At 41.7% G+C, this 54,788-nt stretch overlaps 1 protein-coding gene across 1 annotated transcript; it reads left to right on the top strand.

Annotated features, from left to right (window-relative positions):
* The first annotated feature begins 16,761 nt into the window (after positions 1-16,761).
* On the top strand, positions 16,762-53,324 carry LOC145353359 (histone-binding protein RBBP7). The gene is made up of 12 exons (XM_080204030.1): positions 16,762-16,919; positions 28,276-28,420; positions 30,210-30,355; positions 31,287-31,460; positions 36,839-36,954; positions 37,277-37,437; positions 38,714-38,840; positions 39,039-39,116; positions 42,646-42,722; positions 48,286-48,343; positions 50,873-50,983; positions 51,177-53,324. Exons 1-12 carry the CDS (start codon positions 16,895-16,897, stop codon positions 51,243-51,245), a joined length of 1,287 nt encoding a protein of 428 aa, XP_080060156.1. The 5' UTR covers positions 16,762-16,894; the 3' UTR covers positions 51,246-53,324.
* The last annotated feature ends 1,464 nt before the right edge of the window (positions 53,325-54,788 follow it).

Genomic DNA, 54,788 nt, shown 5'->3' with positions numbered 1-54,788 from the left:
TATTGCATGCAATTCTGGTCATCCTGCAGTAGGAAGGATGTTATTAAACTGGAAAGGGTGCAAAAAAGATTTACAAGGATGTTATTAGGACTCAAAGATTTAAATTATATGGAGAGGCTGGATCGGCTGGGTCTTCTTTCCCTGGAGCATAGGAAGATGGTACGTGACCTTATCGAGGTTTGTAAAATCATGAGGGGCATAAGTTGAATAGGCAAGGTCTTTTCCCCAGGTAGGAGAGTCCAAAACGAGAGGGCATAGCTTTAAGGTGAGAGGGGAAAGATTTACAAGGGATCTGAGGGGCAACTTTTTCTCACAGAAGGTGGTGAGTATTCGGAATGAGCTGCCAGAGGAAGTGAGGGAGGTGGATACAAAAACAACATTTAAACCTCATTTGGACAGGTGCATGGATAACATAAGAACATAAGAACATAAGAAATAGGAGCAGGAGTAGGCCATCTAGCCCTTCAAGCCTGCCCCGCCATTCAATAAGATCATGGCTGATCTGTCGTGGCTCAGTTCCACTTTCCCGCCCTCTCCCCATAACCCTTAATCCCTTCTCTTATCAAAAACCCATCAACCCGCTTCTTAAAAATATTTAGCGAGGCAGCCTCCACCACTTCAACGGGCAGAGAATTCCAGAGATTCACCACCCTTTGAGTGAAGAAGTTCCTCCTCAACTCCGTTCTAAACCGCGGGAGAGGTTTAGAGGGATATGGGCCAAAGGCAGGCAAATGGGACTGGTTTAGTTTAGGAAACCTAGTTGGCATGGGTGAGTTGGGGCAAAGGGCCTGTTTCCACGCTGTATATCTCTATAACTCTATGGGTCTGTTTTTCTTGTTGAGTTCAGCTGATAATGTCAACAAGTTCTTTAACCATGTCTAGCCCAATGTGATGCTCTCTTGATCCAACATCCAAGCATACAGCTTCCAACGGGGTAACTGGGTGACTTAATGCACAGGAACCACTTCCAACCTTTCTCCTTCTCAATGACTTGAGCTCACTTTGGCTGTAGAAATACCTGCCTGTAATGATGTAATACAGCATAGAGCAAGGATCAAATCAAGAACCTTCCTCATAGCTCAGTATATTTACTCACAGAGTTATTAAGTGAAGTGCAAACTTTTTTAAAAATTCCACGTAATTTACAAGAAGTAGCATGATGTAGAGCTTATTGATGATTCAATACATTGCACCAGAATGCAGGATGTGGCCAGATGTTCACATACTTATTTTGCAGATGGTGAACTGCTATGGCTCGGGACCGAAAGAATACAAACATTGGTCAATTCCCACATTCCTCAGCCAACAATGCAACAACACTGGGGAGGGTTTGAGGTCACCGTCATTACATCACTTCAAAGCTGGTGTGTGATGCAAGAAACCAATGAAGATAAAGAGGAAACAAAATAGTTGCAAATAACTTACAATTTACATTTCCAAAATTTACTGATTTTTGTAATAACTTTGTGTTTCCATTATTTCATTTTATCATATAGAATTGAAGAGGCAGTTTATATTAAACTGTCACTAGACATGACATACAGAACTTTAAATACTGAGGAAAAATAAATTGCCTTTAAGTAACTTTTTATTGTGGAAATGTATAACAAGGTACTACATAGAATTAAATAGGGCAAAATGGATGCCAAGCCAAAGAAGGCTTGGGATTAATTAAAAGCATGGTTTAAAAGGAAAATTTGAAGGAATGTCAGGTTATATACTAATCAAACAAATTTCTAAGTTGACTACTGGGAGAGGTTTGCCAAAGGATGTTCCCCCATTAGGTTCATGTCAGCCAGACTCTGCTGCTGTTTTTATTTGAATGGACTTGTCAAGTGAGCAGCTTCTCCAGCTTTTCTCAGTATTCCAGAAAGAGGGACAAAAACAGATTATGTATAATTTATCATATGCTTTTCCAATAAGATAATAATCCTTCACATCTGGACCCATGTATCTCAATTGATGCTCAACCTGGAACAACTTTATCAGGAAGTGAGAAGTCTGCAACTGTTATGATGATTTCAATAATCAAACTGGCAACACATTCCCGACTAGAAGATGAAGAAATTAAAATAATAAGAATTTAACATAACAGTCTGGAGTTTCTACTAGGTTTATCAATGCATTCTGAAATGGTACAAAAGATTGCAAAATTATAAGTATGAGTTACAGTCAAAATTTACACTCAAGTTTCTGCAAATCTTTCATGCTGGTTTAAAAATCCCATTGTATAAATGCAATCCCTGCTACAAAATTGGCCATACTCCCAGATTGAAATAACATGAATGGCATGAGGTCTGTTTGAGGAGAGTGGTCAAACTACACTTTTTTTTGGCACACAGGCACCAATGTGATTCTAGTCTTCCTGCATTGATCAGTAATCATCACAGCAAGGTACAGGCCTGCAGTCAATAGCTGAGTTTATCTAAGTCATAAACATTCATATTGGAGAAACACTTAAACAATTTACATTGGGCTGGATTTTTCAGTCAGCCAAGAAGAAACAGTGTTCACCAATTACCTCAACGAAGGCTGTCCACAAAGATCGAGCAATCTCTGTGGTGCAGGTCTCCCTTTTCCCACAATTTTAAAATCTGATGCTAAGTTAGGATGATTTCCAGGCTTCCCGCAACACATGCTATGTTATCAAGCAGGATAACCGCCAATCACTTTGATGTATTCTTATAGACAGCAAACCAGGAAGTAAAAGACATTGAATCTCTTCACTTTTCATTCTAAATGTTTGTAGCTAGCAAAATAAATGATTTGGACAGACACACGGCATTAAAATAGAAGATACTGTGAACAAACTTTAAACTTTATTTAAAAGTATGTGAAATTTCTTAGCATAATGGAGAGTTTGATACTCAGCAAATATAAAATTAGTTTTTTAGTGGCAGTTCAGCAGTAGTTATGAACTTAATACGGCGCGAGCTCCATCTTATTCAACAGGATATAACTTGTTCAAGGCTCCTAGCAGCAAAACTAAGAGTTTAAGAATCAAAGTTCTTGTAACTTCATAGATTTTCAATTAATTGCAGTTAGGGGGTCCTTTGGAGAACCACAGAATCACTAGGGACAACTTCTGAATTTCTGCATTTAACTACACAAGGGCAGACTCCAAAAATTACTGGCAGTTCCAGCGAGCAGAGTATTGACTATGAACACTGACAGTTTTTTAGTCATTACTACAACAAGACGTAGAGCTCATGATTCTGCTCCTGACACTTCTCCTGAAGTTGGCACACAGCAAAAATCATGTCAATGGTCCCATGACCTTCAACACAGTCAGCTGACAAAGCCTGTGGAGGATCATGTCAAAGTTCGGCTGCCCCCCAAATTCATTCAGATGGTACACCAGTTCCATGATGGCATGATGGCCAGAGTACTGGACAGCAGAGAATCCTCTGAGGCATTCCCAGTCACCAATGGCATCAAACAGGGCTGTGTCCTCGCAGCCATACTGTTCAGCAAGATATTTACTGCCATGCTGAATGATGCCTTCCAGGACAGTGTTGCTGGAATCAGCCTCAAGTACTGAGTGGATGGGAAGCTCTTCAACCTGAGGAGACTTCAAGCTGTTACCATAGTGAAAGAGACTGTTCTGAGAGATTTCCTCTTTGCCGATGACTGTGCCCTGTATGCTGGCTCAGAGGCAGAGATGCAAGTCGGTATGGACAAATTTTTCATGGCTTGTGACAATTTTGGACTCACATTAACATTGAAAAGACCAAAGTCATGCACCAGCCTGCTCATCATGCACCGTACACAGAACCCATGATCACAATCAAAGGGCAGAAACTACAGGCAGTGGACCAGTTCATTTATCTTGGCACCACCCTCTCCCAAGCAGTGACTATTGATATAAAAGTTAACTGCAGAATAGCAAAGGCAAGTTCTGCTTTCAGTAGACTGCGCTCCACTGTATGCGAACGTTGAGGAATCAGCCCAGCAACAAAACTGAAGATCTACAGTGCTGTGGTGCTCACTACCCTCCTGTGTGCCTGTGAAACATGGACTGTGTAGCGAAGGCATGCAAGACAGCTCAATCATTTCCACATGACTTGTCTTCACAGAATATCACACATCAGATGGCAAGACAAAGTACCAAACGCTGATGTTCTGTCTAGAGCAAGTCCACCATCAGTCCACACACTGCTGATGAGGGCGCAGATCCGGTGGGCAGGTCATGTCATCCAAATGCCAGACGAGCACATACCCAAGCAGCTCCTTTTTGAGGAACTCTCTGCTGGAAGATGCTCAAATTGAGGGCAGAAGAAACATCAACATGACATATTCAAGGTCTCCCTGAAGTCGCTTAACATAGATACGAACACCTGGGAAACGCTGGCACAAAACCACCCTACCTGGTGCTGCCTCATCCACAAGGGCTGTCAAGCTTACGAAACGAGATGCATTGCTGAAGCATAACTTAAGCGCGAGCTGCGCAAATCCAGAGCCACCAGCGCAACAACTGCAGTGTCTACAAAAGTCTATCCAATATGTGTCAGGACATTCCATGCCCGAATTGGACTGATCAGTCATCTTCAGACACATCGCATCCAGTCTCAAAATGACTAATGGTGTCGAGGTCCTCATCAACGACGATGGACGAACAACAACAACGACAAGATATGGGCCATTATGACCCATAGGATCCCTACAGTGCAGAAGGAGGTCATTCAGCCCATGAGTCTGCACTAACACTCTGAAAGAGCACTCTACTTAGGCCAACTCCCTTGCCCTATCCCAGGAACCTTATGCATGGAACATGGACAATCCACCTAAATTGCACATCTTTAGACAGTAAGAGCAATTTAACATGAAACCTGCAGTGCTTCAAGTTTCTGCTTTGAGCATTTCTTGTAGAATAAAAATGGACTAAATTCAACTAGCCAAAATGGCTCTTTTTCCCACTATTCCATTCCGCTTTATAATGTTGGAGGAGGAGGAAGAAAAGGAAGAGGAGAAATCTGAAGACTTAAAGCCCATATCATCGACCTTTTGACCTATTTGCATTTACTTCTGAAAGGATTAACAATCACACATGTTTAAAAATCATATAAACTGCAAGCTGCTAAACTCAATCACAGAGGGAAAACTGTGAGAAAACCACAGGTCTCGATTAAGGCAAAAGCCGATAAGAGTCTGGGACCCTAAAGCTCCATTATAAGGGAGGCCTTGGTCACACTACGTACACACAAAACCTCTACTGAATTATGCACAACTGCAGCTTGTCAATGTCTGTTCTAACAAAGGACAATGAACATGAGGGCTTGATGTACCACCGGTTAGACGTAAATATATAATTTGTCATAATCATGTCTGGAAGTTAGTAGATAAATAGAAATAAATACGTGCTTGCTGATATTACAGTTAGGTAGATGTGTACAAGTAGTAATTGGACAACGATACTCTTATGTTATACCTTATGTAATCCTAACAGTTGCTTGTGAGTGAATATAGATAACTTCTGAGTAAGTGTAAGCCTTTGATTAGCTTATGTTAATTACTTGTAACCAAACCTGAAAGTATAACTATCTGTGTAATGTTCTGTTTGGGGCTTTCTGCTGTGTGACCAGCTAGCGTATCAAATCCCTTGCTCGAAGAAATAGAGGTCAATTTTAAAACTCCAAAATTCTTCATCTGGTTACTTAAAGGGGACAAAGTCCGAAAGCAGATGGACATCTAATTTTGTCCTGCAACAACTTTACTCTCACTTGAGTTCAGAGGAAATGGTGAAGGATTTGCTCTTCATGTTTCATCAAGGTTGCAATTGCAGCTCTGCAATCTCCTGAAGAAGGACACAAGGCATCAAGCAACAATCAGCATGGCACAAATAAGATTACAGCAGCTTTAAATCTTTATGAGTGTGGCTCATTCAGATGTCAATAGGAGACCTGAGTCAGATCATCCATGAGGCAGTGGAGGCCAGCATTCAGCAAATGACACACACACCAGGACACAGGGTTAATTCGGTTTTTAAATTTGCACTGACACTTGTGGAGCAACACCTGAGGTCACCTCAGTATTATTAGATAGTTAACTTCTTGAATGATTAATACCACTCACATGGCACTGAAGGTCACCTGCAAAGACTCATAGAGCTGTCTAAGCAAGGCTGAGCATTAAGGGTGATGCCCAACTGCAAATACTGTATGTAATTCCATGCATATTGGATCAACTCATGATGCATTCACAGTAAGGATATCCAACATATTCAAGGTTTTTGGCTTCATGGTTGGTAAATTGGGGAAAATACTGCCATGGCTGATGACACATGTACCTGCAGTGTGGTAGAAGAATGTAGGTCTGATAAGCCATGGGCCTCTGATTCATCAATGGACCAGAATTTTATTGCCAATGTCCACCGACCCCTCCCCCCACGCAACTCTGCCCCCTGCCCCAGCTGCAACTCACAGAACGGAATTCTCCACTGGCCTCAGTTGGGATTTTATGAGCCTCGCCCATGCACAGTCATAAAATACAGGCCAATATCAATTCTTATGACTGTCTGCTCCTATGATGGAAAGGCTGTTACCTACACTCCAGGATCGAGATCCTGAGCTGCTCAGGCTACATGAAAACATGCCTCCTGCTGCCGACCGCAGAGATGAAAGCACCAGCAACATAGATCCTACAAGCCAACCCATCAATCTAATAGCTGAAAATGTAAACATTTATTAATTTATGCATCATTAAAATTCATTGAAATTAATCAAGTCAATTCTGATTCTTGTATCAATTTGCACACTGCACAGATTGAAATAACGCACCAAATTGCTATGCATCAAATCAGGCCACGTGGTATGCTTTGCAAAGGTAGAAATATTCTCTTACCTTTTAGTGTTCAGTCTTACCCTGATGGGTGCTTTCATAAGACTCCTCCACAGACACTTCCGACCCAACGCCTGCTCCCAGTCAATGGGACCTGAATTGTAAATTTAAAGGGAGGGGGGGAGGGCATAGACACAGGTTTGAATTGCACCCATGGCAGTTGGTGCAATGTAAATTCAATTAATATATCTGGAAACTAAAAAAAAGCACATTAATGGTGACCATGAAACCATTGTCGGCTGTTGCAACAATTCCTTTTGTTCACTTATGCTCTATTGGGAAATAAATCTGCCAGCCTTACCTGGTCCGGCCAAATTACACAAATGTCGGTAGTGTAATTTTAATCAATGGATGGTAATCAGAAAGTTTTCTGATTAAATCGGGAGTCAGGCAGGACTGCCCTCTCTCTCTCTCCTGTCCCCTTCAAGTGTTGCATAAACCCTTTGCTGAGCCCATCAGGATTCAGGCCTAAGAGGCATGATGATCCCAAGCAATGGCGACACTCAGATCAAAGTCTGCCTGTACATGGATGACATCACTATCTTCTGCTTGGATCTGCTATTAGTGAGCAGGCTGACCAGTTCAAACTGGTTTTGCACGCCAAGGTAAATTATGGCAAGACCATGGCCATGTACTGGACTGATCAATCTCCTTCCCCTTTGTCAGACTGCCTGAAGGGATATAGTTTGGAGGAACAGGATATGCATTAGAAATTGGAAGGAATGGTGATTATAGTGAAACAAAAGCTGGATGTGTGGAAACAATGCTCCCTCTCCATTGCAGGTAAACCCTGGTCATCAATGTGAGGCACCCTTGGTGTTGCTGTATATGGCACAGGTGTGGGTCATTCCTCACTCCTTCGCTGTGGTGATCTTCCATTTTATTCGGAGACTAAATCTGGACCGAGTTCACGGGGACGTGATGTACAAATCTCTAGATAAAGGTGGAAAACATGCCCAACATTGCCCTCATCCTAATATAAAAGCAAATTATTGCAGATGCTGGAATCTGAAATAGAAACAGAAAATGCTGGAAAATCTCAGCAGGTCTGGCAGCATCTTTGTAGAGAGAACGGAGCTGGATGACCTTTCTTGTGGCTGCAGCAAGCCATGCATAGACCCCCAGTACGCAAACACCAAGTGTCACCACGTGCTGAGATTTCAACTGTCCCCGATGTTGTGAAGCATGAGGTCTGGCCACAGTGCTGTGGAACACTCCAAATTGTTAGACTATACCGTACCACCTGTTCCTCATGGTACAACGTTTGCAGAGAAACACCTTCATCCACAAGCCCATTAGGCAGTGGTCTGACATAACATTCTGAAGACCTGAGAGAAAAGGACGTGGTGGATCCTAACAAATGGCTCCCTGATTGGACTGTCAAAGTAATTTGGCAGAATGTCTCATCACCAAAACTTTGAAACAAGCACCAGGACCTAGCCTGGCAAATGGTGAGAATTCTTCCCAGGCACATCCTTCCTACACGGCTGGAATTTCGTCCCATTGTAACGTTTCCCTTGTGATGGTCCCCTTGTGTGCTATACGGATTCTGTTCATAGTATGGCAGCTGTTTGAGAATTTCATATTTCATATCAAAATTAATTGACATTGATTTTCTGCGCTGGGTTCTTTTGAATAATTGTACTTTATTTTTAATTTATTGGGCTGTCATTTCTGATCGAGTGGCAATTGAGTCAGAATGCCACTCCATTTGACAATAATTGTACCCAGGCCCTATCCCCTGACCCCACACATTTAACCCACTAATCCCCCTGACACTTAGAAGTGAGTTACCATGACCAATCAACGTAAACCGCACATCTTTGGACTGTGGGAGGAAACCATGCACCTGAAGAAACCCACACAGACAGACGTGGTAAGAACATGCAAACTCCACAGAGACAGTGACCCAAGGCCAGAATTGAACCTGGGAACCTAGCAGTGCGAGGCAGCAGTGCTGACCACTGTGCCATCATGCCGCCTACTATTAGCCTACCTATGGCGGCAAAATAAACTCCCCATTAAGGAGTCAATACTCTTGTTCTAATACAAAAGCAAAGTACTACAGCTGCTGTAATCTGAAAAGCAGAAAAAGCTAGAAAATTTCGGCAAGTCTGAAAGTATCTGTGGAGAGCATTCTAATACCACATAACACAATCACAACCAGTGTGCTTTGAACCCAGAAGGTTATTTCATAATTTACCATTTATATATTTTCAATTCATTCATTTATTCATGGGATGTGAGCATCGCTGATTGGGCCCATCCCTGAAGACACTTAAGAGTTAATGACAATGCTGTGGATCTGGAGTCACATGTAGGCCAGACCACATAAGTCACCCTGATTTCCTTCCCTAAAGGACATGAGTGAACCAGATGGGTCTTTACAACAATTGACAATGGTTTCATGGTCATCAGTAGACTTTTAATTCCAGATTTTATTGGATTCAAATTTCACCATCTGCTAACCAATGCACTATTGTATCTCCTTAACAAAACCTCATGTTTCTAATCAGAATATTAGAGGATTGGTAATGGCATGAGGGGCTAAGAATCAGAAAGAAAAAAAGCAAATTGTCTTTCAGCTGCACAATTTTCTCACCCTTCTTGTCAAAAATTAAATACCCTACTAAATGGTACAGGTGTGGTTGTTGAGGAACATACAAAGTTCACAAAAGAGATTAGTGCAAAATGTGAAATTTGTAAAAAATGTCATGTCCTGTTGTAACTTATCCATTTGGTACGTAACTTTAATCAGGTAGCTGGGGTGAAAACAAAGATATGGGAAAAGTCAGACATATGTTCATTTTGCACTTTATGAACATGGAAACTATCTACAGCAACAAATGGCAGGACAGAAAGGTGATCGTAGGTAAAGTCTGACAGAAATAGGTAGGAACCGGCTTGGTTTCTGACTGATAATGATGGGGAATGACAAATTTAAAGACCTTTGGGTAGGCAAGAACGTTGTGGTCGTGAATACGCCACTGTAAGTCCTTCCAGCAATAGGGTCTTCAAAAGGAATAGATGAAATGCTGCATAACATCTTAGCAGATCAACCAGAATGCAAGCTTCCGACTGCACTGACATGGGCAGTTCATGCAAAGAATTTGCCTCAAATGATTGGAGGGTATAGTCCCTATGCATTGATCTGTGGGAAGGATCCAAGATTATCTACTCTATGGAGTGACAATACCCCTGGTCTAAAGGGAAGTTCAATTAGTTCCATTTTTGTCATACATTTGAGTGCTTTATGTGCAGGAAGAAGGGCTTTCATCAAGGCTGAGACCTTTGAAAATTCAGGGAGCTCTAAGGCATTCTGTAAGAGCCTCTGTTATAGACCTTAATTCTGGTGAAATGGTGTGTTATAAAAGAGAAAGTCATAAGGAATGGCAAGAACCTAAGGATGTGAAGGTAAGGTGGTGGTTATCCACCATAAGGTGTATAGTAGTAAAACTATTAAGGTTAATTCCTCATGGTTAATAGGGATTGATTATAAACTCACAGAATCTGAGCTGCTGACAGGAAGTATTGAGGCATCCTTTACCTCACTTATTCATGTAATTTGTGATGAAGTCCTGAGAAAGAATAAAGTAGATTGAGGGCTGGATGGTGGTTGAGTAATCTTGATGCACAGGATAGGGCTATCCCCAAAGGTCAATTGCCTAAAATGGGTTCAGTGAATGGAAGAGTGTGACCATCATGGAATGTGCAAAGCTACTGGCAAGTTTAAATGTTGGCTAAATGTTCAAGATGAAGGAAAGAAGTGAGATCCATGGACTGGCAGAATGGAATAGCAGAATGGAAAGCTAGAAAACACACAATAGTGGATCCGAGAGTGACTCTTGCTTTTGAAAACCATCATGGGGTGGCATGATGGCGCAGGGGGCGGTGACGCAGTGGCACAGTGGTTAGCACTGTTGCCTCACAGCGCCAGGGACCGAGGTTCAATTCCAGCCTCAGGTGACTGTCTGTGTGGAGTTTGCATGTTCTCCCCGTGTCTGCATGGGTTTCCTCTGCGTGCTCCTGTTTCCTCCCACAGTCCAAGATGTGTGGGTTAGATTGATTGGCTGTGCTAAATTGACCTTAGTGTCAGGGGAATTAGCAGTGTAAATATGTGGGGTTCCAGGAATAAGGTCTGGTGGTATTGTGGTTCGTACAGACTCAATGTGCTGAATGACCTCCTTCTGCACTATAAGGATTCTATGATTCTATGTACCGGAAAAAGAGTCTCTGACCATGTGAGAAGGATTCACAGGAGGAGCCCGAAAGACGTTGAAGTTCAAGTGTATTAATTTAAACACCCTCCAAGCATTCCACGTTAATAAGACAAACAGGAACAGGAGCTGCATCTTAATTCAGTCAACAAAATCCCTTTATTTGACACTTTAGGTACCAACTCAAACTTAAATAGTTGCAACTTTTTTTACTGAACTTTAACCCTTAACTAAATATTAACTTTAATTATTTAACTGAGAATAGAAACTATCAGATTTTAGGGAAAAACTGGCCAGGAATATTTCTGATATAGAATCTATCCTTGTGGCCTCCCCTGAAGGAGTTTCTTCAGGACATACTTCTTACAATGGTGGATCTCTATAGAGTTATTACTAGAGACAAAGACTGAACATCTCTCTTACCTACAAATTTTTTATTTGCTGCCAGCAGATTTTTTGGTATCCAGCCAACTGTGTAACTGGAAAGTAATCACATGACACAAACAGCCAATTAAATTACTTAACCCATTTTGCTTAATTCAGGTTGCATGTATTCCACATTACTCAATGCCATCATGTCCACCCCAGAGTAAACAACTTCCCATATTTGGTCAACACAGGATGCTTCAGATCACAGTTCCCAGGCCAAGTTCTGACTCACACTAACTTTACCTCCTGCATCTGGTTTTAATTATGAGTTGACCAGCATGCTTAACTCTCAGCCAGAATAGCCCTTTAAAACCAATACTGCCATTAGTGCTGTTAAAAGCATTGCTGTTGTCATTCTTTCTTCATCTACATGGAGGTCATAACAATAAAAGGAGGTTTACAGAACAGTTTCAAGTTAGGACTTGAAGCAGAAGTCCTCATGACCATGAAGTTTTGGTGTCTGCCAATAAACTAGAGGGGAAACTAATAAGAGGGGTAAATTAGAAAGGAGATAGTTGGAAGAAATTTGGTACTTATTCTGAAGTGCTGATAGGGGACAATCAGGCTTGTTGTATAGTTGGACTTGCGCAAAGAAGGAGCTTGCAGATGGGACTTAAGGCGACTGAAACTAATTGCTGAGAAGTTTGAAAAGTGACTGTACGATGTTAGAGTGCACAGCAGCAAGAGTAACATAAGAACATAAGAAATAGGAGCAGGAGTAGGCCATCTAGCCCTTCGAGCCTGCCCCGCCATTCAATAAGATCATGGCTGATCTGTCGTGGCTCAGTTCCACTTTCCCGCCCTCTCCCCATAACCCTTAATCCCCTCTCTTATCAAGAACCCATCAACCCGCTTCTTAAAAATATTTAGCGAGGCAGCCTCCACCACTTCAACGGGCAGAGAATTCCAGAGATTCACCACCCTTTGAGTGAAGAAGTTCCTCCTCAACTCCGTTCTAAACCGCCTCCCCTTTATCTTGAGGCTGTGCCCCCTAGTCCTACTGTCTTTTTTGAGCGGGAAGAGTCTCTCCACCTCTATCCTATCCATCCCATTCATCATCTTATACGTCTCAATGAGATCTCCCCTCATTCTTCTAAACTCTAACGAGTACAAGCCTAGTTTATTCAGCCTCTCCTCATAGCTCAACCCCCTCAACTCCGGTATCAGCCTAGTAAACCTCCTCTGCACTCCCTCCAAGGCCAAAATATCCTTGCGCAGGTGCGGCGCCCAAAACTGCACACAGTACTCCAGCTGCGGCCTCACCAATGCCCTATACAGCTGCAGCAAGACCTCCCTACTTTTATATTCAATCCCCCTCGCTATGAAGGCCAGCATCAGGAGTAAACCTGAAAAGAACATGAAATCAGTTACTTTTAATGATGCTTTCAATTTAATTAGTTAAGCTTTCTTCTGATGTTTACATTCTGGTTACAGTACCCGGCCAGGAACAGTCAGTCCCCTCATTTTTGTTTAATTTATTGATTATTGGTTTTATTAAAATAGCATAGTAGACAGGTGTTTCATCACCCTGGGAATATATTTTAGTTTCATTTTGTAAAAGTTTCCTTTGAAGTTCTGATTTTTGTTTTGTTACAGTACTCCACCAGGGGCTGTCAGCTTTTTAAAAATTCCTATTTCATAAATGTGGGATGTGGGTGTCGCTGGCATTTATTGTTGTAGTTGTCCTAGCGAAGGTGAACTAGCTTCTTGAACCTCATGGCTGATCTGAAGTGGATCAGTTCCACTTTCCCGCTTTCTCCCCATAACCTTTAATTCCCTTGCCTACCAAAAACCTATCTACCCGTGTCTTAAATATATTTAGCGAGGTAGCCTCCAGCACTTCAACGGGCAGAGAATTCCAGAGATTCACCACCCTTTGAGTGAAGAAGTTCCTCCTCAACTCTGTTTTAAACTGCTCCCCCCTTATCTTGAGGCTGTGCCCTCTAGTCCTGCTGTCCTTTCTGAGCGGGAAGAATCTCTCTACCTCTACCCTATCCATCCCCTTCATTATCTTATACATCTCTGTAAGATCCCCCCCATCCTTCTAAACTCCAATGAGTACACACCCAGTCTATTCAGCCTCTCTTCATAGTCCAACCCCCTCATCTCCGGTATCAGCCTAGTGAACCTCCTCTGCACTCCCTCCAAGGCCAAAATATCCTTGCGCAAGTGCGGCGACCAAAACTGCACACAGTACTCCAGCTGCGGCCTCACCAGTGCCTTGAACAGTTGCAGCAAGACCTCCCTGCTTTTATATTCTATCCCCCTCGCTATAAAGGCCAGCATCCCATTTGCCTTCTTGATCACCTGCTGCACCTGCAGACTGGGTTTTTGCGACTCATGCACAAGGACCACCAGGTCCCTCTGCACCGTAGCATGCTGCAGCTTTTCGCCCTTTAAATAATAATCCCTCCTACTATTATTCCTGCCAAAGTGGATAACCTCACACTTGCTGACATTGTACTCCATCTGCCAGGTCCTCGCCCACTCACTCAGCCTATCTAGATCCCTCTGCAGACGTTCCACACCCTCCGCACAATTTGCTTTTCCACTTATCTTCGTACCATCAGCAAATTTCGACACCCTACACTCAGCTCCCTCCTCTAGATCATCTATATAAATGGTAAATAGCTGAGGCCCCAGCACCGATCCCTGTGGCACTCCACTAGTCACCAACCGCCAATCAGAATAGCACCCATTGATACCAACTCTCTGCCTCCTATTAGACAACCAATCCTCTATCCACGCTAACACCTTACCCCTAACTCCGTGCCCCCTAACCTTCTGAAGCAACCTTTTGTGCGGCACCTTATCAAACGCCTTTTGAAAATCGAGAAACACCACATCCACCGGTTCCCCTCTGTCTACCGCACTAGTCACATCCTCATAGAATTCCAATAAATTTGTCAGACACGAATTCCCCTTAACGAATCCGTGCTGCATCTGCTCTATCAAACAATTCTTCTCTAGGTGCCTCGCTATTTCTTCTTTGATGACGGATTCAAGCATTTTTCCAACAACAGACGTTAAACTAACCGGCCTATAATTCCCTGCCTTTTGCCTGCTACCTTTTTTAAACAGCGGCGTAACATTAGCCGTTTTCCAATCTTCCGGCACTTCCCCAGAATCCAGCGAAGTTTGGTAAATAATCACTAAGGCGTCTACTATCACCTCTGCCATTTCCTTCAGAACCCTGGGATGCATTCCATCCGGTCCTGGGGACTTGTCCACCATCAGTCCCGCTAGTCGATCAAGCACTACCTCTCTAGTGACAGTAATCGCATTCAGACCCTCAACTCCTACCATCCTTCTATCTTTAATACCCGGCAAACTATTCGCGTCCTCCTCCGTGAAGACCGAGGCAAAGAACTTATTTAAGGCCTCAGCCATTTCCTCATCCCCCACCACTAAATCCCCCTCTCATCCTCTAAGGGTCCAACATTCACTCTAGCCAGCCTCCTCCTCTTTATATATTTATAAAAACTCTTACTGTCCTTTTTTATATTTAGTGCTAGTTTAGCTTCATAGTCTATCCTTCCTTTATCAACTTCTTAGTCAATCTTTGTTGATTTTTAAACCTCTCCCAATCTTCTACTCGCTCACTACTTTTAGCCACTCCAAACGCATCAGCTTTTAATTTAATACTCTCCTTTATTTCCTTTGATAATCACAGCTGATTATCCCTTCTCCTACGTTCCTTCTTTACCATCGGAATATATTTCTGCTGAGCACCAAAAAAGATCTCCTTAAAGATCCTCCACTGCTCCTCAGCAGTCCTACCGACCAATCTGCGCCCTCAATCTACATTTGCCAATTCCTGTACTACTTTACCATCTGACTATGCAAGATTTAATACAAAACATCAAAAATCTGCCTATTTCAGCCTTAAATGTATTCAATGGAACAACCACAACCCTCTGCTGTGGAGATTTCCAAAGAAACAACATCCCTTAGAGCTGAGTTGAATTTCTTCACTCTAAGTGACTAATTCCTTATCCTGAAACTGTACCCCTTGAACCAATCTCTCAGAGCCAACACTGTCAAGCCCTCTTTAGAGCCTTGTTTCAATGCTTATTCTTCTAAACATACAGGTTCTAGGCCCAAGTGACTCAGCCTCATCACAGGACAACTTTGTCATCCCAAGAACCAATCTAGTGAAAATTTGATGTATTGCCTCCAATACATCTGTCCTTAAATAAGCATAGACTCCAGCAGTGGGCCTCCCAAAGCCCTTCTAAAAAGGCTTCCTTATTCTTATACACCAAGCCCCTTTCAGTACAAGACAAGTGAAGGCAATGTATAAAAAATAGGTTTGGTTTGAACAGTTTTGCTGAGTTGTATAATTGTGACAACACATGTTCATTAGGATGGAGATTTCCCTTCACTAAAATGCATCTCGCAGAGATTTCCCAGGAGGTAAAATAAAGCACTAGCACACAGACTATTGTAACACTACATTCTGCACCCTCTCTATGAATGATATAGTGGACAAGAAACAATACTTTTCACTGTATGTGATAATAATAAGCAAGTGGATTGCAAAAAGCTCGATCTGCAGGTGGCTGTGCTGGATAAAAACAAGTTGGGAGGAAAGAATGGGCCTAAAATGGGCGGCACGGCAGCACAATGGTTAGCACTGCTGCTTCACAGCTCCAGGGACCTGGGTTCCATTCCCGGCTTGGGTCACTGTCTGTGTGGAGTTTGCACATTCTCCTCATGTCTGCATGAGTTTCCTTTGGGTGCTCTGGTTTCCTCCCACAGTCCAAAGATGTGCCAGTTAGGTTGAGTGGCCATGTTAAAAAATTGCTCCTTAGTGTCCCAGGATGCTTAGGTTAGAGGGATTAGTGGGTAAAATATGTAGGGATATGGGCATAGGGCCTGGGTGGGATTGTGGCCAGCGCAGGCTCGATGGGCCGAAAGGCCTCTTTCTGCACTGTAGGGTTCTATTATTCTATGATTACAATGTCGAATCCCAGAATAATAGGAGCAGAATCTCTTCACAGAACCTCCCTACTTTACACAGTCAGTTGCAAAGTTCACATGTGCGTGCAGCGTGATTCGGTTTCCCTCATAAAACATTCGGTAAACTGACCCCTCCAGCCTGAAAGCCGCGCCTGCGCGCTACCCAACTCTTCGGCCATTCAGCGGCGAGGAGATGGCGCTTGCGTGCTGCCCGATACCTCACCAGCCCGCTGCCGCGCATGGGCAAAGGGAGGCGGGCGGTGTGCGCAAACTCCGGAGTCGGGTGTTGTTAGCGCGACCCGGGCTGCGGCGCAGGCGCAGTACAGTGAAGCTTGCAGCGCGGGGGCGGTTGGAGTGTGTGCGCGGGATCGATTGTTCGGCTGGGTTCAAACCATTTAAAATTAAACCGTGAGCAGCAGCAGCGGCGGCCGCAGCAGCCTCTGTTCCGTATGGTGAGAATGGCGGATAAAGAGGGTGAGTTGAGCGAATGAATAAGTGATCCGGGTTTCCGACTGAGTGCCCCCCTTCCCCCCCCGCCCCCCCCTGTTTGTAGTGTGAGAGAGACAACAGCCTGGTGTATGGGCAGAGTGGGAGAAGGAACTCCAGCCAGATCCTGCCCCTGCCCCTCCCCCTCCGAGTGGCTGCAAGCGGCCTCTGTAGTGAGGGGGTAACTGGGGAGATGCTGTTCTTTCGGAAGAGCCTTGGACACGGGCTTGTGAGAGAGATGAGGACCAGCAGTTGGCCCCGTCACTTCAGTTGCAGCAGGGCCGGTGAGCCCTACGAGAAACTTGTGGGCGTCGCAACTTGTGAGGGAATCCAAAGCCCTGGGTTTGGGGGGGTCATAAATACAAATGCAGTGAAGGAAACAGGCTGCTGTGAATGTGGAGTTTACTGCCAGTTGCAATGGTTGAGGTGAAGAAGATATTCAAGGGGAAGCTGGATCAGCACAGAATGGAGAAAGGGCTGGAGGATATGTTGTGGTGGGGTGAGATGAAAAGGTGGGAGGAGGCTCGTGTGAAGTGTGGATATAGGCAAGTTTGACTGACCTGTTTCGATGATGTATATATAAAGGGTGTAGCAACTTGTAACTGAATCCTAAATAAGCACACATCTTTCACTTTTAAAAACAAACCCCAGTTTTAAGTGCTATAACTTGTAGTTTTGGATGGATCCTATGGCATTCCTCATCTCAAATAGAGCTTCATGCCCTTCAGACCCCTGTGTTGTAAAAAAAAATTTGCTTATTCTATACAAAAATGGGCCATGCAATTGAATAGCTACATTGATTTTTTTTTTACTGAATGTGATATTAAATGGGACCAAAACATTTGTTGAAAATGCATCCCCATTATCCATAAATCTGCTTGGATCAGAGACCACAGTGGAAAACTGATTCCCTCGCATTCATGATGGAGTGCAAAGCACAAATTTTTTTTTGATAATGTCTGCACTGCCTGAGGCATTGCTGCATTTCCCTTGTGACAGAACAAGAGGTTTTGGGAGCTTCCATGTGGCCAATGTTTAACATAATCCAAACCTCCATGTGACAAAACATCTGCCAAGTGCTTGACTTCTCTCAGCATGGCACTGCACCATGTCACTAAATGATTGTCCAATGTTACTGTCTATCAAATGGAAAGTCAGACCTTTCATACACACCTATTTCTCTATTTATGTATGTTTTCTTCACATTAGGCTCTCTTTTGTATTTAAAACTGCTTTAATGTCATTTTAATTTCAAAGTAAGTTTAATTTGACTTGAAACCCATTCTCAGGGTGTTATTTTTAATCTGATCTAATCAGTAGGAGGATCGCTATGAATGATGCCCCTTTCAATGCTGCTTCCCCACACAGCACCTGCTATTATTGGGTGGCCAATAATGAGTGAGGGAGAGAAGCTCTGAGCAGGCTGGATCCCACAATGTGACTCAACATCAGGGAAGCATTGTGGATACAAGCCTAGGCTAAAATGGTGTTGTTGAGCAGGAGGCAGTCTGTATCTGAGTGGAGCTTTTGCTGTTAACAAGGATAGTGGCTCTTTCCCTCCCACTTCCCAATGCTGCCCTCACCCACCATTGTAGACATGTTAATCCTCTCAGACTCCTATTTGTGATCTCCTGTTTTAGAAGATGCTTTGTTATAATGCAGTTCACCTAGCAGAAACTGCACTGTCTAGTATTTGTAGTACTCCTATTTGTACTGATCTGTTGCACTGCTGTGTTAAATGCTGTTGCTGGACAAGTAATCCAGAAACCGATGGTGGTGCTCTGGGGCCCTAGGTTGAATCCCACCATTGCAGATGGTGACATTCGAATTCAATAAAATTTTGAATTGAATGATAATTGAAACTATTGTCAATTGTCATAAACCCATCTCATTCACAAATGTCCATTAGGGAAAGAAACTTAGCTTGGTTATATGGTCTGGCCTGTGTAGGACTCCAAACCCATAGCAATGTGGTTGACTGTTTAAATGCTCTTGAAATGACCTAGTAAGCCAATCAGTTGTATGCAACCGCTACGAAGTCTCGAGAGGAATGAAACATTTTCCAAGGCACCAGAAACAACAATGGCAAGCTTGGCTCTGTCAACCCTACAAAGTTGTCCTTATTAACACCTAGAAACCTGTGCCAAAATTGGGAGCGTTGTCTCACAACTAATCAGCTAGCAACATGCCATAGCCATACTGACTGGCCTTCTCCCTGTTCAACCTGTACATAAATGACCTGCCAGCCACAAGTTAATCTAAGCAGATGACATCTGCTGTGCTTACCAAGCGAGAGATTTCGATGAGATTAACAGTACTCTTAATGGCAACCTGAGTAAACTCTGATTACTGTTGAAACTGCCTCAAACCAAGTGCTGCCAAAACAGTGTCATGTGTCTAACATCTTGACAATGCAACATCACTAAAAACTTGACCTCTACCGAAACAGCAGCTGCACTGAGCATCATCATACGCCCACCTACCATGGTATTTGGATTGCACACTGACCTTCAAGCTATATCTCCAGAAAGTCTCAGCTAAACTGACTCTCAGTAATCTCAGCAAACTAGCAGAAATCTCTTGGGGAGCTGTTACCAGACCTTTAAGAACCTTCTTTGCTGCTCATTAGCTGAGTACTGAACTTCTGGCTGGAAGAACTCTATGCATTGCAAATTGTTAGATGTCCAAATGAACAAAATAACGAGGATCATCTCAGGAGCACATTGATAAACAAACACAAACTGGCTACTTTGTGCTCTGCAGCTTTGCACCACCATAAATCCATCATGTAGTTAGCATAGCACCATTACTAGAAAGAACAAGACCCAGACCTGCCACTGGTAGAAGCCACTCAGCAAATGCCTCGTCTCAAGGCAGCCAATCTGGAACAACTTGTCTGAGCCAGACAAAACTGTTGCAAATCTGTTGGAGGTCCTGTGGCACAATGCCAGTAACACAGAATCAGCACGTGGTTGATCCCACATTGGAAATCCCAGACTTTGACCTCCCACACTGCAATTTTTTTTTGTTTATGGGATTTGGGTGTAAACTTTTTAATTTCAAATTTTTATTCAATTCAAATTTCTTTATCTGCCATGGTGGGATATGAACTCAAGCCCCCAGAGCAGTATTCTAGGTCTCTGGATTACTAGTCCAGCAACAATACCACTACACCACCACCTCCCCATGAATGAGTCAAACTGCACTGGAGTCAGACCCTGCGTAATGACTTCTTCATTCTCCTGTTGGGGACAGCATGATTCACCTCAATGCAACTGTGACTAAGTGCAAGCTATGGTGCATATAGTTGACATGTGTTCTGGCTTTAGTGTCGGCTCACTGCTCTACACCAGACAGATGAGGAGGCTGCCAACTGGCTGAAGAATTTCAAACTTGACATCTTGCTGTTCGTCAGTGCAAACAATAGTAGTAGTCTAATGGAACCGGTCACCATTTCTGGGTACTTCCTGCTGTACTGACAGACCCAGCAGGGATGGTGACACTGTGGCATACAGTAAGCAGTTGCCCCAGTGGTCCTCAACATCCACTCCAGACCCCATGAAGGCTCATGGTATCAGGTCAGACATGAGCAAGGAAACTTCCTGCTGATTACACATACTACCCCGCCTCAGCTGATGACTTAGTACTACTCCATGTTGAATATCACTTAGAGGAAGCATTGAAGGTAGCATGGGTGTACTCTGGGTGGGGTCTTCAATGTCAGTCACCAAGAGTGGCTATCTACAAGATGTACGACAGCAATTCACCAAATATCCTTAGCACCTTCCACCTAGAAGGACAAAGGCAGCAGATACTTCGGAACACCACCACCTGCAAGTTTCCCTTCAAGCCACTCACCATCCTGATTTGGAAATATATCGCCGTTCCTTTTGCAGTTGCTGGGTCAAAATTCTGAAATTCTCTCCCTGTTGGCAATGTGGGTCAACCCACAACAAGTGGACAGCAGTGTTTCAAAAAGGCAGCTCACCTCCACCTTTTTTAAGGGCAACTAGGGATGGGCAATAACTGCTGGCTGGCCAGTGACAACCCCCCCTCCCCTGTCTGGCCAATATCACACGAATTTTAAAAAAAATCTAGCAACCTGTGACCGGGCAACCATGAGATGCTGTTGGCTATCAGCTGCAGCAAATTATACCTAACCACAATCTGCAACCTCATGGCCTTGCATATCACTCTCCCCCCACTCTACAATTATCAAAAAACAGGGGACCAATCCTCGTTCAATGAAGTGTGCAGGGTGGTATGCCAGGAGCAGCACCCGGCATACTTAAAAATGAGGTGCCACGGGACTACTTGCATGCTTAACAGCAAGTGATAGACACAGCTAAGTGATCCCATAAGCACTGAATCAGATCTAAACTTTGCAGTCTTGCCACATCTAGCTGTGAATGTGGTAGACAATTAAACAAATGACTGGAGAATGAGGCTCCACAAATATCCCCATGTGCAGTGATGGGGAGCCCAGCATATTTGTGCAAAAGATAAGACTGAAGCATTTCCTACAATCTTCAGCCAGAGTGCCAAGTGGATGATAGATACACCTAGGCCTTCTGTGGAGATCCCCAGCTTTACAGATGCTAGTCTTCAGCCAATTCAATTCACTCCACATAAAGTCAAGAATTAGCTTGAAGGCTGTGAGCCCTGACTATATTCCGGCAATAGTACTGAAGACTGGTCTTTTAGAACCTGTTGCAACCCTGGCCAAGCTGTTTCAGTACAGCTTCAACACTTAGTTCCACTGGCAATGTGGAAAATTGCCCAGAAATGACTTGTACGCACACACCGCGTCAAATCCAACGTGGTCAGTTAATGCCAGACTAGTCATGATTTATCAGTAAAGTGGTGGAAGGTGTCAAGGAGCACTTGCTTACCAATAATCTGTTAACTGACACTCAGTTTGGGTTCTGACAAAGTCACTGAGCCCCTGACCTAATTTCAGTCTTAGTTCAAATACCCTTTGGTGGGGGAACATGTCGCATCCTTTGTCCCCACCTGGCACTCAGCTCTCACCTGTGGCTCCCCGTAGCTGTTTGCATGCGACAGCGGCCATACCCCGCGCAATGGCCTCGACAAACGGGCTGAACCAGGTGAGGGTAGCCGATTGGGTCTCAGCCCTCGGTGAGATAGGGAGATGTCTATCCCAGCATGTGAAGACCGAGTCTGGCGGATTGAGTGGACGAGACCAGTGGAAGGTCCAACGGTCAAGAAGGAGGTCTCTAAGCGTCGTGGATTGCGAAGAGCAGGACAAGACACAGAAGATGTCATGGTCATCCACTGTACCTTATCCCACCTCCAGCCGTCTTGACTCTTGTCTTGCCACTGGATCTAGATGGGAATTAGGAAGAGAGAGTGAGGCTGACACTGCGCAACTCTCCCTCACTTTAATCCAAGTCAAGTGCTAGTTTCAACACCATCATCAGTGTCTTGTTCAACCCTCAAAGTCCTGTGGCGATGGGCGAGCGACGAAGCAGCAGGTGAGGATACACTGGGAGCTGTAGTCACGGACCTGCACGCAGGCGGCTCAGGTCTAATGTTTGTTTTCTGCTGACTGAAGCAGCAGTGGAACTTGGCGTCTACCTGGGCGACTGAGCAGTCCTCTTCAGGAACACACTGCTCACCTCTGTAGAAATGAGGAAGGGGTTAGAAAAGGTGCCCTAAACATTGCCTGCTTTAATACACCCTGGCCAGTTTACCGCGGCTGGTGGGGATCCCATCTTGCGGTTGAACACAAAATAAAACACAAGGTGACACTGCTTACCATTGGAACGTGTGCATGCTTTTGGACAACCGTACAACAGACAGATCAGAAAGAAGAACAACCTTAGTTGACACAGAGCTTGCAAGATACAACGTTAGCAGCCCTGAGCGAAACTCATCTTGCCAACGTAGGTCAGTTGACTGAAACTGGAGGTGGATACACTTTCTTCTGGAGTGGGCGCAGCAGCAATGAGCGTCGTGATGCTGGAGTTGGATTTGCCGTCAGGAGTCGCCTTGTTCGGAAACTCGATAGTCTACCCAAGGGTGTGAACGGCCAGCTTATGACGTTACAGCTTCTGCTACAGAACAGAAGTGAAGCCACCGTGGTCAGCGCCTATGCCTCCACGATGCACAACCCAGACGAGATGAAAGACAAGTTCTACGAAGAACTAGACGCCCTACTGTCAGCAGTGAGCAGTACTGACAAGCTGATCTTGCTTAGCAATTTCATTGTAAGAGTAGGGTGTGACTCTGCAATCCGGCAGGGACTCATTGGGAGGCATAGAGTGGGCATAAAGTGTAACAGTAATGCCTACTGTTACTGAAGACCTGTGCAGCACACAGTCTCCTCATCAACACAACCTTCTGTCTGCCTACCCGTAACAAGACCTCATGGATGCACCCTGCTTAGAGCATTGGCATCTTATTGACCTATGTCATTGCCAGGAGAAAGGACAGGCACAATGTCAGAGTAAATAAGGCCATGTGTGGTGCTGACTGCTGGACAAATCACAGGTTCATTGTCTCCAAAATGAGGCTCCGATAACCTTACAAGGAAGCACGGTTATGAAAAGAGTCAATGCAGCCAAGCTAAAGAACCCCAGCATAGCTTCAGCACTGACTGAAGACTTAGAAATCAAGCTTGCTGACCTACACCTCGCAGGCAGCGATGAAGACGACTGGGAACGCTTCGGTGATGCTATCCATACATCTGTGCTGAAGAAGTTCAAACCCTCCACCCACAAGCAGCAAGATTGGTTTGATGAGAGTGATGAGGAGATACAGGCTCTACTTGTTGAAAAGCACCATCTTCATCAGCCTGTCAGAATGACCCATCTTCAGCTGCCAAGAAAAATGCTTTTACCAGTGCTCGCAGAACAGTCCAGAATAAACTGCGTAAAATGCAGGATGCCTGGCTGAGTGCCAACGTAAATGAAATACAGGGATATGCTGACAGAAACAACTTGAAACGGTTCTATGAAGCCCTCAATGCTCTTGATGGACCTCAATCTCTTGGGAGCTCCCCCCTCCTGAGTACAAATGGTACAACTCTCATTACAGAGAAGGTTCAGATCCTGCAGAGATGGGCTGAACACTTTGAAGCCGTACTCGATTGACCATCATCTCTAATGACGAGGCATTAGACAGGATTCCCCAGGTTGATATCAACAGCGCCATGGATGACCCACTGGTAGTAGCTGAAGTCACAAGCTGTCAGCCAGCCAACTAGTGGCAAAGCCCCAGGGGCTGATGCCATACCCACAGATCTATAAAGCTGCTGGTCCTGCACTTATTAAGAAGCTCACCAAGTTGTTCCAGTCCTTTTGGAAGCAAGAAGCCATTTCTCAGGAACTTAAAGATGCTTCCATCGTACACAACTACAAGAGGAAGGACAATCGGCAAGTATGCAACAACCACCGAGGAATCTCGCTGCTGTCCATCACAGGAAAAACCTTCAAGAGTCCTGCTAAATCGTCTGGTCACTCATCTGGAGCTGGGCCTGCTTCCAGAGTCACAGTGTGGCTTCCGCACAAGTTGTGGGACTACTGACATGATTTTTGCTGCGCGCCAATTTCAGGAGAAGTGTCAGGAGCAGAATCGTGAGCTCTACACAATCTTTTTTGATCTGGCGAAAGCCTTTGACACTAAGCTGACAAGGCCTGCAGAGGATCATGTCAAAGTTTGGCTGCGCCCCCCCCCCCCCCCCCCCGCCGCCGCCGCCGCCACCGCCACCACCACCACATTCATTCCGATGGCACGGCAGCTCCATGACAGCCAGAGTACTGGATGGCAGAGAATCCTCTGAGGCATTCCCAGTCACCAATGGCGTCAAACAGGGCTGTGTGCTCGCACCCACACTGTTCAGCATGATGTTTACTGCCATGCTGAATGATGCCTTCTACTCTGTACTTCAGGCTGGAATCAGCCTGAAGTAGAGTGGATGGGAAACTCTTCAACCTGAAGACTTCAAGCTATTACCAAAGTGAAGGAGACTGTTCTGAGAGACTTCCTCTTTGATGACTGTGCCCTGTATGTTGGCTCAGAGCCAGATACAAGTCAGTATGGACAAATTTTCCACAGCTTGTGACAACTTTGGACTCACCATCAATATTAAAAAGACCAAAGTCATGTGCCAGCCTGCTCCTCATGCACTGGACACGGAACCCATGATCACAATCAAAGGGCAGAAACTACAGGTAGCGGACCAGTTCAGTTATCTTGGTAGCACCCTCTCCCAAGCAATGACTGCACAAGTTAACTGCAGAATAGCAAAGGCAAGTTCTGCTTTTGGTAGACTGCGCTCCACTGTATGGGAACGTCGCGGAATCAGCCCAGCAATAAAACTGAAGGTCTACAGCGTTGGGGCACTCACTACCCTCTATGCCTGTGAAACGTGGACTGTGTATCAAAGGCATGCAAGACAGCTCAATCATTTCCACATGACTTGTCTTCACAGAATATCACACATCAGATGGTATGACAAAGTACCAGTTGCTGATGTTCTCTCTAGAGCAAGTCTACCATCAGTCCACACACTGCTGATGAGAGCATAGACCCAGTGGGTAGGTCATGTCATCCGTATGTCAGACGAGAGCATACCCAAGCAGCTCCTTTTTGAGGAACTCTCTGCTGGAAAACGCTTGCATGGAGGGCAGAAGAAACGGTTCAAAGACACACTCAAAGCCTCCCTGAAGTTGCTTGACATTGACACGACCACCTGGGAAACGCTGGCTAAATATTTTTAAGACGCGGGTTGATGGGTTTTTGATAAGCGAGGGGATTAAGGGTTATGGGGAGAGGGCGGGAATGTGGAACTGAGCCACGACAGATCAGCCATGATCTTATTGAATGGCGGGGCGGGCTCGAAGGGCTAGATGGCCTACTCCTCCTATTTCTTGTGTTCTTATGTACCTGGCGCTGCCTCGTCCACAAAGGCTGTCAAGCTCACGAAGCAAGGTGTATTGCTGGAGCACAACTTAAGCGCGAGCTGCGCAAGTCCAGATCCACCAGCGCAACAACTACAGTGTCTATATAAGTCTGTCCAATAATGTGCCAGGACATTCCGTGCCCGAATTGGCTTGATCAATCATCAGAATATTACGCATCCGATGGCAAGACAAAGTACCAGACACTGAAGTTCTTTCTAGAGCCAGTCTACCATCAGTCCACGCACTGCTGATGAGAGCATACCAGTCAAAATGACTAATGGTGTTGAGGTCCTCATCGATGACAGTGGATGAACAACTATGCCCTCTAGTTCTAGACTCCCCTACCTTTAGGAAAATATATTGACTATCTAGCTGATCTGTGCCCCTCATTGTTTTATAAACCTCTATAAGAACGTCCCTTAAGCCTTCTGTGCTCCAGAGAAAATAGTCCTAGTCTATACAGCTTATAACTCAAACTATCAAGCCCTGGTAGCATCCTAGTATATTGTTTCTGCACTCTTTCTAGTTTAATAATATCCTTTCTATATTAGTGACCAGAACTGTACGCGGTATTTCAAATGTGGCCTTACCAATGTCTTGTACAACTTCAACAAGACATCCCAACTCCTATATTCAATGTTCTGACCAATGAAACCACCCGTGCTAAATGCTGCCTTCACCACTCTGTCCACCTGTGACTCTGCTTTCAAGGAGCTATGAACATGTACCCCTAGATCTTTGTTCTGTAACTCCCCCCAATGCCCTACCATTAACTAAGTCCTGCCCTAGTTCAGTCTACCAAAATACATCACTTTGCATTTATCTAAATTAAACTCTATCTGCCATTCATGAGCCCACTGGCCCAGTTGTTCAAGATGCCATTGCAATCCGAAATAACCTTCTTCATTGTCCACTATGCCACCAATCTTGGTGTCATCTGCAAACTTACTAACCATGCCTCCTATATTCTCATCCAAATCATTAATATAAATGACATAATAGTGGATCCAGCACTGATCCTTGAGGCACACTGTGGTCACAGGCCTCCAGTTTGAAAAAAAAACCCTCTGGCTTCTTAAAGGTTTATTTGTTAGTATACACCACTAGCATTTGGAATGCTGTTCCTTTATCAGGTGAGTGGCATTCATCAATTGGCGTTCTTTCTTCAAGTCAATTTTATGTCATTTGGCAACCTCACCCTGGATCCCGTGAGATTTAACCTTATACAACAACCTACCATGTGGTGTCGTCAGAAGTCTTGCTCAAGTCCACGTAGATGCCATTAACTGCACTGCCCTCATACCTTCTTGGTTACCTCTTCAAAAAACTCAATCAAATTTGTGAGATGTGATTTTCCACTCACAAAGCCATGCTCACTGTCCCTAATCAGCCCTTGCATTTCTAAATGCCTGTAGATCCTGTCTCTCAAAATACCTACCAACTACTTATTCACCATAGATGAGACATTAAGACTTATCTGCAACCGTTTTTAAACTTCAGTTTAATGTCTCATCCCAAAGCAGCATCTCTGACAATGTAGCACAACCTTCAGTATTGCTTTGTAGTGTCAGCCTGGATTATGTATTTAAAGGGTGGAGCCACACTGATGACATTTGAAGATAAGTCTTAAAATCAGTTTTCTTAGTGTTGGTGAGCCATTGGAACTTAGCAAAACTGAGCAAGGAAAATGAGAATTCGCAGAAATTAACTAATAGTTTAGACATTTTATGATGTTTGGAAGCAGGGAGCTTAATTAGGAAAACATTTAAGATAATTGAGTCTTAATGTAGTAATGCCATGGATAGGGTTTTGGTATGATGAATGAGAAGATATGGGTAATTCAGTTTTTGTCTGCACTGTTGTGAACTGCTTTAGGGCCTTTTTCTTTTGCCAGAGGCACTAAATAAGTGCAAGTTGTTACACAGGTCAAAGAAAATATTCTTGGTAACATCTGTCTTCAATTTTGATTTCTAAAAGAGCTAATGCTGCTGATTAAAATAACCACCACTTGCAAAAGTGCCACTAAAGTCAATTGAAGGCGGTGTAGAGAAGATGTTGCATTGGTAGAGAGCCCCACAAAATCAACAATTACCACTTGCATAATTGGATTTACACAATTGCAGCTAGAAACCATTGCTGTATAAAACTATGTAAAATGTAACAACAGACCTGTTCAGGAGAGTTGCTGTTTGGGCATGTATAATGTTTTCTGTTCTTTTTGGACCAGATAGGCCAGAAGCAACTCAACTGGAATCTATTAAATTTACTGGTCATGCTAAACAGCTCAATTTTGTTATTCTGGCCGTGTGGTGTGTATTTTTATCATGGCATAACACTGAAATTTTTACTTAATTTGACAATTTATTGTATGGAAACTCTGGCTGTAGACCGGAAGTCATAGTAAACTGTTCTTTCAGTTTATGACGACGCAGTGGAAGAGCGTGTGATCAATGAAGAATATAAAATATGGAAGAAGAATACTCCATTTTTGTATGACTTGGTTATGACACATGCTTTAGAATGGCCTAGTCTTACTGTACAGTGGCTTCCAGATGTTACCAGGTAAATTGACTTTACTACTTTTTTTACCATTATTAGAGTGTTCCGTGTTTGATATTTATACTGTTTGTAAAATATTAAAATGAAAAATAGACTTGAGGCATAAAAATAAACATAACTATGGCATTGTAATATGCACATTTCCTTTAACACTGTTTTCCATTTGGGCTGTACTGAGCTGGAGAACGGAATGCATAAATTATAGTTTAAACCAAATTAACTCTCATTCTTCTAACAGCCAATTAGGACAAATACAAGAGCAGTTCAGTTGACATAAGAATAAGAGCTGGAGCAGATCATGGCCTGCTCCACAGATTAATAATACCATGATTGATCTACTTCAAATCCACCTCCCATACTATCCTTCAAGTCTTTTAGTACCCAAAAATGTGCCTAACTTTAAATGTCTCAGCATCCGCAGCTCTCCTTGAGGTAAAGAATTCCAAAGCGCTCAACTCTGAGAGATGGAGTTCCTCCTCATCTCAGTCCTAAATGGCTGACACTTATTCTGAGTGTGATTCTGTCCTTGATTTCCTCAGATGGAGAAAACATTTTCAGTGTCTACCTGTCAAGCCCCTTGAAAATTCTATGTAGATCACCTCATTCTTTTAAGTTTAAGGAAATACAGGCCTAGTATACTCAATCTCTTCTAATCCCAGGAGCCAGTCTAGTGAACGTACTGCACTTCCATTAGGATAAGTATGTGTCCTCCTTGAAAGATCAAAACATTTCACTGTACTCCAAGTGCAGTCTCACTAATGCCATGTATAATTATAGTAAAGCACAACAAAACATTTCATTTGGTGTATCTGCATGCTAACTTTTTGTGGTTCTTGTATGGGGACACCAAGGTCTCTCTACACATTTTCCTAAGTTGACTATTCAAAAAAATTCTGCTTTTTCTTTTTCCTACCAAAATGGATAACTTCAAACTTCATCACATTGTAATCAATCTGCTATGTTATTGCCCACTTACCTTGCCTGTCCTATCCTCTGCAGCTTCTTTACCACCTCTTCATCGCTTACTTTCCCACCTAACGTTGTACTGTCTGCCACCTTTGATACAATCTGTGTTCGTGACTTTGTGACATTAAACAGCTGAGGCCCAAATGCTGATTTTTGTGGTACCCTCCTAGTCACAACCTGCCAACCCAAGTTATTCCCACTTGTTTTCTGTCCATTTTGCATAAGTTAGTTTGGAACGTAAATAGAAATGGCGAGAAGAGAGACAGTGAATATCCCCATTCAAGTCATGTCACTGTTAAATAACGTGCTGCATCACTGGGCGAGTGTCAGGGTTTACATCTTATTTATCAGTGATGCGCAAGGGTGTATGCGAACAAAGCAGTGCCATACAATTAAACTTAAAACAACATGCTTGTTTAACTTCAGGTTTTTTGTATGATGTATATATTGTAAACTATTCTGCATGTCTTGAAGTTCAAATTAACCCATGCAGAACTATTAACAGTTTTTTAATCTGGCAATGTATCAAATCTTAAGTTGTGGTGGCAACCCTTGAAGAAGAGAAAAGTGCAGCAAAATCCTATTATGGTTACCAACTTATTCCAGTTGGAAAATGAAAAAAGGATGTTCAGTGTCTTATTTGTTTCACTTCTATTTTCTACTTGGTATCATTAGTTGCAGTATCCATAAAGTAGATTGGTGCTCCTCATAATGCACCCCAGGAACCAATCATGTTGTATTCTTTGGAATAATTTTATAAATGTTAATTTTTTTTATTTAAAAAGTTTAATTATTTTATTTAGATGAAAAACTATTTTCTGTACAGGCCTGAAGGCAAAGACTATAGTGTCCATCGCTTGGTGCTAGGGACACATACATCTGATGAGCAGAACCATTTGGTCATTGCAAGTGTCCAGATCCCCAATGATGATGCTCAGTTTGATGCTTCTCACTATGATAGCGAGAAGGGAGGTATGTGCTGTGATGTTATGGAGTCTAGTGCATGTTGTATTTGAACTCCATAACAGTTTTACTCTGTGTTACTTGTATTTTAGTTGACAAACAACTGTAAAAGTGTTGATCAACTTGGTTTTTGATTAATTTTAAACTAGTTACCACCAAGTCTTTCACATGTCAGTGACCTTTTTGAATTCCATATCCCATCAATAGTTCTTTGACATTTTAAGTGTAATTCCCAGCACTTCATTTTGTTCCAACAGCCTTTTGTGTTCCTCCCTTCGCCCTACAGTGACAGTGCCTTTAATTGCCTAGCTTCCTTGATCTGAAATTCTGTCTCAGAATCTCTTGAGCTGTGATATGTCTCATTTGCTTATGTTATGTTAAGTGAACTTTGCGGGGTGGGGGGGAATGGAAGGAGGAGGAGGATTATTTTGTGTAGAATACATAAAGTCATAAATATATTGACAAAGAGTATGATTACAACTTCAGTGAATGTAAAGCTGAGAGAAAATATTCCACACCAACTGAGTGAGATTGTCAATTAGTGGTAACTAATTCACATCAGTGTACAAAAGTACTGTCTCCTGTATGGATTTGATCTCTGGTCCGAGAAAGACATGAGCTACAAATGGCATAAATACTGACTATACCTTTTTATGTTTTGTACCAACCCAATATTATCTTTATTTGCATTTTTTTTTAGGCAGGGCCCTGTCAGCAGGTCTCGAATAACAGTTAAAGAGAGCGCTTTCTAGCTAGTTTTCTCTTTACTTTGAGGTAGTGGAAGCTGTAACTCGACGGTGCAATAGAGCTGAATTGAGAATGTTCTGTGACTTCTGTCATTGAAATAACTGCTAGCCAATTTTTTTTAAGATTATTATTCTTGCCCATAATGGGTTCATTGTCATTTAAGATAAACTATTCTAATAATCATATTTTTCAGAATTTGGTGGATTTGGGTCCGTAAGTGGAAAAATAGAAATTGAAATTAAAATCAATCATGAAGGTGAAGTGAACCGAGCACGTTACATGCCACAAAATCCATGCATCATTGCCACCAAAACTCCCACCTCTGATGTGCTCGTCTTTGACTACACCAAGCATCCATCTAAGCCAGGTAATGAATGTTGTACAGTAAGTTTATGAGCCACTAATATTTGGTGCATAAACTATGGTGAAACCTGTATAAATGAATATCCCAAAAAGCAGACATCAACAACCTGTATTTATGTAGCTTTTTTAACATAATAAAGTACATCCAATTATCGAACCATATAAGGACAATTATCGATGGTCTCAAATGAGTTGCTTGTATTGGCTGCAACTGCGTCTTGAAATTGTGAACAGTGTTCAATGTATCAAGTATATTTACATTAGAAAACACAGGGCTCTTGGATACGAGGACTGAAAATTTGCATGGCTCTCTTCCTGGAATAGAGTACTGTAGTTTCTCTGCCATTATGGATGCTGGGTAAAGAACTCCCTGTTCCACAAAAGACAGGAACTGGACCATGCCACATCACATCTCTGTTTCCTGCAATAGAAGGTTACTATCTTGAGCACTGCCTGACAGCTGAGATGAATGATTTTACATCTGCAGCAATGGACCCACAAGCCCTTTGGTGAGGCACAGTAAATAATTAGCTGTTTGCTTCCTGTCCAGAATCAGAATGAGGTTTGTAAAGCAAATACTTTTCCATGTAACACATCACTGGTTATTAGCTGCTACTATTTGGGAGCAGTTGAGTGTTCTGAAATCATTGACAGCTTGAACTGGAGGAGAGATGGATTCTCTAGAATGGGGGCTTGGTGGAGAAGGGGATGGAGACTGGAAAATGGATGTTAATCAGAAAAGATGGGGAAGTGGAAATGGGTTTTCGTGGGCTGAGAAAAACAGGATTTGAATTAGGAAAGGACTCTGAGGTGGCAATGAACTGGGACATCCAATAAACATAAAATGAACTAATACCATATCCTGATGGCCAGGCTCCATAATTAGTCAGTCACAAGTGGAGGTGAACACAACAGAAGAAGCACCCAATCCCCTAATATTTCTCCCTAATTTATAAGTTGCACTAATGTAATTGAGCATTCGGCAGTGTTAATGAGCTATACAGAAGTGCATTTATTTCACAAATTGTGCATAAAATATTTTAGAAATGTACCTTTTTGTGTCATTTAACAAGCCTAAAAGGTGGCAGTTATCGTTGAGTTTATACATTTAATTTTCATTAAGTTTGTCATAGAATCATAGAAACCCTACAGTACAGAAAGAGGCCATTCAGCCCACCAAGCCTGCACTGACCAAGATCCCATCCAGGCCCTACCCCCATATCCCCACACACTTACCCACCAATCCCTCTAACCTATGCATCTCAGGACACTAAGGGCAATTTTTAGTTTGGCCAATCAACCTAACCGCACATCTTTGGACTGTGGGAGGAAACCGGAGCATCTAGAGGAAACCCACGCAGACATGAAGAGAATGTGCAAACCCACACAGACTGTGAGCCAAGCCGGGAATCGAACCCAGGACGCTGGAGCTGTGAAGCAACAGTGCTAACCACTGTGCTACCGTGCCTTCCCATTGTCATTGTGAAATACTTAAAGTTTCAGATGATCAGGTTCCATAAAAAGGCAAGCATTGTTTTTATTTAATGCTGCCATTTATTGATCATTTTGAACTTTGCATTGTTGATGATGTGTGGTGTGAAATGAAACTGAGTGGATCATCCTCTCATTAGACTCTGCCAGGAAAACACTAATTTTTATGCATAATTGAGTGATTGCAGATTTCTACTGGCTTTTGGACAATTACTGAGAAGCTAACTGAAGATATTCAGTAGATCAGTACAGGTTACAATACACTTATTTTTGCACCATTCTGAAAATTACTTTTGTTTTATTTTCTTTGTCTTCCAGTGCCTTTCCTTCTTGTACTGTAGATAGATGCATGAAGATTTTTTGTGATAAATGTTTCTGCATCAATAATAATTCTCACAACACACATGTTAAAGTCCAACAGGTTTATTTGGTATCATAAGCTTTTGGCATGCTGTTCCTTTATCAGCTGTTGGACTTTAACCTGGTATTGTGAGACTTCTTACTGTGCCCACCCCTGTTCAATGCCAGCCTCTGCACATCATCAATAATAATTAGTCAGCTCCTTAATCTAAACATGCAATTTTGACTAAAATTTCATTCTAGCTTTTTAACTACATCTACATGTCAGTGTTTCAGCTTAATTTTGATTTGGGCTCTTTTAAACTCCTATCAGGATATTAGTATATTGTAATATTTAGGATGGGAGATTAATAAGTCACTGAGTATCACTTGATGTACCCCGATTTTGGTCAGTGGCTTCCTTTTTGTTTTGGAATTAGACTCAATGGCCTGAATTTTACCATTTGTCCTGCCTGCCACAGGAATTGGAGTGGGCAAGAGGCAGACCATGGAAAGGATTCATGATAGGATTTTAGGGTTTTTGGACGAGCATGGCCGTAAAATCCCGCCCAACGTGTTTAAAATTACATTCAGATTTTCTCTAAGCTGAACAGGATGCAAAATATAACCATAGAAAGTACAGGGTGCCTAACTGTGTCCATAAAAGTTATTTGCTTGTGCAGGTTAAAATGTTCTCTAGGTTTTAAACTGGAAGAATTTCCCATTAGCTGCAAGGTTCTTTCCAAATATGTTTGTGGAAACTCTGTTTCATGGGTAAAACTGAGTTTTACATCTGATTTATTTTGGTTAAAGTAGCATTTCAACTCTAGGGAATCATTGCATAAATAAAGTATCCTCACAATACCTCTAGTTTAAGAGTGGAGGCATCTGCTGTTGTGTATTGATAGTACCAAACTTGTGTATCGCTAAAGAGACCTGCAGTCACAGCACCTGCTGCTCATGGTACGGACCCATGAACAGCAGCGATAAATGACTATGTAATCTGTTTCAGTAGTGATTGAGGGATATATATGGGCCACTATACCTGCTCTTAGTAATCTTCAGTCCACCTGAGGGTACATGGGGTCTCAATTTAATTCCTTGTCCTAAAGGTGGGTCATTCAAAAGCACAGGACTCCCTTTGTATTGTACTGAAATATCAGCTGAGATCGAGCACTTCAGTCTCTGGCGTGGTCTTGAACCCAAAACAGTTTTGGAGAAGTACCATCCATGAGTCAAGACTGGCACCTTGTACAGTGTTGTGCTTTGGTTGTGTGACTGCTCAGCTTTGCCTGTGGCCAAGTGTTTTTCACAGTAAACATGTAGCTTCATTGAATTGGTATCTCATTCTAAATTGTATCTCGTGCTACTCCTGATACTTGCACTTACTAATAAACATTGCTGTACTGGTTTCATGACAGAAGAGTGGTGGATATTACCAGGTCATGACTTTGCAGGTAGTGTTGGCATGCAGCTCTGCTGTTGTGACCAATAGTATCTTCTGGGTCTGAGATTTATCCTTTGTCTATTCCACTTGGCACAGTGCCACAAAGGACTCCCAAATGAGAGTCTTCCCCACCTGATTTTTCTCTCCACAGAAACAGTTGGGTTATGACTCCTAATAATGTCATGGGCAGATGGTGAAGAACATTGATGTCTATCCAGTGCATCAGCTCAATAAGGCTTCAACGTTGAGCTTTATACTGCTTGGTCAATTGAGGTGGTGGGTAGCGAAATCTGTGATCTCCATTTGGAGGTTTTCTTAGCCTAATGCCAAGAAAACCATTTCGTGGAGTGTTGAGGATTCCTGCAGCTAAGCTCGCCCAACTATACCACTGCATCCTTACTTGCCTGCTGATGGGTTAGGAATAGTAAAGGATAATGATGGAAACTAAGACATTAGTTGATAGATATGACACTAGTACAATTCTGTCTGTGATTTGACTTGCTTGTGAGATGGCTATTTCAAATTGGATACCAATGTTCAAATGTTAATGAGAGGAACCTTGTCCATTCAGTTGGGCTGGGATCTGTGTTGCCACCAATTCCATGAATAGCTTGTAATTGTGTTCTGTAGTTTGCAGCTGAGTAGCTTGCCAGGCCATGTCAGGGCATTATTGGTCAACTGCCTTTGTGGCAGGCAATCTAGTAGCTTTTACTATTTTACTTCATGTCAATGCACAATGATTGAATAGCTTAATGCTCTGTAGCTACATACATGAAGAATGGGCCAAAAGGAAGATTGCATCTAATTCTCTGGAATCAGACTTTGGCACAAATTGGTTCTGTGGTTCCTTGTTTTTTTTTGTTTTTATTCCAATTCAATCCAATCAAGTCCAATTCAGAGTCTCAACAAGTTGAGACACTTCTGATCCAAGCTGACAAGACAGGGCTCTCACCTCCTGTCTTCAGTTTGATCTACATGATCCAAGCTGATTGGAGTAGGTATTGCTCCTCCTCCAAGGCTCAATTTCATTTGCATCTTAGTCAAAAGGCCGAGATGCTGCTTTTAAAAATTGCTTCAAATGAAGCTGAAATATAACCTAATGACTTCAACCAAATGCAGCATGTCATTACTACACTTGATCTTAGCCAAAAGGCTGGTGTTTGTTACAAAAAGGAACTAATATGCTGATATTTTACACCATTACAAAGTCTATTTAAAGGTTGAGTGCCTTTTATGGGAAAAGTATATAGGGTTAGTTTGTAGATTGAAAATATAGTATCCTTTTAGGAAAGATTCATATTGCATGAAAATGGGGTAATTATTTGAATAGTTGTGCAATAGATCTCTGAACTAGATAATCAAATATTTGTGCACATTTTGAGATATAGATTGCTGTTCTTTCCCTCAGCTTTAGTCAATGCTTCATGCAGTGGGACTTTTTGCTTAACTGACTTCCCTCTCTAACTTCCTCTGATATTTGTGCTTCTTTTATTCTGTCAGGTTGTGCATGTCTATTTTTAATCACTCTACTATTGGTGGACGTGCTGTCAGCTGCTCAAGCCATAAGCCCTGAAATGCCCTTCGTAAACCTCTCTGCCCCTTTTCCCCTTTTTAAAATTTGCCTTTCTTTTGATTAAACATTTAGTCACCTCCTCTAATGTCACCCTGTATAGCTTGATATCATATTTTGTCTGGCAGTCCAGTGGATCTACGAGGGATTTTTTTTAACTATGTTGAAGGTGTTTGTGTGTGTATACGTGTGATAGAGCAATTTAATGTTGAAAGAAATGCTGCACTGACACTGGATTTCTAACGTATAACGCCACTTCTTTTGCACTTTTGAAGGTATGCTTTCCTTCTCTAAGTACAACGCATTCAATCACCTTCATTTTACTACTTGTTTTTTATTGATTAGTTTGAAATTGGATCATTAACCTAGATTATCATTGGTTTAAATAATAATCTTGTTCTTGTTCAAATAAGAATTTGTTTAAAAAGGGACAAGTTTCCCACTTTACTGTCCTAAAATACTGAAGCGTTGACTTTGACGTTACGTAGATTTCTATGTTTCAGTCTCACTGGAGCTGATCTTTTGTCTGAACTAGATCCAAGTGGTGAATGTAATCCTGATCTGCGATTGCGTGGTCACCAGAAAGAAGGATATGGACTTTCCTGGAACCCAAATCTAAGTGGACATCTTCTCAGTGCTTCAGATGATCATGTAGGTGCACATATTGCTTCACTGTTTGACTAATTGTGCACCTGCCAGTACTTGAATATAGTTTAAGCATGCATTATTAGCAAAACTGTAAATGTTTGTTCTTGATGTAATCAGTCAAGTAAAAACTTGATTGTGAAATACATTCTCGAGCCTCAAGGTTTGAAGAGTTGTTGTGTGATCTAAAACTTCTTATTTTATCACAACTATTAGATGGACAAATCTGTTCACATTGTAGTCTCATTTTAAGTTAGTAATAATTGACACATTTTCTCCAGCAAATGAGCATTATTGCTAATATAAGTTCTGTATACTTTTTCCACAGACTATTTGTCTTTGGGACATTAGTGCAGGTCCAAAAGAAGGAAAGATAGTGGACGCGAAAACAATTTTTACAGGCCATACAGCAGTTGTAGAAGATGTCTCCTGGCATTTATTGCATGAATCCTTGTTTGGATCTGTGGCAGATGACCAGAAACTCATGATGTGAGTACAAGATAACATGCTAATTTTAATGAAAGACTGTAACCATATAAGCAACAGGAAAGTCTGGTGTTACTTCCTGTAGACCAGCGATATTCACCAACTTTTCATTTAAGGCCTATAATCCCAATATCTATCTTTTTCTCTTTGATATATATCCTGACTCTGGCAATATCTCAGAGCTGGCAGGCTGTGGATGGCAGCCCAGAGACACATGGAGCAGCACATCTGCTGAGGGCTACAGGTGAGGGAGAGGGGACTACCAGTGACCACATTATGAATACCGCTGTGGTAAACTCTTACCAGCTGTTCTGTGGGCAGCATTCCAAGTGGTAATCATTCTGGTCTGCTATGGTACTATGTAATGCATGTCTTCATGCAGTAAGCAAAATTTTACAGCAACTAATCTTCTCATTCATTTTTTAACTCGCCTAAATTTTTTGACGTTTTTGTTACAATAATGTGCATTGTTTCATGAAGAACTATCAATTTTATATTATAACCATAAGTATATTCAACCTAAATAGTTATATTTTGCAACCTAAATCATGATTGAGAGTTGCGGAGCTCCGTTTAAGGCAGGTTCACAAGTTGACATAAGTTAGTTTGCTAGATTTTTGCAGGTAAGTAGGGCTTGTTTTCTTTTTGCCCTCAGATTGCCTGTGACCCTTTCCTGAAGGTGTAGTTCATACTGGCACCTCACCCAAATTTCTGTTCTTTGTGTGAGTCTAACAGGTGAGTGTTATTAGCTGACTTGATAAGGAAGACATTACATTTATGTTCACCACCCTCCTCAGGATATGTCTTTTCCAACATGAGTCACTAGATAGGAACAGGAATCCTTGGTGTTTTTTCTTCCCCAGCCAAGGTCACAGAAACCAATTGTAGTATTTTGTGACTTGAGAACAGTTAACTCCTCATTGGGATTGAATCTGAGTCTTATTGCAACATATGACTTGGCACTAACCAATTAGTATGTCAACCTACACTGTACAACTTATTTTGAAGTTGTGGGGAAATAAAACAAATCAGTCAAGCTATTTATCAATCAGAACGATAATTATAAAATGAAAGTTAGAAGGAGTTGGCGCTCATTTTGGGCAAAGGGTAAGATAATGCTGTTCAGTATGACCAGTTTGTAACTTGACAATAGTGAGAAGTGGTCCTGGTTATTATAATATGAAATTTCGGAATGCTAAATATAAGTTGCTGATTTTAAATGGAGCATAGTTGTCAGTAAGATTTTTAGCTTGGCTAACTTTATGTCTTTATTTTTCAGCTGGGACACAAGGTCAAATAACACTTCAAAACCTAGCCACTCTGTGGATGCGCACACAGCTGAAGTCAACTGTCTGTCCTTCAATCCATACAGTGAATTTATCCTAGCAACTGGCTCTGCTGACAAGGTGAAAACTTAGTTTCTGAAGCAACCTTATCAAATTTCTACAATTCATGTACTATGTTTCTATAAGTTTACTTGTGGTAATTCTGTGATCTTGGGTTATTTTCTATGAACACAGCATTGTTTTTAATTTGTTGAAGAACTGTGACCATGTAACAAATACTTTTCTGATATGCAATTGCAACTTTTACATTTTCTCTAGACAGTGGCATTGTGGGACCTTCGAAATTTAAAGTTAAAGCTCCATTCCTTTGAGTCACACAAGGATGAGATCTTTCAGGTGAGTTATTTAAATTTTACTTGAAGACAGAATTTGCTTAATTCATTGAACATTTCAGAAATCCCTCAGTTGTGTTGCTGAGTTCTACTTTTTCTCTTGTTTCTATCCATAAATTTGTAGGAAGTAAGATCTGGTTTTCACTTTCTAATGGTTGACGTTGTTGTTCAGTGTTGATCTTTTTAAGTTGCTGAGGAATTAGAATTGTGTATAACAAGTGAAATTATCATTCACTTGAAGATCATAAGACCCAGGAGCAGAAATAGGCAATTCAGCCCATTGAGCTGCTCTGTCATTCAGTGAGATCATGACAGATAATTCTCAATTCCACTTTCCTACCTTATCCTCATAACCCTTGATTCTCTTGTGAATTAAAAATGTCTATCTCAGCCTGTACAGCTGTCTGCGATAAAGAATTCCACAAGTACACTATCCTCAGAATAAATTTCTCTTCATTTCTATTTTAAATTTGCAATCCCTAATTTTGAGATTACTCTCCACAAGAGGAAACATCCTATCAGCATTTCCCTGTCAAGCCCCCTGAGAGTCCTATATGTCTCCAATAAAGTCACCTCTCATTCTTGGAACTCCAATGAGGGTAGCCCAACCTATTGAACCTTTCTTAAGAAAATCCCTCCATAGTCAGGATCAACCTTGTGAATCTTTTCTTGACTGCTCCCACTGCCAGTATATCTCCTGTTAGATAAGGGAACCAAAACGTCAGTTCCTCTGTTTCCATTTACAAATTTGTTCTATATTTGTTGATGCCTTGTGTGGAGTATCTGACCACAGTCGCCCATTCATTTACTGGACTGTGTACTATCTGAATATGAGAGAAATTTTGTAATTTGTTATCCTTTTATATCTGTAAAGGTATAGTTATGGGTGAAGGAGTAGTGTTATGTATTTTCTTGTTTAGTACATGTCCTCTTTTTTGTTAGAAGTTCATCAGCGGACTCTGTGACTCTTGAGTAGCTGCTTCCCATGTTTCTAAATTAAAAAAAAGACCTATCAGCCAAGTCCCACCCGAGAATGTGACTTGTCGACTAGTAACACCAGCTGGGATTGTAATAGTTGTCAGAATGGTAATTGATTGGTGTTTTAGGCAATGATTTTTTTTGACAGCAGAAAACCTTGCTATTTTGCATTCCATTTTGCTGTTTTCTTTCTTCGGACTAAAATATGAAGCTGTTTCTGTCATACAGCAGGTTAGCCAGTAAGAAAGAAACAGATCTGATCTTCCTTAATGTGTGTCCTATATTGGTGCCATTTGCATTAGTATTCCACACTGCACTAAAGTTTGAATGGATACTATTGCACTCCTATTGGCTGTCATCTATGGTACGTCTTCTGGATTCTGCTTTTCTTCCATTGCTAGACCCTTTGGCAAAGCAAAGTTTCAGACCCTGTGATCCAATCTCTACTGCACCGTGACCCTTACTCTCTCAAAAGTGACAAATGAATACTCTAACGATCCTGGAACTTCCATAACTTTGGCCTTTCATTGACCTGAAATATTAACTCTGTTTCTCTCTCCACACATGCTGCCTGACTTGTTGAGTATTTCAGCACTTAATTTTTCATTTCAGATTTCCAACATTTAAGCTTTTGTCTTCCCATAGAGATGCTGGGCCAAGGGCAAGCCTAGCTCTTATGCATTAAAGGAATATATTAAATGCATTAAAATGTGAAAATCCAGGTTGTCCAATCATGCTGGCATCATTATTCTTAATTCTGCTAATGCCTGCATAATGTACTACATTGTGCATTAAAATTGAAAATGCAATTCCAAATCCCATTACCAAATGTTGTGCTCTGATCTAAATTGTAGCTGGGGACAGGCCTTTAAGCTTTTGGCAGTCTGTAGGTTGATGCATTTTATGACAGAATAGTGGAGCCTGTGTCTTTAATAAAAAAGAAACAATTTGAAGTGCAATTAGTCATGTGATAATGGTAAACAAAAGATCTCGATATGCATAAAATCCTGGGGTGAAACCTTTTTCCATTCACATTGTGAGGCAGTTTTTCAAATATAACTAGGATATCGGTAGCAAGAAACTTATCTATGTCTCCATCCCAGTTTTTAAAGTAATTTTCCCTTTGGATTTTTTGCTTATAGAACAAAGAAAATTACAGGCCCTTCGGCCCTCCAAGCCTGCACTAACCAAATTCAGTTTTGTTACAAAACTTAATAGCTGCCTTCAAAGTCAATATTTTAAGCCCAACATGGAGAATACTCTATAAACTCTCAAAACTATCGTAATGCACCAGATTGTAGCATCAGTGTAGTTTGTAAATCCACTGGTTAGACAGTGAAGTGCTGATAATGGAAAAAGGAGCCTGCATGGCTCCAATACCCTCGTCTGTGTAATCCTATTAAATGTAACTGGAAGCAGTCTTTTGAATCGAGTGAAATTAAGGTGCTTTGTTTACCTCCCCAACCACCCTGAAATTATTTGACTGGATCATTTAAGCATATTGTAACAATATATGCAACAAAAATGTGTGGAAACTCATCCAGTCATGTTGAGAATTGAGTGGTGACGCTGTTGCCTCACAGCTCCAGGGACTTGAGTGTGATTCCTTACTTGAGTCACTATCTGTGTGGAGTTTCCTCCCACAGTCCAAAAGGTGTGCTGGTTAGATGCATTGACCATGCTAAATTGCCCATTAGTATAGGTTAGAGGAATTAAGGGGGTAAATATATGGGTGAGGGGGGAGGCCTAGGTGGGATTGTTGTCAGTGCAGACTTGATGGGCTGAATGGCACTGTAGGGTTTCTATACTTTAATCTGTACTTAACCTTCTCTCCACTAGCATTATCTGTACCTGTAAAGATTTGACTTGATTAAGACTCTGTGCCTATATATGCCCTGTTTGTGAACCCAATTCTTCACTCACCTGATGAAGGAGCAGCACCTTGAAAGCTCGTGCTACCAAATAAACCTGTTGGACTTTACCCTGATATTGAGACTTCTCACTATGCCGACCCTAATCCAACATCGGCATCTCCACATTATGATGTGATAGGTTACGTGAAATTAATGTTGACGTGCCTATACTGCAGTAGGTTGCTACTAGAATACATATGAAATCTTCACTCTGGACTACAGTGGCCTGCTGGAATCTCTTTCTGTCTGATGTCAATTGACCCAAGTGACATAAATTATTGACATTCTTTCCATTTCTGTACTTGGGCAATTGTTGTGTTATATATGTTAAGCAAGAATTTTGAAAGTCTCTTATCTATCAATTCCATCATCCACATATGGGATTATTGCAGATTATGGACATCCCATTTGTAGTTCCAGTTTTTCATTAGACTAGTTTTGTCACTAATTGCAAGCTGAGTTCAAACTATTTGTAACCTGGAAAGAAGTGCTAAATGTTTTATTACTTTCAGATTATGTATTGACATTGGATATAAAACAATGCTAATAGCTTTTTGCAATTCTGTTATCTCCCTGCCCCACCCCACCTCTTCCAAGCCCTGCCAAAAATGTGATGTTGAAATATTTGATTTATTTTTGTAGGTGCAGTGGTCTCCTCACAATGAAACAATCCTTGCTTCCAGTGGTACAGATCGTCGCCTCAATGTTTGGGATTTGAGGTGGGGAGAAATTCTTAGTATTTCTTTTCCAGAGAAATTCAGTAGTCTGAGTACAGAAAATAATAAGGGCTAGTGGACAAGCATAAAAAAATTAATAAGGCCAATGGAATATTGGCCATTTCCTTGAGGGCTGGAATACGAGCAGAGTGGAAGTTAAATTTGTACTGACCCATCTGGGGGACTGCAATCAGCTCTGCACCGGATCTCAAAGTATATTTGCCTTGGAAGGGATGGCGTGATAGCACAGCGGTTACACTGCTGCTTCACAGGTCCTGGGTTTGATTCACGGCTCAGGTCGCTGTCTGTGGAGTTTGCACATTCTCGTGTCTGCGTGGGTTTCCGCCAGGTACTCCGGTTTCCTCCTACAGTCCTCCACAGATGTGCAGGTTGGGTTGATTGGCTATGCTAAGAAATTGCCCCTTAGTGTCCAGGAATGCGTAGGTTAGGGATTAATGGTTATAATATGTAGGGATATGGGGATAGGGCCTGGGTGGGATTGTGTTCGGTGCAGGCTTGATGGGCCAAAGGGCCTCTTTCTGCACTGTAGGGTTCTATGATTCTATGAATTCACCAGAATGATGCTGGGGCAAAAAGGATTAAATTAAGATTATTAATCAGACTTGATATTCCCTTGGATTTAGAAGATTGAGGTCATATAATGCAGATGTATAAAAGGATTAAATGATTTGTTAGTGTAGACAGAGACTCTTTTCTCTCGTTGATTCTACAATGAGGGCTTAACTTTAAAATTAAGGCTAGATTGATTGTGATAATGTAAGGAGTTACTTCTTTAAACAAAAGGCAGAGAAAATCTCAGTATCTGCAGCAGCTCCCCCCGCCCCCCCCACCAAACAAAGAAAATGCTAAATGCTGTCTAGGTCATTTGGAATTTTAATAGCGAGATTGCTAGATTTTTGTTAGGAAAAGATTATGGATCTTTGGTGGATAGGTGAAGTTGAGATACAGATCAGCAATGATGTAATTGAATGGTGGAACAAGCTAGAAGGGCTGAATGACCATTTCCCCCTTGTATGAGTCCAAAAGCTAACTTTTGTGAATAACAGCTTATTTGCAAAATAAAACCTTATTTGTGGTTTTCTTTGATAATCTGTTTAACGTGTGTTAACTTTTTATTTAGAAATGTATGATGGTGACTGCTATTGACTGCCTATTTAGTGCTGATTGAAATTGCTGAGCTGTGATTTATTGGATGGAATTCTCCTGAGCACACTTTGGACAAATTGCGCAGATCGACACAAATGGATACGATCTGGTGGCCATTACAGAGCCGTGGCTGCAGGGTGACAGGGACTGGGAGCTGAATGTACAGGGCTATCAAGTGTTTAGGAAGGATAGGCAGGAGGGACAAGGGGGGGGCGTAGCTCTGCTGATTAAGGATAGCATCACGGTGGTAGCAAGGGATGATATTGGAGCCAAGGAGCAGAGGGTGGAATCGTTGTGGGTGGAGATTAGGAACAGCAAAGGGAGGAAGACGCTGGTGGGTGTTGTCTATAGGCCCCCGAATAATGATCTGGAGGTGGGGCGGGCTGTTAATGCGCAAATAAGTGCAGCGTGCAGGAATGGGACGGCCGTAGTTATGGGGGATTTCAATCTGCATATTGATTGGTCGACCCATGTTGGACGCGGGGGGCTCGAGGAAGAGTTCTTGGAATGCTGCCGGGATAGTTTCCTCGAACAGTGTGTGTTGGAGCCGACGAGGGAGCGAGCTATCTTGGATCTGGTGCTATGTAATGAGGCAGGTAGAATTAGGGATCTTGTGGTGAAGGATCCTCTTGGGGACAGTGATCATTGTATGGTGGAGTTTCTGGTGCAGATGGAAGAGGAGAAAGTGGGTTCCCGGACACGCGTCCTCTGTTTGAATAGAGGGGAGTACGGTAGGATGAGAGAAGAATTGGCGAATGTGGACTGGGGGAGCGCGTTGGAGGGAGGGTCTGTTGAGGAGCAGTGGCGGATCTTTAAGGAGATCTTTCTTGATGCTCAGCGGAAATTTATTCCGATGGTCAAAAAGGATAGTAGGAAGAGAGGTAATAAGCCGTGGATAACGAGGGAGGTGAAGGAAAGTGTTAAATTAAAAGCGGAGGAATTTAGAGTAGCTAAGAGTAGTGGGCGAGAAGAGGATTGGGAGAGGTTTAAATGTCAGCAAAGATTGACAAAGAAGTTGATAAAGAAGGGTAGGAGAAACTATGAAGCTGGGCTAGCGCTTAATATAAAAAAGGATAGCAAGAGTTTTTATAAATATGTAAAAAGGAAGAGGCTGGTTAGGGTGAATGTTGGTCCTTTAGAGGATGAGAAAGGGGACCTAGTGGTAGGGGATGAGGATATGGCTAAGGTATTGAATAACTTTTTTGTTTCTGTCTTCACGGAGGAGGACGTGAATAATTTGCCGGGTGTTAGCGATGGAAAGGTGGTAGGACTGAAGGGTCTTAATGACATTACTGTTACTAGAGAGGCGGTGCTCGACAGACTGGAGGGGCTGATTGTGGACAAGTCCCCAGGACCGGATGGAATGTATCCGAGGGTTCTGAAAGAAATGGTGGAGGTGATAGTGGATGCCTTGGTGGTTATTTTCCAGACGTCGCTGGATTCCGGGGAAGTGCCGGATGATTGGAAAACGGCTAATGTTACGCCGTTGTTTAAGAAGGGTGCCAGGCAAAAGGCGGGGAATTATAGGCCGGTTAGTTTAACGTCTGTGGTAGGTAAAATGTTAGAATCTGTCATTAAGGAGGAAATTGCGAGGCATCTTGAAGGGAATTGCTTGATAGAGCAGACGCAGCACGGTTTCATTAAAGGGAAGCCGTGTCTGACAAATTTACTGGAGTTCTATGAGGATGTGTCTAGGGCGGTGGATAGAGGAGAGCCGGTGGATGTGGTCTTTCTAGATTTTCAGAAGGCGTTTGACAAAGTACCTCACAAGAGGTTATTGCAGAAGGTCGAGGGACATGGAGTTGGGGGTAGGGTGTTAGCGTGGATAGAGGATTGGTTGTCAAATAGGACGCAGAGAGTGGGGGTCAACGGGTGCTATTCGGATTGGCGGATGGTGACTAGTGGAGTGCCCCAGGGGTCGGTGCTGGGGCCTCAGCTTTTTACCATTTATATAGATGATCTGGAGGAGGGAACCGAGTGTAGGGTGTCGAAATTTGCTGATGACACCAAGATTGGGGGAACGGCAAATTGTGCGGAGGGTGTGGAGAGTCTGCAGAAGGATCTAGATAGGCTGGGTGAATGGGCCAGGAAATGGCAAATGGAATTTAATGTTGGCAAGTGTGAGGTGGTCCACTTTGGTAGGAAGAATGGTAGGAAAGACTATTACTTACGGGGTGAAAAACTGCAGCAGGCGACGGTGCAGAGGGACCTCGGGGTCCTTGTGCATGAGTCGCAAAAACCCAGCTTGCAGGTGCAGCAGGTGGTCAGGAAGGCGAATGGGATGCTGGCCTGCATCGCGAGGGGGATTGAATATAAAAGTAGGGAGGTCTTGCTGCGGCTGTATAGGGCATTGGTGAGGCCGCAGCTGGAGTACTGTGTGCAATTTTGGGCGCCGCACCTGCGCAAAGATATTTTGGCCTTGGAGGGAGTGCAGAGGAGGTTTACTAGGCTGATGCCGGAGTTGAGGGGGTTGAGCTATGAGGAGAGGCTGAATAAATTAGGCTTGTACTCGTTAGAGTTTAGAAGAATGAGGGGAGATCTCATTGAGACATATAAGATGATGAATGGGATGGATAGGATAGAGGTGGAGAGACTCTTCCCGCTCAAAAAAGACAGTAGGACTAGGGGGCACAGCCTCAAGATAAAGGGGGGGCGGTTTAGAACGGAGTTGAGGAGGAACTTCTTCACTGAAAGGGTGGTGAATCTCTGGAATTCTCTGCCCGTTGAAGTGGTGGAGGCTGCCTCGCTAAATATTTTTAAGACGCGGGTTGATGGGTTTTTGATAAGAGAGGGGATTAAGGGTTATGGGGAGAAAGTGGGAAAGTGGAACTGAGCAGCGACAGATCAGCCATGATCTTATTGAATGGCGGGGCAGGCTCGAAGGGCTAGATGGCCTACTCCTGCTCCTATTTCTTATGTTCTTATGCATTAATAGTTATAAATATTTACTGTGATGTTTCTCACTTGAGTGAACGAGATAGTGGAGATTTGTCAGATTACAAAATAATTAAATTGTGTGTTTATTTTGGCTCAGGATGCGATCACAAATATAATTACTTCATCCTTCAGAAGTACTTAATGTGTTAATATTGATGTGATTGATTATACATCATATGGATTAATATGATGACATTGAAGAGCAAGTGTCATGACAAATTTTTTTCATAGTTTCTATTTGACATTTTAACTGCTGTACAATGGAAGGTGGTATACCTGTGCTGTATGCTCCCCTCACGTCTAAAATTAGAATTTACAGTGCAGAAATAGGCTATTTGGCCCACTTAACCCTTGCCAAGGTTTATTCTTTACCTTGTAGGAGGGAATGAACAAACTGAACCTTCCAAGACCATGTAAAAAAAAATGGCTTTATTCAACATGCATGAGGGAAAGCACAACTTGTGGCTATAACTACAGCTTGCTTCTGAGCTACTCGACTGAGCATTGGTTCTAACAGATTCTTAAACCCTTTATTTACATTACAAAGTGTTACATTTACATCAGGTCATCATATTGTTACTTCGAATTGGATACAGTTGTTTTTGATTACATTATACAGTTCCATCATCTTTAGTTTTAATCATTTTCTGGACATCTCCTGTCTACCTGTTTACAATATCAAAGCATTGTGTTTGTCAAACTCATTTCAATGGGGTGTTAATTGTCCTATCTCCTGGATATTTGATGAAGTTTTCTGAGGCACAATGGTTCCTCTAGACCTTTTGGAGCCTTGATAAGTGATATCAATTCTCATATAGTTATTGTAAACTTGGAGCTGTACCATCTGGGGTGTGTCTGTTTTAGTGCCATCTGAGATACAACTTGTATTTTGTCCTGTCTGCCTGCAGTGAGTGTGGATACTACCTTGCTGTCTGTTTAACCCTTCCTATACATTATTCTCCTGCTGCAACCCACACTCCTGGGTTTTGCCCCACTACAACGTGAAACTCCTTCCACCTTCAACTGAACAAATCAGTATATCTTTCTATTATCTTTTATTTGCATGTATTTATTTAGTTTTCCCTTAAATGCATCTATATGCTATTCACTTCAATCACACTGTTTGATAGTAGGTTCCACACGCTTCCAAATCTTTTTATTGAATTTACTAATGACTATATTTATGACCCTTAGTTTTGAACTTCCCATTTGGTGGAAACATTTTCTCCATATTTGCCTTATCAATCCTTCAATTTTAAATACCTCGGTTTAAGAGCCACAGCCTGTATTGTCTGATAATTATACCCTCTCTGTAAATATTTTTTGCATTTCCTTCAGCTCTATCATTTTGGTAACATTGTTCTTAGACTTGTTCTCTGAGGCAGGTTAATGAAATCAATGTGCAAGAAAAATTTCAGGAGTATTTGAATTGATATATTTTTCTACCTATTTGTTTCTGTAGTAAAATTGGTGAGGAACAATCAGCTGAAGATGCAGAGGATGGACCCCCAGAACTACTGGTAGGTTTCTGTTTAAGTTATAGCAGGTTGCAAATGAGTAAGCTATTCTAGTTCCAACACTAATTTGGATCTTTACGTACATTTCCTTGTTTCTGCTCCACGTACATGATATCCCTACCCAACAATTTATCAATCTGTGTGAAAGCCGCAACTGACGCTGCTTCCAGTGTTTGAGAGAAAGGATTCCAAATTTCTACACTACTACCCTCAAGTGTGATAAAATGCTTCTTGACTTTGCCAATGAATAGCCAGGTCTAATTTCAAGATCATCTTTCTGTTCTCAACTAATCTTGTGACAGAAGTGATTTCATAAAGCAATCTGATTTCCTTATGTAGACTATAACTTTGAATTTTTAAGCAGTTTTAAATGTCTATTTGTGAGATGTTAGAAGTTTTAACTTGCTTCCTATTTCTTTTGTTCTTTCCGATGTGTTGTAAACAGATTTGTCTGTAACCACTAAATTGTTATATCAATACTTGCTAGAATCCAAGAATGATACAACATGATCGGCCTCTGATGTCTCCCTGGTAGAACTATCCAATTAATCCCAATTCTCTCCCTGTAGATCAGAAAAGCAGCAATCACACTCTTTTAAAAGTTACTAAAGGTAGTGCATTCCAGACTATCGTAACAGCCTTTGCTGTTTTGCCAATTTTGAGTTACTTATCCTTTAGCAGTAGATTTCCCCATTTTGGCTTTATCAAAATCCTTTGTGATTTTGAACACCTATCAAATCTCCCTTTAACTTTGCTATAAGAACAATGACCACATTGTTTCATAATTGAAGTCTTTCATTCCTGATATCATTCTAATAAATCTCCCCTGGATCTTTGCTGAAGCTTTGACAGCCTTCGTAAAATGTGCCCAGAATTGGCCACAATACTGCAGCTAGGGCCTAACTTTTGCTTTATAAGGTTTCACATTCTTGCTTTCATACCCTTTGTCTCTTTATAAAGCCAAGGATCTCAAATGCTTTTATAACTCACCTTTTCAACTTGTCCTGCTGCCTTCAAAGGTTTATGTGCGTATACTCGCCAGGTCTGTATGTTCTTGCAACTGTCTTAAATCATGCTATTTAGAAAAACAATGGTTCATCACTCACTGCTTTCTGTCCCTCAGTCAATTTCACATCCAGCCATATTCCTTTAGTCCCATGGCCTTCTGTTTTGTGGCCCTTTATCAGATGTATTTTGAAGGTTCACATGCATAACATCAACTGCACTCCTCACTTGCCTTCACCATATTTCATTAAAGAACTTAATCAGGTTACTGACATTTGATTTCAACAAATGTGTTGGCTTTCATTTATTAATGCGGGACCAATTAATTTTGTCTCTTGATGTCTCAACACTGACATTGAGTTGATTGGTCTGTAACTGTCACCCTTTTTTGTTTGGAAAAGTGCAACATTTGCAATCCTCTGGTACCACTGTCATATCTGAGGAAAATTGTGGCCAGAGCATCCTTCACTTTCACCCTTATTTCCATCAGAAATCTAGGATGCTTCTCACCTGGATTGTGTGACTTTGCTACTTTGAATCCTGCCAACCCTTTTAAGTACCTTTCACCTATTTTTAACTTATTCTTTACTATCTCTGCCTTTACTGTGATATTGAAAGCATTCTGTTTTTTAGCGAAGACTGTTCCAAATTGATGTTGAGTATCATTTTAGTACAGCAGCCATGGCCTCAACCTGCATAAGACTTCTTGATCCCCAAGTGGCCACACTTTTCCTATACATTTTATACAGTTTGAGCTGCCCAGTTAAGATTCAATTACTGTTTCAATGTTAGACTAGTAGAGCAAGATTGTATGCATTGAAGGGGGCCACTCACACCTGTTACCTCCTTAATTGATGCTACATAATTTAACTTACTATCCTCTTCCTGTTTCCTCCCTGCCCTCCTCCTTTCATGTCCTTCACTTTTAAGCATTTATCCAATTCCCTTTTATATGACATCTTTACCTCAGTAGCCATTGTGTTTTAATAATTTTCTAAGGAAAATACATTAGATTAACAGAAGAATGAAGTTAGAATAGAGTATTTGCCTCATTAGTCTCTTGCTCTTTCCACTAATATTTTTTTCTCGGTATACTTCAAATGGAGATTCACTGTGCTTTTTGCTGGCATTAATATCTTGTCTATCATATGGATGGTACATAGTAGTATCCTACAGGCAGTTGTGTGATGATTGAGCAGTCAATCCATTTATCAAGATATTGGTTTCATAATAAATATTGACAACAACACTGGGAGAATCATTGCTTCTCTTCAAATAGTGCCATGGGATCTTTTGTCATGCACCTGAATACTAACAGCTTATCCAAAGGGTCTAATCTTTATTAATGCAGCGCTAGAAATTTGCTTTAATTAGAGGGAAGAAGGAATGGTTCTAACTAGGTTTGTATGCATGATATTAACATGTTATCTTTGATAACTAAGAATGATGTTGCAATCCAAAAAAAATGTCGTTCTATATGTGAACCTGTTTGCCATTCTAAAAACCTTGTTTTTTTTCCTCTGGTAGTTTATTCATGGGGGACACACTGCAAAGATTTCTGATTTCTCCTGGAATCCAAATGAACCATGGGTAATCTGTTCTGTATCAGAAGACAATATTATGCAAGTTTGGCAGATGGTGAGTGTTAGTCTTGTTATCTGAGAATTTTAGTCCCAATAATGATCGGCTTAGTCACTTTCCTTAAATTTTCATTGCCTAGAAATGAGTCATAGTACGTAAATATATCCCTGGATATACGGTCTCTATATTATTGGCAAATTGCATAAATTTCAAAATGTGTCATGGTTTCATCGAGACTTTCTTCTTTCAGGCTGAGAATATTTACAATGATGAAGAACCAGATACGCCTGCCTCTGAACTTGAGAGCCAAGGATCATAAGCCCTATTTTAACACCATCACTTTAACAGGGGTCTAAAAATAATTTAGACTGAATTTCCTAATACAACTGTTTTCCAAGCAATCTTTTTCCACTGAAGTGCTGAGGCTTGTATATAAAAAGCACTTGTGCAAATTCTGATGTGCAACTCCTGTTAGTTTACAGTGAATGCCGTACTGAAATTTGGGAAGTGTTTTGAGAATGCAATGCCTGATTTATACAGTAGTATGTAATTGTATTCTGTAGTATGTATAAAAGTTTATTGATAGCTGCTTAAGCACAAATTGTGTATACTTTTGTGTTGCGATAATAGATAATATACAGCCTGGCTCTGAAATTTGATGGGAAGTAAGGATATTAATTCGGAGTATGCATGTGATTTGGTTCCAATGAAAGAGTTAAAGTTGTTAATATCTCTGCAAAGCAATGTCGTCTTTAAACTCAAAGAGCTGTTGTTATCCGAAGTGCATGTTTTCTTCACTTCTACCTAACACACACACGTGGTGGTCACTTGAAATACCATTGATTATCCAGCTTATTCTACAAGTGCATAGCAACCATGCCCACAATTTTGGAACAACTGTGCAACCAACATTTCATATCATAATGAGAACAGAGTATTTACATTTTATAGTATAATCCATCATATGGTAAAGAAATGCTGCTGTGGTCTTCAAGAGCTGAGAGCAAACTTTCATATATATAGCATAGATTTCTTGCACTCATTGAAGCTCTGATATGTGTATGCACTTCAGAATTCCTAAGAACGTTTACTTCTGTATTTTCCTTTCTTTAAAAACTGCATTCTATGCATATTGTAGAGCAGGGATATATAAACACAATAAACCTTTTGTAATTTTTAAAACTTAGCTGTGCTTTTTAACAGGTGTACATGAAAGGTAAACTGATCAACAATATGCATATTAGAAGTTAATTTAGTGATTTTGTTAATCTGCTGTGAATTAAATTTATGGTTATATATGCACATATAAATTAACAAGTGCTACACTTGAGTTTTCAGTTTCTCCCTCTCTTCCATTGTAAAGTATAAACGCCAGTAGGGTAGACTGTACAACCCCTCAAATGTGCTCACTCATTCAATATGATCATAGCCCTTCTCCCAAGACTGTGGCCCCTATATTCCAGATCCTAAAGCAGGGGGATACTTTTCCCCATCAAGTCCCTTCAAAATCTTGCTTGTTTCAAGAAGGTCACCTTTTGTTTTCTCTAACTGTAAAAAATACATTCATGCAGACAGTATGGCTCAAAAACAAATCTCTAGAGTTAATGGCTTGGGGGAGGGTGGCAGAAAAGAAAAGAGAAACCAATTAAAATTTCCTTCTCCCTGCACCCTTTAAAGGGAAATCGATTATCATGAAGATTTGGGAGGATTTGGACCATCAATGGCAACATAAGTCGATGTGCCAACATAGGAGTGCCAGGTGAGTGGCACCATTTTTGACCTACTGTGAAGCTAGGCAATATCAACGCATGTCTTTAGTTGTACACGTTGGGGTTTATGGCCTTTTGAAAATCAGATGTAGGGTTTCCGGACAGGCTGCAGCCACCAAGCCAGTAACATTCTCAAGTTTGCAAGAACGTACTAAACTCATCTACCTGATTTACATGGAAGGGAAATTTATCAGGTTTTGTCTTGTATATCTATATTTGACGATATTTAATGGAACATCTTTTTAACTGAATTTGTGACTCATTGAAATATTTTTTGGAAAAATGAGTGTACTACTTTATTGGTTACTTGGGAATAAATTGGCAGACTAAAGTACTCCAGCTATCCTTAATTTCAACATTGCTATTTATGGTGTAGACTACATAAGTTTACCCGTCTACATTTGGGCAGGCCGTGAAAAGGTCTGTTGACCTGAGATGACTTTTTGCTTTCAGGGCAAGCAAGGCTGGAAAATCCATCCATTTAGTATTAGCTTTTGTGTACCAATGCCTGTTTCCAGAAGGATCACATTTTTTTTTAAACTTTGCTTCAACTGAAAAATCACTTATTATTCCACAAATCTTAAGTCATGGCTATTGGGGCCACAAATAAATTCTATCTCCATTTCAAAGGTTTCTAAAATTTTTACGTTTTATATATCAGTTTGCTCTGTTTTGGGGGGCGGAGTTACTGGTTTATGATAACTAAGGGTCAAATTTAGTGAAATTACACGTGTTTTGATTGGAGAATCTACAGCAACATTGCAACTCTTCAGCCTGAACTACCTTGGGTCAAAATAATGATTTACCCCAAATATTGCTCAAGGTATTTTTGCCCTAGTGATTCTACCCATTTTTATACAGCATCAGTTGTGTTAATGCAAAATTTCTTAGAATCACAGAAACCCCAGAGTGCAGGAGGTGGCCATTTGGCCCATTGAGTCTACACTGTCAACAATCTCACCCAATCCCTATATAGAACACTACAGGACAGAAACAGGCCCTTCTTGGCTGTGCTGAACTATTTTTCTACCTAGTCCCACTGACCTGCACCTGGACCATATCCCTCCACACCCCTCTCATCCATGTACCTGTCCAAGTTTTTCTTAAGTGAGCCCACATTTACCACTTCATCTAGCAGCTCATTCCACACTCCCCGCCCACCCCCCCCCCCCCCGCCACTAATATTCCCTTTAAACTTTTTCCCCTTCACCTTTTAAGTCATTTTTCTCCCCAAGCCTCAGTGGGAAAAGCCTGCTTGCATTCACTCTATCATAATTTTACAGACCGCTATCAAATCTCCCCTCATTCTTCTATGCTCCAGGGAATAAAGTCCTAACCTATTCAATCTCTCTCTCTCTCTAACTCAGTTTCTCAAGTCCTGGCAGCATCCTTGTAAATCTTCTCTGTACTCTTTCAACCTTAATTCTTCCTGTAATTAGGTGACCAAAACTGCACACTATCTGTAATCCTACCTATTTACGCCACTAATTCCTCTACCCTATGCATCCCAGGACACTAAAGGGTAATTTAGCAGAGCCAATGCACCTAACTTGCACATCTTTGGACTGTCAGAGGAAACACGTGCAGACACAAGAAGAACATGCAAACTCCACACAATGACCCAAGCCAGGAATTGAATCTGGATCCCTAGAGCTGTGTCATCCACCATGTCCCAATCAGGGAAACAACAGAAAATTGCAATTTTTTACAACAATTTTAATGCAGACAGGATGTCTATTACAACTGCCATTGTGAGTTGGGATGATGACATTGTCTTTGGTTTACCAAGGTTTGATTTCTGACAGCTTTTTGCATTTAGTTGAGAAGTGTAACCAATAGCCTCGAAGAGCTGGGGGACAGTGCAGGGTAAGTTAACTTACGCAGAATCAATAGTAGAATCAATAGCAGTGTAAAAACACATCAATATTCTACTAACAGAACATTATTCTAACTGAACAATTAACTGAAATGTATTCTAAGAACGACATAATGCTTAATAGTTGGCATTGAGCACATTTCTGCTAGATTCAGCAGATGTAGTATACTCAATTAGAATGGTATTAAGATAAAATTTTTAACCCCGTGAGCTTGTT

This window comes from Carcharhinus amblyrhynchos, chromosome 15 (genome assembly GCF_965287045.1).
Source record: "Carcharhinus amblyrhynchos chromosome 15, sCarAmb.v2.hapA, whole genome shotgun sequence".
Classification (NCBI taxonomy): domain Eukaryota; kingdom Metazoa; phylum Chordata; class Chondrichthyes; order Carcharhiniformes; family Carcharhinidae; genus Carcharhinus; species Carcharhinus amblyrhynchos.
Note: the sequence above shows the minus strand (reverse complement) of the source record. Positions and strands in the feature narration are given on the sequence as shown.

Coding starts and splice junctions, on each gene's coding strand:
- LOC145353359 (XM_080204030.1), top strand. CDS start 16,895: ATGGTGAGAATGGCGGATAAAGAGG. Junction 37,438..38,713: donor GATGACCAGAAACTCATGAT/GTGAGTACAAGA, acceptor TTTATTTTTCAG/CTGGGACACAAGGTCAAATA. Junction 42,723..48,285: donor CTCAATGTTTGGGATTTGAG/GTGGGGAGAAAT, acceptor TTGTTTCTGTAG/TAAAATTGGTGAGGAACAAT.